Source organism: Amblyomma maculatum, chromosome 2 (genome assembly GCF_055883805.1).
Source record: "Amblyomma maculatum isolate TAMU_Amacu chromosome 2, ASM5588380v1, whole genome shotgun sequence".
NCBI classification, from domain to species: domain Eukaryota; kingdom Metazoa; phylum Arthropoda; class Arachnida; order Ixodida; family Ixodidae; genus Amblyomma; species Amblyomma maculatum.
In genome coordinates this window covers 108,665,170-108,736,623 of record NC_139345.1, presented here as the reverse complement: position 1 = coordinate 108,736,623, position 71,454 = coordinate 108,665,170, and the positions used below count along the sequence as shown (strand labels likewise).

General features: G+C 46.8%; 3 protein-coding genes across 6 annotated transcripts in view; 1 reads left to right on the top strand and 2 right to left on the bottom strand.

Moving 5' to 3' along the window:
* Positions 1-5,752, bottom strand: part of LOC146199528 (sepiapterin reductase-like) — an 8,041-nt gene extending 2,289 nt beyond the window's left edge. Inside the window, exons 1-5 of one of the 3 annotated variants that reach the window (XM_084595036.1) lie at positions 5,534-5,752; positions 5,278-5,421; positions 5,166-5,212; positions 2,252-2,888; positions 978-1,124 (exon numbers count right to left, since the gene is read on the bottom strand). In XM_084595036.1, coding sequence (XP_084451162.1) covers positions 978-1,124; positions 2,252-2,807 — 703 coding nt within the window. In that variant the 5' untranslated portion in view covers positions 2,808-2,888; positions 5,166-5,212; positions 5,278-5,421; positions 5,534-5,752. Of the gene's footprint in view, positions 1-977; positions 1,125-2,251; positions 2,889-5,165; positions 5,422-5,533 lie in introns of all 3 variants that reach the window. The other 2 variants (XM_084595035.1, XM_084595037.1) reach the window with 2 other exon arrangements.
* Positions 5,753-26,706: 20,954 nt separating this feature from the next.
* Positions 26,707-32,735, bottom strand: LOC146199527 (sepiapterin reductase-like). The gene is made up of 3 exons (XM_084595034.1): positions 31,766-32,735; positions 30,712-30,858; positions 26,707-27,719 (listed from the first exon to the last, which is right to left on the bottom strand). Exons 1-3 carry the CDS (start codon positions 32,319-32,321, stop codon positions 27,595-27,597), a joined length of 828 nt encoding a protein of 275 aa, XP_084451160.1. The 5' UTR covers positions 32,322-32,735; the 3' UTR covers positions 26,707-27,594.
* Positions 32,736-32,934: 199 nt separating this feature from the next.
* Positions 32,935-42,044, top strand: LOC146199526 (transcription initiation factor TFIID subunit 9-like). 2 transcript variants are annotated; one of them, XM_084595032.1, is made up of 6 exons: positions 32,935-33,205; positions 33,290-33,426; positions 33,666-33,797; positions 38,593-38,659; positions 39,044-39,241; positions 41,726-42,044. In XM_084595032.1, the coding sequence occupies exons 1-6, from the start codon at positions 33,088-33,090 to the stop codon at positions 42,019-42,021; spliced, it is 948 nt and encodes a 315-aa protein (XP_084451158.1). In that variant the 5' UTR covers positions 32,935-33,087; the 3' UTR covers positions 42,022-42,044. The 2 variants fall into 2 exon arrangements, with proteins under 2 accessions (XP_084451158.1, XP_084451159.1); XM_084595033.1 differs by having other exon boundaries at positions 32,936-33,205; positions 39,083-39,241.
* The last annotated feature ends 29,410 nt before the right edge of the window (positions 42,045-71,454 follow it).

Sequence of the window (71,454 nt, the reverse complement as noted above, 5' to 3'; positions counted from 1 at the left end):
TCCCGCGAACCAAAAGCCTGTACTATTTAAGGACTGTTAGAAAAAAACAGCATTTTCAGTTCCCACAAAGAAAACTGAATAAAGAAAAGGTTTCGAAATGGTTAACGAAAACAACGAAAGGGACAATGTGGCCTACATTCTAGGTTTATGCTGGCCGGGAGCAGATTAAATATTTCTGCGGCTATCCTGTGTATCACTCTGGTTGTCGCAGTTGTCAAGGTGCGTCTAATAAAGCAGCACATGTTTTCGAGGGCCCTCTTCATTTCACATCTGCTGGATGACCAAGCTGTATTCATGCATCTAACATAGCATAAAGAACATGATGTACACATAAAAAAATGTATACCTGAGTAATGTTCTTTTTTTTTTCCTGCAGCGCCACACAAATTAAATACAGCCGAACACCTACAGGGTACCAACATCTTGTCTCCGATAGATAAATGTTGCGCGATTGACATTCTGCTTTTTATTTCAGCTAAGCCTCACAGCTAATTATGCATGTCATAAAGAATAGGGATAGGGTATGGCAGTGTAATCGTTCAGAAAGCAGAACTTTCAGAAGATATTAAAGACAGGTGTTGGATTTAGCAAATAAAGATGATAAAGTGCGATAAAGAGGATAAATTTCACTAAATTAAATTAATATTAAAGACAGGTGTTGGATTTAGCAAATAAAATGCGTGCATCGACAGCGATGCGTTGAGCAAGGACGCCATGAGTTCGAATTGGATGATAAGATTTTTAAATCCAATTTTCTCTCCGACGAATATGTCATAATTTTCGCTGCCAGACAAGCATGAACATAACGATAAAGTGCGATAAAGAGGATAAATTTCACTAAGAACAATGACTGGGCGGAATTGCGTAACCTTCCTAACGAAAATTATGCATGATGTTGGACAGATGAAATCATTCTTGAAGCACACTGGCTAAGTTGCACTGGGCCACGTGACGACTCATGCATCTGCAGCCATTACCGTTTCCCAACGCAGCGGCTTCCTTTACTCCCCGGCGCAACTCTTGTTGCATGGCTGTATCTACAGGACCAGGAGAGTAGTGCAGAACTGTCAGAGAGGGATCTTCCGCGGCGATGACATTGAGGTACATCTGTCGTGCTGCTTTTCCTGAAAATTCGGAACGAAGAAGAAAATAGATAAAAATTTTGTTACAAAACATGCCTGCTTGTTTGCAGACAAGTGAAACAGCATAAAAAACAAAATAGGTTGAATTAAATGTGCATTAGCACGTAATTCCATTAGCTGGCTCACCAATTGATCAAATAGTAAAATAACATATTTTTGACAACTGAATGACTCCTTATGAAAAACCAAATTCTTACAGATATCTTTTCCAATGCCTTCACAGTCTGTTTTTCAGTGCAGCAAAAACCCTTTACTGTGGCACCACAGCCGCCCATTTTTAAAGCGAACGTTACGTGCAATGCTTCAGATTTGTAAGAAGCCTTGTGCACTGCACGCACGTGCTAAACAGTTAACTCGACAGAACTCACTCCTTCAGCTCGTCGAAGCTACAAACCCGAGTGAAAGGAGGCCCTGCATTTTCAATATCTTGGTTTTAGGAGTCTGCAACGCTGCACATAACTTATGTCATACGGACAGGCCTGCAAATATGGAGAAAGGCATTTCGCTAACAAAGCTGAGGCTCAAAGGGAGCACTTCAGGGGAGGCTGAAAGGAAGTACCTTTGCAATACAAACTGAACCACCTTTGCAGGCTACGAGGTTCGAAACTGGGTTTGGGCCCACTGCGGAGGAGGGGCGCGCAGCGGGATTTACGGAGCTTCTCCCAAACGCACACCCCTGGAAAAGCCGAGTGCCAGGCCGGGGGACGCTTGTACCCATTTTTACCGGTGGGTGTCCGGCGGTGGGTTTCACCACCTCCCGCAGCCGAGACGGGAGTTTATTTAACCCATGGTCCGCCAATATAACCCATTTTCTTTTATGATATTGTAGTGGTTGCAGAATGGAAGAGGTGTTCGGTTATTACAATAAAAGGAAAAAGATAACAGTGAAAGAGCCGCATCATTTCCGCATCTAATAAGTGCCGAGTGGTAATATTTGTTGGTCGACGCAGTGCATACTTAACTGCGTAGGCAAAAATCATTAGATCTTCAGTGCGGATCCTTCAAGGATATCAATATAATTTACTGAAATTCGAGTAAAATCTATTGGTGACGTCATAGGTAGCAACTCGAGAGTACTCTAAGGTATAAGTTGTACGATTGTTGCTTACCAGTGCAATAAAGTCCCAGACTGGCCCACGCATTAACAGCCGCAAGTGAAGTAATATTCACAATGAACCGAGGAATGGTGGAACTACTAGAAAACTTTTCAAGGAAGGCCGAGGTCAGCGTCATAACAGAGGTCACGTTGAGATGAAAGTAATCGTCTATTTCCTTTTCGTCGGTATAAGCGATTGCATACTTCTTGACATCACCGAGTGTGGCTGCATTGTGAACCAATACGACGCCGTCGGCCCCAGAAATCTTGGCCGAAGTTTCCGAAATGAGCTTTCTGTAATCTTCAAAAGTGGCCTTCGAGTGGTCCATCGTTTTCGCGATGACTTGCACGCCCGGAGCAACTTCACAAACAAGGCGTTTGGTTTCGGTCAAACGTTCAGAGTTGCGGCCAGTGATCACAAACACGGAGTTTTCGGCAACTTTCTTGGAGACGGCGACTGCTATCGCCCTACCTATTCCAATGCTTGCTCCAGTTATCATCACATAATACTTCTTGCCCCAGAAAACGCTTGCATGGCCGCTCATGGCTTCGCTTGTTGATTCAGACATGGGAATTCAAAGCGTTTCGTTGGAGGTGAGTGCAACAGGGGTACGGCAAGGGGCTCAGTATCGTCGCGTCGACTCCCAAACCTGCAAGCCATGCAAGAGGTATCAGTTGTGACGCTTATCACATACTTCGAAAGACCTTGAACCCCTACGCACTAACTCTGTTTCTAATGGCTACAAACAATACAGCAGCGCCTCGTCACAAAGGGGCGCTGCCTAGCATTTGTCTGCACTTTCACGACATAGCAACTTTTCTTTTTCACATCATATGATGGCGTCTTTTCATCAACTTCCACAGAAGATGCTTTTTTACACATTAAAAATTCTTCCCAACGGAGTCGGTGCACAGCCGCCCATCACCACCTGAGGCTCGAATTAACGATTCATTTCATATTTACCGAAGTCTGCAATCTCGGAGGCCATATATCACCAATGGTTCACTTAGTGTGGAGAGAGATTCTTTTTTTGGCGTCCATTTTTCCCTTCCGTATGCCTATGCTTTTTACTCACTGTTATGATTTTACACTGCATGGATAGAAATATATCTACTATCAGAAGCTTGGCTGCTTAGCGGCGCACCCTGTGGCTGAATCCCATCAAGACAATTGGACATCCCTCGCTACTCCTCAAAAAAAAAAAGAAGAGAGAGAGAGAGAGAGACCTCCCTGTCTTCCTCCTCATTTTCCTCCTCCTCCTCCTCGCTACTCTCACTTACGTGACCCAATACGTCATGGCTTAATAGAATGAGTCATCGAATGTGACAGAACATAAAATATCAAACTTTTATTACCTCTGTATAGGAGAGAGGGGACCTTAGGTAAAAACATGCGTGAAAGCAGTTTGACGAGTCCCGGCCTCGGCATTCTAGATACAGTAGAGCCAAAATTTTACCGAGCACACTCAGCGCTTCAAAATTTCTTAAGCATTATTGGATGATTACATGATGGCTTATTCGGCTCATGCCGGAGCACACCAGCGACATGTGCTGACGTATGCATTAAGTGCTTCCTAATTTTTGATAGGTAAGACGATACGAGTTTGATCACCGAACCATGCTCCGTAATACCATGACCTGTGCAGAACATTTATGGGCTAACATCGGTTTTAATTAAAAAGAAAAAGGTAAAGGTCGGCTCAATTGTTCTTTCAAAATTTGTTTTCATTGTTAAAGCGGTTATGATAGGCAAGTTAAAACATGTCCCTGACATGCAAGTCACAGCTAGCTGTCTATTGAGCAGGAGTTACAACCAGCGAAGATCGATAAAGTTAATATACAATATGAAGGCGAGCTCCCAGGTGAGATGATGGTGTCGCTATTTATTAGGACTGCAATTAAGCCTTATAGGGCGCTGCTCCGCAGCATTAGATTATTCTTTACTACACTACGTCTATTACTGCTAACTTGGCTCTGTTTGCTAGCTGCCATCACCCGCTTAAGCCATTTGAATCAATAGGTTTCTCCACTGAAATACAAACTCATCAGTGACGCTTCAACGCCAATTCCAACTCGGCCGTCGACATGCTGACCACATGAACCTCATCTCTCTCGCTCAATGAGCGCAAGAACCTAATGTGAGCATGACAACCTAGCTGGTTTTCCGCTTTCGTTTTTCTCTGAAAATGCCATCATTTAACTTCGCTAACTGTTTCACTATGTCTTAACTCATCATTCTTATTTAGCACTTCCTTCTGTGAAAACAAAGTTCACTGGGACAATTCGTGAGTCAATTATCGATAAATTAATTGCTCGTTCAGAAACAAATGCCAAGATAAAATTGACATGACACTGCATCAAACTGAAATTTTAGCGTATATCACCGTAAACAAATAATGATTCACTTGTAAAGGTATTATGGGGCAAGAAACTGGGTTTGAAATGTATACACCTAAATATATCTATAGTCCTCTGGTGACCGCGAAGCATGGTAGGACGCCATGTATACGGAGAAAGAGTCTGGCGCACGGACAGCCAACGTATTTGAGTTTTTCCACGGGGATGGCAGGTTGGTAATAAAGCCACAAGAACATTTGGGGGTGAAAAACACCACTCGCTAGCACATTGTTTTTTTTTTTTTTTTGTTATTTCCAGACATCAATCGCGCATGCCTCTTTATAGAAACAATTTGTTGCTAATGTTTATGAGCTATATAATCATATATAAGCCGCTAACCTGAGAAAAATCGGGCTACGTTACATTCAAGTCAACATGTGCCATCCAGTCGACAAAGTATACATATTTCGACAAATAAAACGTGCGAGCAGACTGCGTCAAAAGGAAATATTGTAATGTTGTTTACTGCTTCAGAATGAGCGCGCAAGAATGCTCACGACAAGTTGAGCCGAAGTAGACGGGGTACTTACAAACTTGAGAAGCCGCCGTGTACTCCCAACAATCAATCTTTTTTCACCTGCACATTCCAGCACTTATTTCATCGATGTGGTTAGCAGGGAAGGATAAGAGCAGGCACTATACCTCCACTAACTGATGCGCTGTGCCACGCAACAGCTGCGTATTTTCCTGCCTCATATCAAGCCAGACATCCGGGACATGCGATCGAGCTCAAGCTGCCCTCCTTCTGCGCGTTGCTCTAACTGTGCTCTGGTGCTTTCCCGTGTCCTGCATGTTGAAATGTCGCGCAGGATGAAATGCTGGGGATTATACGTCACAGAAAGCGAAAACCGCTTCCCTGTCATAAGTTAACCCCACTCATGGCATAGGAAGGGCCGACCTGTTTGCATGTCTCCGTTCCGGAAGCGTCCCTTCACCCCTGTTAGCAAGTAAATACAGTCGGATAAGCAGTCTTCGGCGAGCGATAGCGAGCGGGGTCTACTTGTCAACCCACCGACGCCACTGTTAGCTTTCCTCAAGAAGGCCTTCCTGGAACACGTTCTTCAGGAGGATGTGGGGATGAAATACAAGAGCGGCTGACAGCGCTGTGCCCCGATGCCCTGCGCCACAAAGGGGAGCGGTTACAATGACAACACCGTGCTGGCAACAGTGGTGTGTCAAAGGCCGACACCTATCCAAGCCAGGTAGTTGCGAGACATATAGGCTTCGGAGACAACGCCAAGGGCAATCGGACAGCTATCGGCAAGTAGCCTGGGACAGTCCGGGACTGATAATCGAATGTACCCATTCTCTGTGAAATGTAAGTAACACACCAGAGACCTGTCTCAAGGCTCCCACTTGCTTTTTTTTTTTTTTTATGCCTAATACAATTGTGAAAAAAAAGCAAGTGGCGGGAGCCTTGAGACAGGTCTATGGTGTGTTCCCTACATTTCACAGCGATTGGGTACATCGATTATCAGTCCCGGACTGTACCGGGCTACTTGCTGTTAGCTGTCCGGCGTTCGATTTTCCGCGGGCAGCCCATAAGTCCCGCTCTCCAGTAAGGCTTCTGGGCCGGCGGTTATATTGAGTTAGGCTCCGAGCGAATTCAGAGTACTTTTCGTGCTCATGCATACGGTATCATGCTCTAAAAATGGCACGATCTCTCTAAGCCGCTGTAAGACTTCTAAATCTCGCGTCTTCGCTTTCTTGGCTTGAATTTCACTGCACAAAGAAGCGTCCAGAGCCCCGTGCAGGAATTGTTTGTTCGTTCTGCCCGGCTGTTCTATACAGCTCGCAGGTCAGAAAGCGTCGCAAGCGAACCGCTTTGTACCGGAGCAGCTAACGCTTGTTGTATGATTTTGCAAATGGTTTTGTCTACTTTCGAGCGCCGTGAGCTAGGCCCTTGGAAAAACTTAGTAAGCAGCAACGGCAAGAAAACCCTGACAAACTGAGGTCTGTAAAACGCTTCACATTCAGGTACGTCACGTTCTGTTCGCGATAAGCACCGATTGATTCGAGCATCTGTATCTATCTTTAGTATTACACGTACACCAAACGATAAACGTGCGCGGGGCGTCACTGCAAGAAAAATGAGTAGTGCTGACTGAGAGTTGACATCGTCTGCTAAAAGCAAACGATGGAGAGAACAGATAGAGCTTGCAAGGTCATGGGACCATCACGCTGCTTCCTGTCAGAGCGGAAGCCGAGACCTGTCAGCATGTAGTCCGGGACTGGAAAATCAAATGTACCCACTGAATACACGAAGAATACCAAGGTGAGGATCCTGCTTCCGGCTGCAGACCCGACTGTGTTTCATAGATATCCCCAGTACATCCAAAATGACAACGTACAGTCCAGAAAACGCCGTCAAAGAAGCTCTACTGACGGCATAGCAGCTGGGATAGACGATGAGCGTGGAGTAAAACACGTAGTTGGGCTAGTTGGTTCATTGCATGAAGAAAGACTAACCAGACAATAAGACGCACACAGGAAAAACAGAGGCACAGAAATAAAGAGGCTGCAAAGAAAGGTTCCCGTGTCGCCCCAGTCCAGCCTCTTCCTTTCTGCGTCTCTGTTTTTTGCTGTGTGCGTCTTCTTGGCTGGTTAGTCTTTTTTCGTGAGCGTGGAGGTTCAGGAGAAAGCATTGACAATAGTGAAAGTCATCTGTACTCTCCTAGCATGGATGCCGCAGAAGCCCTTTCTTTACAGGCTACCATAAAATAGCACGCAGTATGTAGTTTTCTGATTGATCAGGCCTGCCAAACTACAGTGGATATTTTGAATCTCCTGGAAGAGTGGAGAGACTCAAAAAAAAAAAAGTTGCACGCCCATAAAAAAGGGCTGCGGAAATTGCAGTCTGATTGTAACGAAATAAAAGCCCGTCTCCAAGTCTATGAAAACAACGAAGATTTTCAGGTATTTGTACAGGTATTGGAGGCAGCGGAAAAGGGTGACAAAGCGGCGTTTCTTATCAGCAACCAAGTGAATAGTTTCAACAATAAACAACCGGCCAACAGTGAAGGCATCCAGCGGGAATGCGTTTTGTGGAAGGCCGGCTTAAAAAAAAAGGGTATCAGCATGCTCGAAGCAGGGGCATTTTAAAGGTTCCATATCCCTGGCAGACCAATCGTTTCCACCAAAACTTCGCCTGACGAAAACTTTCCATTATTTGTGAATCACTGCCTTGTAGACATTCCAATCCTCCTTCCTTCGTGCAGAATCACTTAATGACACAGCCGTTATCCATTCAGATAGCACAGTGGTTGCATTGAATGTTGTCACGTTGTACATAAATGTTCATATTAACGAAGGAATCGACGCCCTCTCCGCCCCTCTAACTCAAAATCGCCATCCACATGAAGAAAAAGTCACTACTTCAGTTAGTCCTCATGTTCAGCTAATTTCAATTCCATTCTTCCTATTAATTACCTCTGATGTGTTACGGTGGCGCTATCTTGGCCAGCTGGTTACACACAGGGCTCCGTTTCCACTTACCCGTGACCCCGCCCGGGGCCTGGCCCACACTTTGATGTTCTTTGTGGCGTTTCACGCAGTCTTCTCGAATACGTGGACACCACTAGATCCCGGTCCGACGCCGGGGTCTGCCAAAAGTCTGAAGTGGCAAGGCGCCTCGCAAACCCTAACGAACAGTGCCTGCACCTCTGCAATGCGGCGCCTCAACAGGCTACTGCGGCCAGCAACCACTGATGATTCGCCGGCCTCAGCTTATCGTCTCCCGCCGCCGTCCCAGCCGAGCATATTTTAAAAACACTTGGAGGGATGAGCAAAAAACATCCCAGACTGACAGCGATGACTCTATCGGAAGCGTTTTCACCATCGTCTGTACAACCGCGCCTGCTCCAACCAAATTGCGCACTTCTAGCGACGCAAACGACAGGCCAATGCCAGCGAAGTAGCTGGCCGTGTATGTTACTGCCGCTTTAGGATATGCTTCCCCGTGCTGGCCAATGAAAATTATGTGACCTCCGAGAGATCTCCCTTCCTTCCCTCTCTGCCAGCAGTGTATGGGCTGACGACTCCTCGGCGAACTTTATGCCATCATCTGAAGGTTAAAGCGGCTTGAGCACCGCCGGCCGTCGGCGTCAGTCGTACATATACCCCGTCGGCATATCTCGCACCAAACTTAAAACTGCTGGCATTCAACTTCCTCTGGGTACCCTTAATCCCAATCTGCACCTCTACAATTTGTAGGCTACCATCATCTCCGCCGCATACCTCTGATCCAAGAACAGTGCAGAGATCGCCCTTCAGACCAAGACAGCTCAGAGCCTTGTATTCCGAAAACCTCGTCACCCTCTCACCACCTCCTCCTATCTCTCAAGCACCCTCAGCTCCATGGTAAGTCAATCACCGTCAAACCATATGCCAGCAATCCTTCTCAGTCTCATCTCTTTTTTTTTTTCTTTATTATACGTCTTGGGAGCACAAACACAAAATACATTTACATGACAATAAAAGCAAAAATCACTTTCTGGCTACTGCACGATGATAGAATGGACTAAATGATTTTAGTTTGTCGAGGACTGGCAACCACTCAGGTTGAGGATCTTGCTGCCCGAACACTTCCTGTGTGTAGATGATGCTTTCAATGAAATACTGATAAGCAGGATGCACAATAATACGTTCATGTCTCATTCATTCGCCATCTCATATTTCGGTGTTGTCTATGGCGTCGGCGGCTACTTCACTCCTAATCAGCTCATGAATGTTAAAAAAAATATAGGCGTTCAGCGCTGCTAAACTAAATGTGAAGCAAACGTTTTGGCCGCGGGCGACCGAGCGTTACGTCGAACACAACCAGCGCTTCGTCGAGCGCATCAAAGTTCACCGGCGTTCCAGGCAGAATCCCCTTTTATGCCGTGAGCATGTGACGCCGGCAGACGCTCAATTCCTGCTCCAGTCGGTCAGCTGAAACCACCCTACTACAGGGAGGAATCTACCCTCTTCCTCTTCGTGCCGGCTCGCGCATCTGGGATGCCGCTACCCTCCTCCTTCTCCTCCTCTGTAGCGAGCGCAGCCAGCGGCGGAACACGCTGCGCAGTTCAGTTCAGTCGTTCAGTCGTGTCCGACTCTTCGTGACCCTATGGACCATATCACGCCACGCTTTCCGGTCTCTCACTATCTTCCTAACATCACATAAGTTCATCTGCAGCGCCTCGAGGATGCCATCTAACCATCGGGTTCGCTGCCTACCCTATCTCCGGTGACCCTCAACCTTTCCCAACATCAAATCTTTCTCTAGCGACTCCTCTTTCTCAACAGATGACCAAAGTAGCTGAGCTTTAACTTTAGAATTTGACCCTCCAATGAGCAGTAAGGCTTTATGGTCGACAATATCGACTGATTTGATTTTCTGGCCGTCCAAGAACTCTCAAGAGTCTCCGCCAGCACCACAATTCAAACACGTCAATTCTTCGGCGGTCAGCCTTCTTCACAGTCCAACTCTCGCATCCATACATCACAACTGGAAAGACCATAGCACGAGTTATACGGATCTTGGTTGGCAGACTAATGTCTCTGCTCTTTACTAGGCGGTCAAGGCTAACCATTGCTCTTTCCCAGAAGCAGGCGTCTCCTAATTTCATGGCTGCAGTCTCTTTCCGGGGTAATCTTGGAGCCCAAGAAGAGAAAATCTGTCGCAGCTTCCACTTCTTGTCCCTTGATGCTCAAGGACTTGATAGGGCAAGACGCCATGATCTTTGTCTTATTAATGTTCAGTTTAAGACCAAACTTCTAACTCTCTTCTTGTACGCGCATCAGAAGTCTCTTGAGTTCCACTTCACTTTCTGCCATTAAAGTGTTATCATCCGCATATCTAAGGTTGTTGATACGTTTCCCAGCAATCTTCACTGCAGCTGAAGACTCGTCCAGACCGGCCTTCCTCATGATGCACTCTGCATATAGGTTAAATAGGCAGGGCGACAGTATGCAGCCTTGTCTCACTCCTTTCTCAACCGGAAACCAATCAGTAAGACCATGCCCAGACCTGCATGTACGTGGCCTCCTGCCCTTCATACAGGTTCCTGAGGAGACAGATGAGGTGAATTGGAACTCCCATCTCTTGGAGAGCTTGCCACAATCTGCTGTGACCTACGCAGTCAAACACTTTCGCATAATCAATAAAGCACAAGTAGATGGGTTTCTGGAACTCTCTTGATTTTTCCATGATCCAGCGAAGGTTGGCAATCTGGTCTCTAGCTCCTCTGCCCTTGCGAAACCCAGCAGGCACGTCCGGAAGCTCCCGATCCACATACTGCTGCAGCCTACCATGGAGGACTTTCAACATCACCTTGCTAGCATGCGAAATAAGCACCTGCGACGAAAACCGGTATTTTCGAATGCGCAATGCAACTCTTTAACTCTTTTTCAGGCACCGCAAAATGCGCGAAGGGTAACGCAGTGTAGCTTTCGCTATAAAATCATTCAGCACAGATATTCTTACTGCTCGCATGATGGTTATAAATGAATCTGTGTTGATAACTTCCGATTGCACCGTCATTTCACCTTACTTATCCTTCAGATGGGTCGCTTTCCGCTATCGACCTCACAAGACCCTCTACATGCACCCGTTGTCTCACTTTGAGCCACCTGTCTCACCAACGCCCTCAGCAGAGCGTTCCGGCCTAATACTGCTGCTGTGCTTCTCTACCCGCAGATCCTGGCCATTATACATGCGCCCAATCATGGTATGGTGTATTCGTTGCCACGTAAACATATCCACGCTTCTTGCGACTCCCCCTGGAACTTCCTCCGTCGCAAGTCTTTGCGAGGGCCATGCAGCCCTCCTCCTTTTCTAAACTTGATATCTCCTCTGAACAGTCACCACTAGGGTTCTTGGCTACTACACTGGACAGGACATCAGTGCCGGCGTCCCTTCACTATTAAGCCCTTGTAGTGCAGGATTGAAGAGAAACGCTCCTTCAACCTCCGACCGGCTCGCGACTCTGGAAAAAAATCAGCATGAGCAAACAGTGTATTTCTGATAATCATTTCAGCGCATTGACACTTTTCCAGCGCCGTAAAGATCTCAAAGTTGCGGATGTTTTCTGATCGCAAATTGCTGGAAGCACATCTGTAGTCCCGCAGCCTCGGAATAAACCCTTTTAATGTGATTTAACAATTCTTGGTTAACGGGCAGTGTCCATCAGTGGAAAAAAGTCACTATGTGGTTTTGCTAAAACCAGATATATCGCCCCATAGCATGACATCCTACAGACCTGTGGCTCTGGGTTTTATACAAAATATAGAAGCGCATGATATTAACGGTCTTAAATGGTTTCTTGAAAATGCAGCCTGTAACAGGATTTCGCTCTGCTATCAATTAAGTAATCCATCTGGTGTCGATGGTTGAACACGGAAAACGATTAGCGCTGCTCTTTCTCCACACCAAGTGTGCAGTCGATAATTTTCACCATGATGCAATATTAACACCTTCGAGCAGTTTGGAACTCCGACGTTTATATCAGTGCTTTACAGACTATTGATGAACCGGGCAATCTACATGGTGACTGACGAAGGGGACATGACATATCATCTTATCACACAGAGTTCCCTCAGGGAAAAGTATTAAATCCAATACGATTCATTCTTGTAATAATCAGCCTATTCAATAAACTTTCAAACGCAGTTTCGTTATCCGTGTACGCCGAGACCTGCATATGCGGGCATCAAGTGTCACGCATCCCCGAGTGCAAAAGAGGTTGCGACGTTCAGTGTACATACATTGTGTCCGCGTATTTGCGTCGTCAAGGCCTTGATCTATCCTAAACTAAAGACGTCATCTTAGATTTCACACGCAAGTTGATCAAGTGCTACCGTACCACAATTGACAGTCAAGTCATTCCATATGTGGCAAACCAAAAGTTCTTAGGTGTCACTATAGATGTCGACATCTCCTGGATGAAGCACTTCTCCTTTGCTCAGCAGAAAGCTTGACAGTTTTGCAAGCACCTTAAGGTTAAGGCTGGTAAATCCTGGAGTACGACTGAGCAATACTTGCTGCGCCTGTACCAAGTGCTGGTGGTCGATGTCTAAGATACAGTGCGCCAGTTCTTTCGGATATAAGGAATGTATGGGGCACATTTTATGAGGTTCGCGCCTGCCCAGCCCGCATTTATTTCCAACACGAGCCACTACGGATACCCTTGAGACATCTTACCGATACTCACCACAACCCCCCGGTCAATATTAGTAGTACGCACCAAGAAACAGCCTATTTGAAAGCCGTCAGGACACCAATCATGGTGATGCCTACAAACTGCATATCCCCAAATTGGGGAGGCGCCTTTATGGACACTTCCAAAACTCAACGTGCGGGAACATATTCTAGAATACCAAAAATCCCACATCGTAACGGCTGGACTTAAACAATTAGCGCTAACATATGTCTTATCTACGCGTGGCGACTCAGCTAGTGCACTTTTTTTCGATGGCAAAGTGACGAACAGCTCTTCAGCGGCCGAATTTATAGTGCCTGAAAGCGCTAAAACCGCCATCCAAAAAAAAAATCGTCCATAGAAACCGAATAAGCAGGCACACGAGAGGCCATCTGCTACATATGTCAGCAGGCAACAAATCATTGGACAATATTGTGCGGCTCAAGACGTGAATTGCAGATTATAAAACGCACATGAAACAAAGTGCATACGAGCAGCTGATTAGGCAAATTGTGCTTCTGCTAGCTATGGCGTTCGAGCTTGGCCATGCGTTCAAGTTTCAGTCAGTACCCAACCATTGTGATATGAAAGCACTGATGCAGAAGCTAAGCTTGTTCATGCTGATCAGGCTTTCATGCAAGTTGCTTTCTCAAGGCCTGACGCTGCCACCTTACTTGCTTATTCCCTGCAAGGCGCCATGCAGTTATATTGGAACGACGTGAGTCATCAGCAGCACTGCATCTCTCGCCTTGATGAAGTTTTACTTCATGTACAATTAAATGTCATGCGACGTCAAGGAACTCTTATCCGCCTGTTACGGCATGGCGTCGGCTTGCGTCGTAATAAATTGTCTCCAAGCCACCGCAGGCTTAGACACAAATTATATTATTTGTGACTGCCCTCTCTGTACACATGAGAGGAGAGTTTTGCAGAACTGCTCTCGTGCACTTGAACAGGTGACTCCTTTCCAAAAAAAAACTACTCCAGGCTCCAAAGCAGAACACTCATTCATGGCGTGCAATGAAGGCTATCTTCGATTTTTTAGAAGAAACCAGTCTAGATCCAAGGCTGTGACACTTGCGTGTACTGCGCTGTGCGTGCCCTACACTTGGATGCGCATGTGCTGCACTGTGCTTACAGTATGTGCCTTACGTGCATAAGTGTCTTTACTAGAACATGTGGATGCGTATTTTGAACTTCTTTGGTGCAGTGACGTCCGTGTTTACGCGTTTGTGTCTGCATACAAAAGGAAGGAGGTCTTATACGACAGGTAGACCTCGTGCTACTGTCTTCTGGTGCAGTGCATGGTGTGGGCGCTTACACGTTTGTGCCTGCAACAAAAGTGGAGAGCACTGCAATTGTGCCAATATGTATACAGTGTCTATGCAACTAGTGTGATGTAAGTACCGCCAGCTGTGTGCAAAGTCTCCTCAATAACTCAAATCACCACAAGGAGCTTCATTGTACTATAACATCGTCACCCTCCCCATTCTTACTCTATCTCTCCGTTACTTCCCTTTTCTGCTTTCTCCAGTGCGCAGTTGCAGGCTATAGTTTCTTTTCCACCCTATAAATAACATGTGTATAATGAGCACGCCACATCAAGCAGAACAAATCACCAAAATTCATTACCAAGACACCGACTACGCCGTAGCAGCCTACATCGCTCCCCCGGACTGCGCGGTGATGGGGGGGGGGGGGGGGGAGGGACTCGAAAGCCTAGTGGAATGAAACACTCACGGGGCTACAAGAGGATCCGTCTACAGCAATCCCCGTGCTCCCATAATAGACACTAGAGGCATGAGCACCACTCGATATATATTAATTACATTTAGAGGAGGACGGATTCCTCGCACAGTGCTTTATGGATAAGGGAGGGGCTCCACTGATGCACCCTTTACAGAGGCCACGTGACCGCTTATTAACGGCAGACAACCTGGCCACAGAGCAGACGTGTGCACGCTGCTAAACGGCACCCCAAGTAGCCGAACCCTTCCTGCACTCTCCAATGTATATTATGCGTAGACACGCACGTGATGGGTACAGTTGCAAAGGGAGTTAAAAAGTCAGGAGGCGAAGACCTACATCCGCCCCTACACTTCAACCCCTCTCCCTTAAGGACAAGCCTTCTGGATAAGCTACTCGGAAGGAGGAGTCACCCCCCCCCCCTCCACTCGCTCCTCGTTGCATCGCGATGAGGACGCTCAAGGGACTTACAAGATGTCATGAGCCCACTGAGCAGCTGGAGCTATCTCAAAACAAGCCCCGCTATCCCAGCCCATCCCCCCCCCCCCAGTATGACCAACGCGACAAGGAACTCAGGGCTCTGTCAAAAGAGGTGAGCCGCCTGTCCTCTCTCATACAGACCCAACGTAACCCTTCCCCTCCACCATCCCTTTAAAACCTGTAGATCCCGCCTTCTCGCAAACATCCCCAGCCACACAACCACTCCCCAAAATAAACGTACCTCAAAGCCTCCTCCCGTTACACGTAATGACCTGGCGCAAGTTCAGGCAAAATTTGAAGCTAAGCTAAAGACAGAGCCCGGATAGATGCCAAAATCGACTCCCTCTTCACCCAATTCGAGAAAAAAATATTGGCTGTGGTTTGACCAATGGCCATCCCAAGTACACTTGCGGAAGCAACCTCTGCGGCGAATGCTGCGGTCATTCGCGCCGCGGAGGAGTCGGCGGTGGCCCCGGCGCGCCCGCTGTGCACTGTGTGACATCACCTCCTCCTGGCGCATGCGCAGCTGGTGGCGGCGGCACCACTGAGTCACCCGCGCATCGGAGGAGTAGGCGGCGGCTCCGACGTGGCTCTCCAGCTGTGTTAGCTGTGTTCCGTGTGACGCCACTCGCTCCTCACGCATGCGCTGCTTGGCTCATCGGGGGCTCCGCGAAATGGCTCAGCGACTGGCGTAGTGTTGCTTCCGCAACAAAAGTCGACATGGTGTTCTCAAGCCTGGTTCCTACGCTCGACATGACAATAGTCAATACTATAGACACCCGCATCCAAACCTTAGAGCACATGCAAACAATTATCATCAAGCACCTCAATCTCCAACTACTTCCCATTCACCCCTCGCCACCACCAACGCCTCCCGTACTTGAACCCCAAAAAGCTCCACTATATGGCGGGGCATCAACTTAATAATATAATTTATTTCGGACATGAATCATGTACACAGAACATGCCCACGGGAAGAGGCAAAAGGAAGAAGCTGATGGCATTCTTCCTGACGAGGCCTCACCCCGGGTCACACATTAATGGCAGAAGGATGGACAAGGTCAAGGTCAGTTTCACCAAGACAAAGCAAAACAAAACATAACCAATGAAAAAAATCTAATAAATTATATTTGGCATTTTAAGAAATTAGATAAGAACAATGGCATCGTAAACAAGGAAAGTACATCAGTAACGCTACAATTCGCGACACAAAATGTAAACAAAATATTATAAGACAAGCACTACAAGTCACATAGATTTGGTGCATTCCTAAGAAGTGGAGAAAAGCAACTTCATTTTCTTTTTAAATTGAAAAATAGTTTTACTGTTTATAGCATCATCAATTATTGAAGGATAGGCATTGCATACTACACTAATTTGGTTATCTGTATGTTGGGTGCCGTAGTTAGTCCGGGCGCGAGTGGAAACAAGAGAGGTAACACGCAGACTGTAGCCGGTATTTCAGTTCAGATATGTATTTCTAGATGATGTGATGTCTTGCTTAATTTTATGAAAGATACGTACAGCAACAGAATACGTATGTCACACAGGGAATGGAGGAATACGTAGGGCGTGAAATGAGTGGTCGCTGTTTGAAGGGTTTGTGGAACAAGCACGTAAAGCTCTTTTTTGCAAAGAAAATAGTCTGTCTGAAAAGTTTTGTTGCGAGTGCCCAGATTAGATTACAGTACACCAGTTGAGAATGAATTATGGCAAAATACAACTGTTTTTTTTATCTGTGAGGGCTACAGGTGTCTGATACGATTGATCACATCAATTGATCGAGCTACCTGCAGGCGAACATGATTTACATGGTCACCCCAACCGAGGTCACTACGGAAAAATACGCCCAAGAATTTGCAGGAGGTTACAGATTCAATCAGGGTATCGATAAAATGGAGTTGAATGGGATAATCTATAGGTTTATTTTTAGGACGGAATAAAATGAATTTAGTTTTCTCACCATTCAATTTCAATTTATTCACAGCAAGCCAAAGCATCAGTTCATATAGCCAGGAGTTGGTGCGACGCTCTAGTTCGCGAAGATCACCACCAGAAAAAAAAAATGTTCGCGTCATCTGCGTATAAAACAATGTTAGAATAAGCTGAAATGTTTACTATGTCATTGATATATAATATAAAAAGAAGGGGCCCCAGTATGGATCCCTGCGGAACACCAAAGTTTATTATTTCTGATTCAGATACGGCATTGTTTAGTCGTGTGTAATGAGTGCGATTGGACAAGTAGCTTTGCAGTAACCTGTGAGGCGTTCCACGAATACCATATCTGTGTAATTTATGAAGTAGAATGTCGTGCTTAACCGAATCGAAGGCTTTGGAAAAGTCAAGAAATACACCGACAGTGAAAAGCTTATGTTCAATATTATAAATAAACTGTTTTTGATTTCAAGCAGAGCATCGCCTGCGTGGATTTTCCAGGCTGAAATCCATACTGCTCCTTACAAATTATATTATTAGAATTAAGGAATTTGTATACCCTCGTAAAGATAACTCGCTCTGCAACTTTCGAAAACAAAGGCAGTACGGAAATAGGACGATAGTTACTGAGGTCATTTTTATTGCCTCCTTTGAAAATTACTGTAACACGGGCGGATTTCATTTTTTTCTGGGAATTCACCTGTAAGAAGCATTAGATTGCAGATATGTAAGAGAGGAAAGGTAATAAATGTAGCAGCAGCTTTTACGGCTAGTGCAGTAATGCCGTCTGGGCCAGGAGAGCATGCATTGCGCATTAAGTTTATAATTCAGAGAATTTCATCTTCTGATGTCGGAGATAAGAATATTGAACTCTGACATGCCGGAAACAAAAAGGAATCGACAGATGTTACAGCTGAGGGAAGAGTATATGAAGTGGAATCTCCTGCATTTGAAAAATAGGCATTAAGTTTATTAGCGAGTGAGGCACCGCTATAAAGAACTCCATGGATTTGCATTTCTGAAGGAAGAGCATGTCGCTTTCTTCCAATAAGTTTGTTGATGCCTTCCCAAAGGGATCTAGCATTATGCATGGATGAAAACTTTCGGCGATAAAAAAGCGATTTTGCCTTTTTTAGATCCTGATTTAATTTGTTCCGAAACTTCTTAAACTCTAACAAATGTTCTTGATCACGTGTTCCAAGAAATCGTGCAAATAACTTATTTTTTTGTTTAATACGTTTCAGAAGGTCGCGAGAGATCCACTCTTTCCTTAATTTACCCATTCTCCAGTGGAATTACCACGGCTTCCGGGACAAGCCCGCGCCTTTCCAATGACTCGTTTCCATCCCCCCCCCCCCCCCCCCAAACCCCTGAAATCATCATTCTCCACGATATGGCCACCAAGGCATCGCTTCCTAGTTTATGCCCTACCACTGAGATGCCACGGACAAACCAAGGGAGCCCATACTTATACACCGTTCAATAACCCACCAAACACACGTAATTAGGTCAGAGGCATCCTGCGTAATCACGGAAATTATGCATCACGCACCCACAGTCTGCTACATCTTCGCTGTGAATATATACCACCCCCATCCCATCCAATGTCTCTCCAGGGAAGACATTGGATGGGATGAGCGCGAGATCCACCACTGAAGCGGGCGACGCTAGTGTACCCAGAGGAGCAAGTGAGATCACGTGACTACGCTTATTGCTGTTGAACTAGGCTCTGGATTGAATTTGTGCGTTTTACAAGATAAAAGTCGCGGTTTTATTTGCAGTTTTGCTTTTGACGTGTGTCAACATCACGCACTTGCATCTTGCGTCGTTGCCGTTGTTGGTTTAGCTTTTTGAAGCTGTTGACATGATCCGTCACTGGTCTGTTACACGCGAAGGGACCCTGCGCATGCTCGCATTCCCGCCCCGAAAAATTAGCTGAACGAAGCTTGGTTAAACAAGTTGTCAATGTGTAAAGAAGTGTGGTCATTCTTGTGGGTGCAACATATATGTTTCGTGGAGCAAGATTTCATCTATATGGAATTCGAGAGTGGTTCCGTGAGTTGCGGCCGAACGACTGGGGCTAATTAAACTCCATGTTTTTGCGCTTATCACTTGTGAAGCTAACGAAGTCTAATTGCTGACGGGGTAGAAAATATACTGGCTTATTTGGCAAGCAGTACCTATCCAGAGCAATGAATCTTCGCTCGAAAGTGGGAGGTGTCAAATTTCTTTTCAATGAAGGCACTGATGGCCAAAACTAAGCGTTTCTGCTGCTACGCACAGTGGCAACTTCAGCAGTAATTTCAAATGGTCATCGGTCACCGGTGATCGGGATCGAACCCTGGTACTCCGGCACAGTAGTCGGGCATCTTAACCACTGCACCACCGCGGTGGGGCTAAGTTCGTTTTTGAGAAAAGGAAGGCTCCGCAGCGGTGGGTCAATTTTTCGTATACTACGCAAATGTGAGGGGTTGAATTAATGGTATGACATTGTTAATCAGCTAAATTGCGTACATCAACTCTAAAGTCTTTTAAAGAGGTTAATGATTCAATTAGTCGTCCACAAGAGGAGGAACAGGCGGCGACCAGCATGCAAGAGCAGCAAGCAAGCAAGCAGCAGCAGCAGCAGCAAGCAGAAGCGGCAAGCAGCAAGGCGCAGCAGCAGCAACGAACAGTAGAAGCAACAGCAAGCAAGCAGCATTAATGCCGCTTCATGGGCTAGTTGGTGCATACTGAATTGGTGAAAAAATTGCGCCGAGCCATGCACACCACAAGAAATAAAGATGAGACGAGACGAGGCCTGTGTCTCGTCTTCTTTCTTGTGGTGTGCGTGGTTCGGCGCAATTTTTCCCCCAAAGCAAGAGAGCGAGCGAGCGAGCAGGCAGGCAGACAGGGCAGGGCAGGGCAAGCAAGGCGGGCAAGGCAGGCAGGCAGGCAAGGCAGGCAAGAAAGCAAAGCTAAGGGAGAGCAAAACAAAGCAAGCAAGCAAGGCAAGGTAAATCAAGGCAAGGAAAGGCAAGCCAGGCATGCAGCCAGGCCAGGCAGGTCAGGCAGGACAGGCAAGCAAAAAAGCAAAGCAGAACAAAGCAAAGCGAGTGATCGAGACAGCAAGCAAGCAAGGCAAGGCAAGCAAGCTGCTGCAGCAGCAGCTTTGCGTGGAAGGCTGTAGCTGGCAGCTGACATGGACGAGCGCTAACTGGACGTTGGGCTTCCTGGCATTACATTTGGCAGGAGCTGCCAAATCAGGCATCTCCTTTCATATATGAGAGGGCGATACCAGAATCAGCCTGCCAAGACCCTTGCATTCATGTTATCCCTAGGCCACGCAGGCACGTTCATACGGCTTCAGTTAAAGCAGGGCTTTATATATGTTGGCTGGTAGTTTATGCTATCGCGTCATCGCGAAGGTGGGAGTGAAAACAGAGAGAACGAGGCGCCGCAGCGGAGGGCTTCGGACCACCGCGCGATAGAGGTTTTCGCCTTAGAATGTTAAGGCGAAAGCCTTTAATGGCTAATGCTGTCGTGGACAAAATGTGTCCCGCCTTTGCGGCGACTCTGATTGGCCTAGGCGGGAGACGTCATAGAGGTCTCAACCAATCACAGAGCACCGCCACAGTATGATCAGTTATTTGATTAATTACAAAGCAATGTCAAATTAATTCATTAAATTAATGACTCATTTATTAAGCAATCAATTGCCTGCTTCACGGCCAATTATTTAATTACAGGTCTAATTAATTATTAACTAATTAGTGCCAGTTCCGTAGCAGAATGCGGCACATAGGCTTCCGCCTTTCACTACTTTAGTCGCTAAAGTCCCTCGTAACAGCATCGGCCTATGGGCCGGCCCATGCTGTGCAGTCGGCATGCAGGCACTGTCGATGCTCAAATAAAGATATTTTATGCACACGGGGACATTGTAAAGCTAGAATTCAACAATCGTTTGTAAACGGCAAGTGACAATGGATCGAGGTTTGAGCTTGTTCAATCTTCATTTTTCATGAATGGTGCCACCTATTTCTGACGTGTATACAAGGTAATTCTTTCTTACAAACAATGCACAATTGTATTTGGCCGCACTCCTCCCAGCGCCTGTACGTACGTGCTTCGTGTTGTCTGCCGCTTCGATAAGTGGCCTGGTTGGCACACTGGCTCTCCAAGGAGCCCTGTCACACACATACATCCTAACAGTGTACTACCCTATGCAATATTTTTATGGTCTAGCACTCGAGCACCCATTCACTGATTTAAGCGGTATCTGAAACTGTTTCCAGCATGGGCAGTGCTTTTAAGATGAGAATCGGACCTTCGAGGGAGCCATCATTTCTTGAGTTCACCTCTGTCTGTGTTTGAACCATGCCAGCAGCTGGTCTTGGGCAGCCAGTGGCGTCGCGAGGGGGGTGCAGGGGGTGCGGACCGCACCGGATGCAGTGTGCTCAGGGGGGTGCAAAGAGGGAGTAAGGGGCGTGGGGGGGGAGGGGGGGGGGTGAAATGAATTATTGTGTAAAGACGCGAAAAGGCAAGCAGTGGTTCCGCTGGGACACTGTCTGGCAAGTGTGCTCGTGGAACAAATTATTCAGCTCAACACGATCGATGAGCTGGTGCAACAGCGCCGTAAATGCTCGCAGACATATATAGGACAATCTATCACATTCTATGCAAGCACTTAGGGCGTATGCAACGTCACAAATTATTCTTCAGCCACCTGCTGCAGTTCTCCCTCCCTGGAAGTTTGTACAAATCCAACTGATTGCCGCAGACAGTGTCTGCTAACTCAGCATCGTCGCTTCGCCAGAGATTTAAAGAGCAAGAAGCTCAACTGCATCAAGGGTCTATATGGGGATGCAAGCATACAAGGCTGTGAAGCAAAAACAGCAATCTACTTTCCATGGAGACCTAGCTTGAATCAGACCTCTGCGTTTCAACTTTTAGAACCACTTACATCTTTCTGCGCTGAGCTCGTGGCAGCTTAGGAGGCACTCTGCTCCGTGGCTACCATAACCATGATCCCTGCAGCCCACATTGTCATCCGCACTGTCGTTCTTCAAGAACGTTTGCTCCGACGTGTCAGCCGTTGTCCCAAAATATGCCAAGACATCCACGAGCTTTCAGATCGAATATTCCGGAGATTGAGTGGGTCCCACGGGACCTGCTGCCTTCCCAAAGTCAAGCAGATTTAGCTGCCGGGCCGCCTCGTGAACCAAGACTCATCAATACCATGGCTCCATTGGAAACCCCTGCGCGAGAGCGTAGACGACACCCGCCGGCGGTCGCGCCGCATAGCCTCTATTTGTGTATCTGCAGCTCACTCTCCTTTCCCAAGCGAGGACCGCTGGCAGTATCTCTCCGGCAGTCTTTTGTCCTCTTCATTTATCTCCTGTGCCTTTCGCGCTCCTCGGCCATCCGCCTCACACTTTCAAAACGTCGAAAGGCATGGAATGCCTGTTGCTCAGTGGAATGGCAAGTCTGATCCCTACGCCCTGGCTAAAAAAAAAAAAAGAAAAATAATGAGAAAGAGGGAGGGCACCTTTAGCAAGGACAGGTGATTTAAAAAGGGGAATTGAGAATGGATGTACCCAAGGGTGCTCACGCAGTGCATTATGCGGTTCTTACCTTTTTTCTCTGAAATAGGCAAATCGTTAAAGTTAGAAATAAGAAAGCATTAAAAAATGAGCCTGTACACGCCCACCGCTTTTTTCGGAAATATGTGCTTTTGGTGTGATGTTTTGCTGAATTATCAGTCGTGGGGCACTATCGCAGGGTCCAGTGTTAAAAAAATGCCACTTCACTCACACTGCATGGTTGGGTGCTGAGCGAAATTGCCTTCAAAGCAAACCATGAGCACAGAGGAGGAAGAAAGGAAGTTGCAATTCGGTGCTTAAAACGCGGAGGGGGGGGGGGGGGGGCGCGCCTCCGCACCGGGTGCCCCTAGCGACGCCACTGGGCAGCATCTCTGAGATATAGGAATCAAACCCACTAGGAACCCTTGATTCCGAGTCAGCACAATTCCTAAGCCATGCAGGTGCACTTGTATAGCTTGGATAAGGGGGCCTTATGGCTATGTCGGGTGATCTTTCACGTAATGTGATAGATTAGAAGTTTCACTGGTCTCTGTCTGTCCATCTGAAACCATTGGCAGGAGCTGCCAACTTGGGAAGAACTTCTGAGAAAGCAAATGAACCAAGAGGAACCCTTTGATTCAAATCAGATGCACTACACCTAAGCCATGCATGCAGGCACGTTCACACAGCTTAACTAAAGTGAAGCGTTGCATCTTAGGTCAGGTTGTCTTTCACATAAAGTGATAGGTTACGAATGTATGCTATTGAGTGTGTGCAACTCAAAACGAAAACTGAAATGAAAACTACTGCAACATACAAAAGCCTCTCCTCTTCTAAAATGTTTCCTGCCCTCAGAGACACTTCAATGTGACCCAGCAATAATATGAATTATAACTCTATCCCTGCCACAAAGGCACTTTGAAAGCCTTCGAACCGATAGTCTATCAACTCAAATGCCTTTGAGTGCTGCTACACAGGCTGTTTCAATGTTCACTGAGTCAACAATATATCAAGTCAACGGAGCAGCTTTTAATTCCATGTCTTCAAGGACTTCGAGCAGTGGCAGCGTGCACTTCAGAGGGCGAGCACTGAAAGCAATACACAGTATAATCGCTGAAAAATTATGGAGCTTCAGAATATACAACTTAGTTTTCAGAAAAAAAGATTTTTTGAAACAGTGCTGATGATAATGGTATGGCCCAAACGCAGTTCAACAGGTGACCACAGTGGGTTCTGGATCAGGCCTACAAAACCATTTCATACAACACTAGTGCGTGTTCACAGAAATTTAACATCCAGCCTCCCCTGCCACCAGTGCTGAAGACGTCATTTGGTGATTTCCACTGCCTTGGTTTTGTCACTTGTGACATGCACTTTATGGTGCAGTCCAGCATGACCCCAGCATCTTTCATGGCGTGCGTGGTCGGAGGGAGTGGTGGCGATATGGGCATTCCAACACAATATGCTGGGTCTGTATTCCGAATTTGTGTCGTTATCGAATGTGGCGATCGATATCTCCTTGACCTTGAGTCATCTAATTCGTGGAAACTCTGGAACCGGAAGCGGTGGTAATCAAAACTGACATCCCGTTCCGGTGTTTCCACCAATTAGATGACTCGAGATCAGGGATGACAGCAACACTTTCGATAACGACACAAACTCGGAATATGGCCCCAGGACAGGAAATGGGTCGGTAGTCAACCAGGACTGGATATCTTCACTTTGTTTCGGTATCAGCCATACCCCTCAGTATTTCCAGTCTTTAAGCGCCCAATATAGTCCAACGCTTTCGGCGCTAATGGCAGAGTGGGCGGCGTCGGTCACGTTATGCTGGCTACAACGGGTGCGTCAAAAAGCCGCCGCCTCCTCAGCCTGGCACGCTAGGCTTGCACGCTGCCACAGCACGCATGGGCACATGGGTTTCATGGGTATACTATGAAACCTTCAACATACCTCAAGCATGCCAACCATTCATGTACTTCTCCGGAGACGTGCTCTCTGAGGGTGGTCCCAGTCTGTGTTAGTGCGACTTGTCCTGCACAAATGTGCTGCCAAAACATTTTTGACAGCATTACAACCAGCTGCCTTGAGGCCTTCAATAGGTTTAGCCCAGAGTTTATGTACAAGTTGTGCAGCTGCTTCTTTTGCTCTTCTAGTTTGCTCGCAGAGTTACCTGGGAAGGTTCTCTTCCTTGGAATGTAGTGCAGTTTCTCTGCAGAGTACCTGTATTGCCTCTGGTGTACTTCTTGGTCCCACCATCCTTTTAGTCTTCCTCTTCTCAGTGCACTGCTTTGGCACCTCATCGTCCATTCTTTCACCCAGTGAATAAAACTCCTGCTATCTTCAACCTCAACATCTTCAAAATCTTCCTCCAACAGTGTGACAAGGTTTTCTATCTGTTTGGGCGATAGCTTATGTTGAAAAATTTGCTTTTTTCCTAACTCCCTATGTTGACGGCTGCCCCCAAACACTAGATAGATACTGTTAAGGTCGCTGCCTAGGCCCTTTGTACCCTCTTCATGAACTTCATACAGTTAAGTTTGTCACACAGGTCTGATGATAGCATAAGCTATAGATAATATCCCGTTACCAACCATCCAGGTAGTTTTGCTTATGCATATTTCAGTTATATTCACCAGGACTGCCACTGTCTCATCAACCCACTTGAGAATCATACTTCCTGTGAGACTGGTCACTTTTTCAAGCATGCCAATATGACCATCAAATCTCTGATGAGTATGAAAGGATGTTTAGAGCTCGGACATCAGTTTTGAGGCATGTGAAGAGCTATTTTTCTCCTCGGCTCCTCTCCCTGTCCACATGTACACCATGCCCAGTGCTACTTCTGTGCCACATGTGTCCCCTAAGCCACAGGTACTCGAAACAATTTGTTCTAATCCTTTCTCATAGTATACGGACCCTGTAAAAGGTGTCCACTCCACGTCTCGTCATTGCCTCGATTTTTTTGCCCTCCCATATATAGTCTTTGTTTGCTGGAGGGTATTAAGCCTCTCTCCCAAGTGCGTCTCTGAAACACCAGCGATTATGATGATGTTCATTTCCAGCACACAATAAAGCCCTTCCCCCTGCATGTTTAGGAATATGATTTTCTCCTGTTTGTGTTTCAACACTCGTATTGCTTTTTTTCTTCGTGTTCTCATGGTAGTTTTTGCCATGGCTGTTTGCCCGGATCACATTTCCTTGCCGATTTGTGGTGATTTTTGTAACACAGATAGCAGTTTGGTATGCCCTAGTTGCACAGTCTCACAGGACTTGTCCTGCGCGATGTCTGCCTCAGTGGTGTTTCTATTTGGAGGACTGCCTGACCAAGCACAATACCATTGTTGCCAGCAACACAAAAACAACCAACACCAGCTACCTTGAAAGTGCATGAATGCCATACAGCTTCTCCAAAATGATATTCATTTCAAGAATGGATAATATTAGTGCAACAAATAACAATTTTATTTTTGACATGAGGTCAAAATTGGCGGCTGATTAATTGCTTGCATGCCTGCAAAATTACTGCGGCAATGGCAGAACCATACCACCTCAGTGCGAGATGGACTCTCTCAGCAGCGATTGAGTTAGCCATGTAACATCAGCACAACTCCTTCGAGTCTGATCACAGTTGAGAATCTCAAAGGCCCTCAACTCAAAGGCCTTCGAATGTGGCCATGTGAGAGGAGTAATCATTTGTAAATGTTCTGCCCATTTATTTTTTAACAAAAAGCCAATAAGGAAAACACAGAGGATGAGACAGGACAGTATAAGGAAAGCAATTAAAAACAAAACTCAAACACTAGGCTATGGGCACTACTTTAGCTACAGCCCAAACTCCCTTTCCCAACCCTTGCAATGAGAAAAAAATGCAACCCTGACAGTGCAAACTGTACTCTTTGGTTCTGAATTTGGGCTGCATAGGTTACGTACCCACACACAAAGGTCTACTGGGAATGGATAATTATTTTCTACTCTTCCATCGAGTAAGTGCTTTGAGCCATAGGTTGAAAGAACAGAAAGCCGAATGAGTTATGTGGAACTTACGGTAGAAATCAGTGCACAAAGAGAAACTCCACAAAGATGAACAGGAAGCGTATGAAACATCAAGACAGCACTCATTTCCACCTAGCACAGTCTTTGATATAAGAAGCATTGCAGGCTTTAAGTTTTGCAACACCAAAAAATATGTTTATTGGCAACATGTACACACTAAGAAAAAATACTAGAGCTCTATGACAATAGTATGACTTCAGAAATGCATATTGAACACAACTTGACTAACCCCAAGTAGCATAACAAATGTGGCCTTCAAAGCTGCCATACAATAGTACATGAGGTTACTATGAAAGAAGAAACAAACTAAAGCCACTTCTCGAATTTCTGCAAACTCATTATTTCTCAAGATGCAAGGCCTTTCTGTGTACTAAAAAACAACAAAGAATAAACCATACTGATCATTATGCCACTGAAAGTGTTTACAAAAACATCAAAATAGAAATACAGAAATAAAACTTCCCACACCCAAGTTTTTTTTTGCAATAAGTCTAAATATTAATAAAGGCCTGCCCATAATTTATGCTTTGCTTTTATTCACACATGACCCATTTCGCTCAGCATGAGCTAAATCCCAATAGCACTTCCACAGATACTCGCGCAGTGTGTTTCATACAGACCACAAAATTAAATGTTGGATACAGCTCAAGCCTGCAGTGGTCCCCACAAAATTCTTTTGTAACAAAACATTATCTGCTGTAACAACTTTTCTTTTAATCAAAAAAGAAAACTTAACCGCAAGACAAATTTATAGGCACTAGAATTTTGATACCTCTTGCTTGTTTGAAGTGGTCAAACATTACAAAAAAAATTGATTTCATTTCCTGTTGCAAATGGTCCGAGCAGACAGCGTTAAAAGTATAACCCACTATTACCTACCAACTGCTGTTTTTTGTTTTCAGGTTGTAGGTGACCATAACCTTGTACAAAGCAGAACGGAGCAGAGCCAGCGCTCAACATAGCAGAAGGTCTAGAGAAGGCAACAGCCCCCACAAAACACCTCAACAGGGCTTTCGGTCAAAATAATCAACATGATCACCAGACTTGAACTCCTGAGCACCAAGAACCTGAACCAAGCGTAGAACTGTGGCCTCTGGTGTTAGAAGCATACCCGAATCTCGTGCACCTGAAAGCGGAGCAGCACAAAAAAAGAACAATAACTTTATTGTTCACATATGCAAACAGCATCATTCAATCTCTTGAAAAGTCCACAATTTACTCACATAAGCACAGGCATTCATTACAAGAACCAAAACTAAATGCAAAATAGTTTCTTTTAGTTGCAACAATGACTCATGCTTTACAAGGAAGTCTCTGATACAAAATTTTGGCTACTGAGACTACCTCTTTTTATGTACAAAAACCATTAACTAAGAATGTTAGTCGTGTGGAGCTCAATAACCTAGTCAGATTCGTGTACTAAGAGAATGCACACACTAGTTGCTACCACTTCCCTATTTTCAATTTCATCAACACCTTCAAATTGTTTTATTTGCAGGAGGTGGAAAGTTCAATTTAATGGCCAGGATATTGACCACAAAAGTTCTTGGTTAAAGTACCACAATTAAAGTACCGCACGATAAATAACTAAATTACATGCAGAGTGCTATATCAAGAATTAAGCTTTGACAGAAGAAGTGAAGAGGCAATGAAATCATGTTTATGCAATGAAAAATGGCACTGTTCGACTTGAAATTGGGCAATTTATCTGTAACAGAGCAACTGACTCCACTACAGAGCAATGCAATCTTAAACAGGTAGTGAAGCACAAACATGTGCCAGCACGGAGCGGAGAGGAAGCCAGATGCAACTGACTCCAGAAATTGAACTCAGGCATCCCAGCACTGATTTTGTTTTGAAGAGGCAGGAATTGTGCAAAATGCAGCACTCAATGGAGCACAGCACTCATATTTTTCACGTCACACCCACTGTGCATTGTCTTCTGGTAAAATTTGTGGGCAGCGTAAGCCTATAAGGCAAAGTGTTGCATATTTTATAACCCCCACGCATATACTATAGACGTCTTGGTCGGAGTACATATCCACAACTCTGTTGATGCACCCCAAGACCTGCAAGCCCTCGCAGAAAATTTGGCAAATGCTCACTTAAAAAATACCTCATGGTGCTATTTTGCTTCATCATCACTGTTGCTGTCCAAATTCGAAGTGGAGCCATTGTACAATGAGCTATGGTCCATCAAAATGCAATATAATCTCTCAGACAACAAGCAGTATAATGAAAAATGCCGAAACACAATGTTCCTCGCCAATATTTCAGAATGTGCCGAATACAAGTGAAGTCAACTTGACATCTGTGGAAGCAACAACAAAACAGACATTGAGATCCAGATAAAATAACCTCTGCTTGGCAGATCAAGAGAGGGAAAGCTTTACAACAAGTGAACTAGATCCAGACTAAATCCAGAAGATGTACCTACCACTGCAGATCAAGAAAAACATTTTGTATCAACAAGTCGGATTTGCCCCAAGGTTGAAAGTTTGACAAGCGACTTTAAAGGCCTTATTTTCTTATAGTACAACAAAGAGCTTCTTTTACAGTGTATGTAGCATACCTAAAGAGTAAAAGCCACTTGATTATATTTAAATACTCGCAGTGAGAACAAACTTTCACACATACAGCGACATCTACTGATTATTTCCAAAGTGGCTGAAGTTACTGCTTTTATTCAGCAGTCATTTGCCTGTCGGTGAATGCAGACAACAATGACCACGAAAAATGTTGCTCTTGCCATTCATGGCAGCAAACTAGCATAGCAGTAGATATTCCTTAAAAAATTACCAATGTTAATCTGTGTTACTACTGCACGCAACACAAAAAGAAAATATGCCTATATACCTGGTGCAGACTATGCTAGTACCTAAAAAATTACCAATGTTAATCTGTGTTACTACTGCACGCAACACAAAAAGAAAATATGCCTATATACCTGGTGCAGACTATGCAGCCACATCCACCCTGTTCACACTCTAAGTGCAATAAAATAAGAACAGAAGACTATAACTGCACATGTGAACATCAGTTTGCAATTGTCACAGTGAAAAACTTTATTCTATAATCAAGGAGTAGGGTGCTGGCAGAAAACTTATTATTTTTAAAAAAGGTCAGCTCCCTGCAGTTAGCTGTTCTGCTCATGTCAAAAAAAAGTTTGTGCTATTAAAGACTATCAAGAAATAAAGCCACATTGAATTCCATATCTCCACGTGCACAAAAATACATATAATTAGGGAAGAAAGGTTAAAAATAAGAAAAGAAGCTAAGAATGGGACAGAGTAGTCTGCGTCCTATGCCTATGTTGACAGGGATCACATGAATAGATAACTTGCGGTACTCTGTAAATCAGCTTCTCTGTAAAGCTTGTTTTCCAACAGAAAGGTCTCGTTCCCAGACGCCACTCTCGCATTATTCAAAGAAATGAGCAGAGGCAAGTTCTCTTTTTCTAAGTAAACTCAAGAATGTTTCCAGTCGACTTCAAGATGACACAGGGAGAGGGGTAGGAAGAGTAAAATGTTTGAATACCACCTCTTTACATGAGAAATAGAGGATGATTTGTGCGGGGATTGTCCAGCACTTTGCTCCTCGAGCGTAACTGGGTTCGGCCCATTTGTCGTGCTCCCTCCCTGCGACACGTTCGCGACTTGCAATTGTGAATGCACCCGAAAGAGGTGCCATGCCATGCAAAGACAGCGAGTGTAGTCAAGTAACAAGACTTTTCAATTGAAAAACAAGCCTTGCAGAGAAGCTGACTTAAAGATTTCCGCAAGTTGTCCATTCTGTCTGCAGCTACATTGTACCATCATCCTGGATTGTGTTCATGCCTTTAGGAGCCTGAGCAAGTTATCCTTTTCATTTTCTGCAAGCTGCACAGATCAAGTATAGCAGACTTTCTGCAAAGTGCTGAACCCCCATCTCCAAGTGAGAGCTGCATGATAAACACTCTTCTGTTCTACTTACTTTGACCTAGCCACTATTTATGAATATGTTAATCGTCCTAACGAAAATGAGACATCATTCTGGATTGATTAAGTGGCTACTGTAGTGTACCATATGCTGGCTGGGTCAGTGGGTCACATGATGACTCCTATATCTATTACTAATACCGTATGCTGCTGCAGCAGCTTCCTTTACTCCCCGTCGCAACTCGTGGTGCATGGCTGTATCTACAGGGCCAGGTGAGTAGTGCAGAACAGTCAGTGACGGATCTTCTACAGCAATGACATTAAGGTACATCTCTCGAGCAGCTTTTCCTGGAAATTAAAAAACAAAATTAAAGATGAGCGTTTCGTTACACGTACTTGTAAAAACTGTGCATTATTAAATAGTAAAAGCATTTTGTCACCTGAGTAACTGCCAGTGAACAACTGGATGCTAGCATTTCACAAAGCCTTTAAATTTAACCTTTAAGGGCCGAAAAAATTCTTTCCCTGAAGCAGTGCTGTCCATTTATAAGGCAGAAGTGACATATAACGTTGGGAACTTGTATAACGGGCCTTATACCCTACATGCACCTGCTAAGCAAATGGCTCAGAAGGGCTGCACTTATCCCTCCAACACAACTACTGTGCACAACAGCTGCGTGCACGGAGGTCATTCGGCGTTATTCTGGTTTTAGAAATATTGAGCATTGCACATAACTATCGCCACAAGGTCAGGCCATGGTGCAACGAGAATAATTTTTTGCTAAGCAGGAATCAGAGTACATGACAGGGTATGGGTTTAGCAGTGGGTCCATCACACATTACCTTTTATGGCTGTATTGCAATGACTACAGCATAAAAAAATGTGTTCAGGTCTCATACTTAAAATGCAATGACAATTAATGCTTGCATAACTCCAACAGCGAATAAGTATTACGTAGTATGCTATTTTGGCCTTGTCTCTATGCACTGTGTTCTGACAAGTGTTCTATTTACAAACTAGTCCAGGCCCAGTTGCATATGGTAACAATGATTCTTGCCATGTTTACTATTCAACTGCTAGTCCAGCTACAGCTAGTATCGAACACACACCTAACTGCTTAAACATCAACCATGACATTTTCAACAAAGGTCCATCAAGAAATTCATAATTGGTTAATTTCTAGCTAATAGAATTTTGTAATGTTATACACGGTAACTCACGAGTCCCCTATGGCATAAGAACATTTTTTCTTACCAGTGCAGTAAAGTCCTGTACCAACAAACGGCTTGATAGCCGCAAGTGACGTAATGTTCACAATGCACCGAGGAATGGTGGAACTACTAGAAAACTTTTCAAGGAAGGCCGAGGTCAGCGTCATAACAGAAGTCACGTTGAGATGAAAGTAATCGTCTATTTCCTTTTCGTCGGTGTAAGCGATTGCATACTTCTTGACATCACCGAGTGTGGCTGCATTGTGAACCAATACGACGCCGTCGGCCCCAGAAATTTCGGCCGAAGTTTCCGAAATGAGCTTTCTGTAATCTTCAAAAGTGGCCTTCGAGTGGTCCATCGTTTTCGCGATGACTTGCACGCCCGGAGCAACTTCACAAATAAGGCGTTTCGTTTCGGTCAAGCGTTCAGAGTTCCGGCCGGTAATTACAAACACGGAGCTTTCGGCTGCTTGCTTGGAGAAGGCTACTGCTATCTCCCTGCCTATTCCAGCGCTTGCTCCAGTTATTATCACGTAATATTTTTTGCCCCAGAACACGCCTGTACGGCGGCTCGTCGTGTCACCTGTTGATTCAGCCATATGAGCTGAAAGCACTGAAAGCGCTTCCTTGGAGTTCGTTGCAACAGGTACAACAGGGGTTTACTACCGTCTCCTGACGAAGCGCGCAACGCTACTCGTGCAAGCGGCCTGCGATGTCTGCGAGTCGTACTGGTCGTATGAGCAACGCTTATCACACAGAGCAGTTTATCACTACGGGCCTTGGCTTATCATATGGTTTGAAAAACTTTGACCCCTTCCCTAGCCCGCTGATCCGCTGCGTGAACAGCAGCGCCCTGTTCGAAAAAGGCACATTTGGCACTTGTACACCATTTATAACTGTTTAAGGTTTGCCATAGGGTCTGGTTTTTAGCAATTCGACAACAAAACGCCTATTTTAAACCATGTTACAAGCGCACAAACTTTCAACGAAACTGATAGAGCGTCAGCCATTATTTAGCTCTTCAGCTACCCATAGCCTCCGACAACTAAAAACGCAGTATTGCCATTTGCCAGTTTTATCCTCGCGGGTTTACAACCCCAGAGAACAATTATTTAATTTTTTTGTTTTATTCCACTTATATATTTCTAATTTGATTATCATCATCAACATTTTTTTTCCTCGATCGCGGCGCACCCTGCACGTGATTTGCTGAATTTTAACAAAACAACAATGGCCGCCGCCCGTTTGTCGGCGCCGAGCAAGCTGCGCTGTGTTTCTAGAACACTGTAGCTGTGTGTCAAATGTGGAGAGCGCGCATAGCTTTGCCTTGTAATCTTTGTGTTAGTAATCGAACTCTCTCGTGCCATGGCGGCTCCGAAGAGCACCCCGAAAGATGCTCAAGTCATGAGCGCGATACTAAAGGACATGGGCATTGCCGAATACGAACCTAGAGTCATAAACCAAATGCTGGAGTTCACATACCGTGAGTTATCATCTTGCAAAACAACGAGTCAGAAAAGGTGTCGAATTTTGTGACTCACTTGGTCATATCCATATTCCTTCTCAGGTTATGTCACGAACATCCTGGATGACGCCAGGCTTTTTTCAGCTCATGCTAAGAAGAGGGCTGTTGACGTTGACGACGTGCGCTTGGCTATTCAAATGCAAGCAGACAAGAGTTTCACATCGCCGCCGCCCAGAGACGTACGTACTAAACGGCCTTCTGACAGCATAATTTTTATGGCCCGTTTCGAATGTGGAAACGGGAACAAGCATGGTAACCTTCAAATCGCTCAGAGCCCCAAAACGTCAGTGTACGTTGAGATTTCCCAGGTGGTCTAAATTAATTCGAAGCCCACTACTGCAGCCTGAGCCGCTTCATAACGCCGCAAGCCATCACGGCCATTACCGTTTAATCGAATCTCTGTTTTTTTTATTTGCAGCTGCTGATGGAAATCGCACGCCAGAAGAACAGTACACCGCTGCCACTTATAAAAGCCAATGCTGGACCCCGTCTGCCTCCTGATAGATACAGCCTGACCGCTTGTAACTACCGACTGAAGTCGGCGAAAAAGGTAAGGCGAGTGTCAGACTGAAATATGAAAGCACCGAACATGCATTTTATTTTGCGATTCCTTTGAAATACTTATACACCCCCAGTTCTGTGTGGCTACTTTGGGTTGAATAGAGCAGATCTGTCGAATTGTTTCTAAAACACAACCTTTTCAGGGCAGGCAGACAATTCCACTGCTCCAATTATGACTGCATTTTAACACCGCAGCCTTTTTGCATAATCAGTTGAAGTTACTGCAAATCTATGGATGCTTTTACTGACTGGCAATTGTTGGGCGATTATCTAACAGTATTTCAGCACTGCCAATTTTGATAACTGTTTTTAATATGCTGAATGGATAACATTTATTCATTCAAAAAAATGAACAAAAGTTTGAGTGAGATGGTAAGGAAGGAGTCATCATTTCACCATTTTCATTATATCTTGTATGGGCAACATGCAGAAACCCAGGGGGCAGCACTTGCAGCGAACAGGCAGCATCATAAGTGGGTGCTGGAGGATTTTTGCTGGGATAGGCGCAGCCGCCTGGGCAAGGCACGCACTTGAAAGCGGGGGCGGTGGAAATGTAATCGGGGTTTGCGCAGTAAAATGGTGGCAGTTTCGTCCAGCCAGAGTGATGTAGCAAAGCATAAACAATGCGGGAGCCACTCAACACAAGACCGAGAGACACAGACAAGCCCTGGCTGCCTGCAGAGCGTTTATTTCTGGGCTGGAAACACGAGAAACGGAAGATGACAGAAGGAGAAGCTCGTGCAGTTCAAAAAGGCCGAGCAAAAAGTGAAGGGGAGGGGATTAAAAAAACGCCAGTAAAAAAGTATAAAAATACAAAGAAATACATTAGTAACTAACACCACTCCTCCCACTTGTGTTAAAGGGAAAGCTGCAGGGAATTGAGCAAGGAAAAGGTTGGAACGAGTATGGGAGAATAGGAATAAATGAAGCGGGAGCTGAAAAAGGGGAAAAAAGTGAAAAAGAAATAATAAACAATGTGGAAGGCCTGAAAACTCACGATTAGCAGGACTTCACAATGCTGCAGGCACTTATATTACGCAGAGGACTTAAAAAGTTTTAGCTATCTTTCTGGTAAGGAAGTTGCCACTTTTCTCTGTAATGGAAAGGATGGCAGATTCACAGTGATTGCTCTGTCCACGCAGTTCTCGTGCACATTATCGCTGATACAGCGACACAGTCCTGAGAATAGAAAACTCCATTACACCATGTCACAAAAATCGATCCACGGAATTCTAATGCACATGCATATAGGGACTGTAGCACGCCTACTTTTCTCTATTGTTGAAAGAACGTCCTGCCTCATATCCAAACTTGAATACTATATTTTCTTTTTTTTTTTAACAATACTTATTGCCTCTTTAACCATACTTTCAAGTCCTCTGCCACAAAATTAAGCTAGGGCGGAGGAAGGTAACAGGTGGCAGCCAGCCGCCCGACCACTGCGTTGGGAACAGAGTGGCATGTAATGAATGCAAGATCTGCTCAGAGTGTCCACGAATAAGTAAAAAAAAGAAGTAACGTTTACCAGTGTTACTAGTCTTGATTGAGTTGGCAGAGCATGGAAGGAAAAAAAAAACGAGCTAAGAGGGAGGAAAAAATAATGAAAGAAATAAAAAAAAAGTTGCCAGGACAGTCGCGAAACTAAGCGCAAAATATATATAGCAAATACACAATTAAAATGCTTTATTCCCATTGATTGCTCTCTGCATTGTACTGGTGCTCATGCAAGCTACCGTAGGGATCTATAGACCACATGACAACTTAAATAAAGATTATGCAATGATCAACTGCATCCACAAGCGTGGCCTACTGGGCGCACACAGTGGTCTCAGTACACGCGCATTCCTTTTGTCGGGCATGCCAATTGGCACCATGCACTGTGTAGATGCCTATGAGTTGCCCGATTTCTTTTTTTTTTTTTTTGACTGGTTGAGAAAAGCTGCTAACTCAGGGGTAGGTAGTGTGTCCTCTTTTGTGAAAAACACTTCGCGGAAAATCTGCACGCAGCAAATCCAGACATGATTGCCAGCTCACTGCTTGTTAGACGGCAGTGATCCAAACTTAACGTCGCTTCGCTTTGTAAAGCTTATTTGGAGACCTGGAAAATATTTTTTCAAGCGAGGAAAAATGTGTGCAACCCAGCGACTGCAACCTAGCAATTCATTTGTGACCATAGAAATGCCACGAATAGAAAGAAGGAACGGCGAATGCGAACCATGCACAGCAGATCCGCAGCGTGGCCGGGTGTACCCATCCTGAAAAGAATCTCCTTCCCATTGCGAGGGGCGCTCGCAATGCAGCGCGAGTTACTCCTCCACGGTGCCCATATTTTTACTTTCATTCTTTTCACATTAAGATGATCTTCAACAGCATATGTAATGCACGCAACAGAGAATCAGAGGTAGAGTATGCACTGGCCAAAAATTCTGAGTTTGCGCATCGCCTGGTTCCTATGTTACTGACACGGGGCCTGGCCCAACCTGACACTGATAGAGCCTGGCTCAGACCAACCTGCTATAATTGTAGTAGAAGTGATGATACAGAAAGAAATAATTTCAGTATGATAAGTTTATTTAAGTCATTGAAGTTCTCTCTCGTGTCTGAGATGACAAATTTGTGGAAAATATATAAGCACTGTGCATACATAGGATTATCATTCTCAGTAATTATGCAAAACAAACAAATTATTCATTAATGAAGGCTTCTTGCATGTGCGGTGCTCCTGCATCATGAACCTGGCACACTTGAGTTTCTTTCGTTACTCTAACTGGTGGCTGGAATTCATAATATTTTTTAGCAAGACAAGCAAGTTGGGTATGTGGATTCTTCATAACTGCACTAGCTCAAACTCAGAAAGAGGCTGATTCTATGGCCAAGCTAACTTAGGTGAGCCATGTCTCGCTCACTGTGCACCTTTCATGGTGCCTGAAAGTTACTGCCGCTTCAATGTCTGGACAGAGAAGCAAGTAGAAACTGGAGAACGGCAGATGCTGTGCCTAGGCACTGTGTCCCACTTCCACTAAGGCTATGTCAAGGCTCAAGCCACAACAGAAGTGCGTGAGAGGTGATAGCACGGCACGAATCTCTAAACAGATATCTAAGCATCTATGCCGGCATTACCAAAGTGGGAGGCACTAAAGTCTAAACTCAATGGCAGCCCTTCTGTTCAGTCATTGATGGCTAGCAAAGATCATTTTCACGATAAGGATTTGTGGAAGAAAGGGGGAATGATGTCGGTTGAGAACTCTATGCTTTTGCACTTCCTGTTATGCATTCAAGATGCCTACTGCACCATGGTCGTATTTGCTGCATTTCTACAAAAGTTGCATGTTCTTGGAATTGCGTGGCCCAGCTCGGCCTGTAACGTCCTGGTTCAGCCTGAGCCCGAGGAAAAGAGCATTAGAGTGAACGTGAGCCTGGCCACTGGGCCGGGCTAGAGGTAGTCAGGTGCAGAGAAGGAGGAGACATATTCAAGGGTTGTAAACAGAGTGTAATGAGATAGAGTGGTATTGTCACTGTGAGGCCATAGCTAAGGAATGGTAGAGCTAATTTGGTCGTGCATGTAGCCAGCTTTTCCAGTTTTATTCAACTCAAGTAGGCAGTAGCAACAAATCTGTTATTCCCCGTCCACACTACAATTCTATAATGTTCTTGCCTATGCATCAGATTGCTGCAATATTAGGCTAAGCACCATTGAATAAAAGTGCTTGTTTGTTGCGTATTAGGCTCTTCTGCAGTCTCCTGCATGTGGTTCTATATTGTCCAGCCACACCTGGATCTTTTTACCACATTTTAAGGGTTGCATAACCTACAAGTCAGCCTCCCTGTACAGCAACAATGGTGGCATAAACCTTACTTTGGCGCGATAGTCGGAAGCAGCGCTGGCACATCGCCTGGCAGGCAGACATGCACACACCTTTTCTGGACATACCTTCCACAACCCCTCCTATGTCAGGTCACCTTTATCCCCACATCAAGAAGGCCCAAAGACATGATCTCCCAAAATGGTCTGTGCACACTGAGGCAACATGCGCAGCTGCATGGACGCTGCATAGATGCATGCACTGCACTCAAGTATTAGCCCTGAGGCAGGTTCCGTGACCATTGTGCATGAATTTCTGCCTCATTGGCGAGCTGGCTTGTAGGTTTCGCAACTGGTCTACAGTTGACCTGTTCAATTTAGTTACGGAATATTGGCAGCAAAACAAAAAAGTATTTTACCCGATTTTACGATGAACACACTCCTTTCCATCCAGCTTTGATTTTAGGTGAAAGTGGACTTGTTGATCTATCATGTGTTTTTAGCTTTCTAAAAGAAGCAAATATTTTTAAACACACTATAGAATAAATAGTATACACCACTTATAAGCTTGTGCTTGGCGCATGATAGCCTGAGCTGCTTATGCGCCATTAAACCTAACCCAACTTTACCCTGAAGTTGGTTTCCTAAGCGTTTTCTTAGAAGACCCACAGACGGCAGCTGCCATCAGTGTCACAGTAGAGTACATGGTTGCAGTAGGCCTCTGAATGCTTACTCCATTGATGGTGGTGATCATAATGGAAACCACTGAATAGCAAAAGCAGTGCCAGATTGAACCACCTAAAATTGAAATGTGTGGGTGTCAATCTTAAGGCTTCAAAGAAGACAGAATTGATTTTTAATTATCAGGGACATTTTGACCAGCATTGAACTGAACAGTTTCTTTCAACTGTGTTTCATTGTTTGCACAGAGTTCATAACAAGAAGGGCTAGCCAAAACCATTTTTATCTACCTTTCTAACAGCCAAGGATTCAGGTCGGCCTGCCACCTCAACTTGGACTGTCTGGTATGCAAGGAAACAGTGTTGCAGGTGAGTACATTTTACAGTGAAAGATATCTTGTCATTTTTGTTTTCATTGTTTTTTTATTTTGTGTGTGTGCGCGCGCATGTGAATAGGGGCGGGGGGCTAAAGATATAGCTTCACCTTGGCCAGTGTGCAATGTTCTTGTGAACTGCAAAACATGAGGTACGAGCAGCCCTGTGAGTTTAATTAATGGTACATGTCAGCATGAATATAATTTATGAAAATCTGGTCAAGTACAGCACAAAGAAACAGAACACTGAAATACCAAACCTCTTTGATTCTCATTTCTATTCAGATTAACTAGGCAAGGGAGGGGAGCGCGTGTGGCGCTGCAGTGGATTTGTTTGGGCTGATGCAATAACCTGTTTGTGTGCCCAAACGCATGCCAGTAAATGGCATGCCAAGGTCGCCTCATGTCTTTCGTACAGGCCTGCCCAAAGTTGCGCCAGCACTGAGCTTAAGCAGCAAGACGGGCGCCACGCTCGCTGTGGTCAGCAAGCCAGCTTCTGCGCCAACAGTAACCATCGTGTCCCGTCCTACCACTGCCAACAAGACGCACCCGACTCCCATCATCAAATTCTCTCAACGTGAGTACTCTCATGCAAACTTCCCGATTGAAGAAAATGTATTTATTAGTTGTTGTTATTTTGCATTGACTGCTACTTTGGTTCTAACTGATTGCAACAAATATACGAAACTTAATTTTCTCTCTTTGCCTATAGTTTGTTAGACTTTATTGTGCTCAGTATAAGTAGCAAACAGTCACATTGTCGTCATGAAGGTTACTGGCTATACTTTAAAACAGATTTCATCAAAAAAGGGAATGTAGAATTTTACTGCACTGATGATGCATGTTACTCATTCTAGACGCAGCCTGTAGGCAGTAACAGATCTGTGACTGTGGATCTACTGCATCACCACTCATTTCGCACAGCTTCCAAATTACTTGTAGTAGCAGCAAAGATTGTGGACATGGGATAAGTTTTAGTGGCATAAGTTCTCTTGTACATTGTTCTCTTTAGCTTACAGCTGCTGATGCCAAAAACAAAGATAATGTTTTTTTTTTCTTGTCTGTTGATCACTGTGAAATACTGTAATTGTTGGGATAATTATCAGAAAGTAGAAGAAGAAAACCACATGCTCTATCCAAACCCATGGCTTTCAAATTTCGGGCCCAGTGCTGTGCAGAATTCAGAGGTCATGTGTTTGGATCCCACTGGCTCCATGTCATTTTTTCTTCTACTTTGTAATTAACTCCATGATTGCAGTATTATTTCACATTGATCAACCCAACAAAACAAATATGCTATGCTGCCCTTGGTGTCAGCGGCCGTTGGCTGTTATCTCCCTTCGTATGCATCTCATAATGAGCCTCTCATTTTCCTGTATTTTTCTGCTGGTAAATGCTCTCGGATACTTTGAGATGCTCGCCTTGCTTTCTTTTTCTTGACTTCTAAACTGACATAGAACTGCAGACAGCCAGAGCTAGCTTATCGAGGAAATCATATGAGTCTATATTTACCTCCCCACATTTAGTTTTATGTCTTTTGCTTGTAACCTGGGTTGAATGCGCAAAGTTGACAGTTGTGGCAAACATACTCCTGTTTAAGTTATGAATATTGACATCTTGGTAGCCCTTGTGGAGTAGTGATTTGATCACTTTGGTTTTTGGTTTGTGTGTGCACGTGTGTATCATTTGTTGCCCGCAGGCACAAGAAAGAACAATCTATTTGGCTGACAAACTTGGCAGATATTTTCGGCGAACACTATTATAGTTCGCCGAAACTTCGAGCTGTAATCTGCCCTTTGCGAATTTGTTCTGACCTCCATTACGGCTTTCAAACAACTGACATTAAACCAAGCAATGCATGCCTGCAACGTGCGTAAAATCGGCCGATCAGCGCCGGTACAAGGCCCACATAACAACATGCTGATAGAGTTATTGGGGCCTTCTTTGGGTGGTTTTCAGCATTCTGTGCCGCCATTTGTCATGCAGTTTCCAAACACAGTAACACATGAAGCCGGAGATCACGCCTAAAGTGACTTTATTCACTCTGCGGACTTTGCGCCATCTCTGGACTCTGACAGCTCCGGCTCTATGGGAGAGTTAAAAAGCCTGCTTAGCGACCTTGGACACCCATTCTTCCTTGAAAATTTCTTATGCTATAAGCCTTTTTTTTTTTAGCGGAAAAGCACCATTCGCAGAGTGAATTGGAAAACCGGGAAGTATATGGGAAGCCTCGACCTCTGACCTTCCTGAAAAAAAAAAAAAAATCTGCCAGAACCGATTCAAACTCATGGGAAGCGAGTACAAAACCTCATAGTTATCGCTGCAGCCTATCATGTCAGATGTTTAACTACCGCCCCGTCACACTGTGCATTACATGTCATCGTCTTCGTCAACTTTCATCCACGTGCAATAGATTCCAATGCACCGCTGTCACGTTGCCCTCTTAACACACTTAAACAGTCCCATAATTTTATACTGCACTACCATTAAGATCCCCTGTCACCAGTTTTGCCAGTCTTTGCCTAAAGCTTGTCCCTGAAATGCTATCCTGAAATCAAAAGCAAAATGAAATATGATGTGCTTACACACACATACTTCACTTTGACCAACTTAACTGAATTGACTCCACTTTCTTCTTCTTTTTTTTTTTTTTTTCATTTACTTGTAGTGCATTATCTTTAACTCCAGTCAGCAGTTCAAAGCACGGAAGGCAAAATTATATCGTGTTGCAAAATTGCATTGTGTTTGTGTTTTATATACAATATCTGCTTGGAAGCATTATAAAAGTAAAATGTTGAAATGTCACCCAGAGACGCGCAGATTTGTGCTATCAGTATTTACAGGGCTTGAGTGGTAGCAGTCATCCTTAAATGTGGTATCCAGTCTTTAAAATGTTTTTTATAAGTGTGTGGCATACGTGCGTGTAATGGGCCTGTTTTGTTATGGCAGTCTTTCATTTGCTGCACGCTGTCATTTTTCCTTCTCTGGTTGTTGAATACCTATGCTGCACAGCCCATTAGTGTTGAATCGAGTTTACCTACTTGCCCTCTGTTGATCGCAGGACCACCTCTCACAGTAAATGCACCGGTGTCATCATCTGCAGCACCTACACCGATTGTGCAAGTAAGCGCTGCGCCACCGCCTGCACCTCCAGCTGCGACAACAGCTACAGCAGTGCCTGCAACACCTGAAGTGGTTACCACCACCACGGCAGCAGTCACTGCTTCTACCACAGAGCCTGCAATTCAGCCATCAATGCCTCTGCCAATCATCAACATTAAAAGTGAGCCGTCCTCTGAAATCAATGAAAAGAAAAGGAAACGAGAGGGGGATGATGATTATGATGCGATTGAATAAATGCTGAATGTCTTTTCACTGCACTTTTGGAAGTGTTGCCTTTACTTGTCTCTGTCCCACACAGAGCTAAGCTCTATGAATTCAAAGTAGGGCATGTTGATAGCTCAGCAACATTAGGCCCATGGCAACAGATACCGCAGGCAACCATTGATGGCCCTTCTGGGGCAGTGCTGCTTTGGTACTACGAACTACTCTGAAGCATGTAGTTGCCGTCTGCCAACAGCTGTCGCCAACTTGTTCTCCGACAGTTGGGCAACACCGTATCAAACCGCGAAAACTTGTTGCTGGTAGCAGCGCCGATGTCTGGAGCCGCTCGCTTTGCTACAATTTTGACCAAATTCCTACGCTGTACTAGGGGCTGGGAAGGCTTTGGCTATAAAAGAGGGCGTATAAATGCGAGTTATAGTTTGCATCGCATGTCCAAAACTGGTGATTGCGGAGAGAAAATTCACAACTTTTAGCAAATGAAAATGGCCGTCGAGTATAGTTTTGGCAAATGAGAACTAAAATTGACAATTGCTTACAACGCAGGATGCGCATGCAATCACCACGACGCGCCAGTGTCACCCTGTGCGCTGAACAATGCTGCCAACGGCCTGCAACAGTCATCAGCGCTTGTAGAGAGCAAATTATAGCTGATTGAGGACTGTCACTGAACACACGTCTTATCAAGCATATTTTATTATGAGATGGACTTGCTATCAAAGAGGTGATGAAAGATGAGCCGTTAATTATTACAGCATTGACCCATTCTGAAGTGCCATCTGGCGAAACAGACTAGGCCTTGTGACGAGTAGGGCAGACAGCTGTGCAGTTCGTCGCCTGGCGCACCTTTGGGAGGCACCGTTTCCAAAAGCTCTGCACTTGTGCAAGCATACTACTGTTGCACGAGTAAATATTAAGGAGTTGTGATAACAGTTGCCTTTTTTGGTACAAAGCCAAGGAGCGCTACACTGTTGCGCCGCCCGACCACTTCGGTTTCGGCTACGGTGACTGACAACGTCATCTGCCGTCCATCACCACGCCTTCAACGGCAGCCTTCGCAAGTATTAGTGAATGAGAATAGCCACCAATTACAGTTTTGGGTATAGTGGCTACTGTGAGCCGTCATGTCCTGGATTAGAATTGTTAGAGCGTTGTCACGCTATGCTAGAGCCAAAAGGAACCTACCAGCAACAGCACGGTTGCTTGGGCTGATGGCAACATATCTCAAAAGCACTCAAAAGTCAAAACATCTTTCTTCTCTTACGTCAGAAAACTTTGCAGTGATGTCAGAAATATCTGATTATGTTTTCTTCGGTGAATCTACGCCACAGTCAATGTGCTTGCGATGGATCCATAGTATGACAGCGAGCACTTCAACAAAATTTAAAATAGGATTAAAATAATTTCTGCATCTTTCTTGAAATTAATACTTGACTGTGATGGTCTCCACATACAAAGGAAGTACATGACAAGCTTTGCACAACCTCCTAATTTGTTGTCCTACCCCTTTAAGAGATTTGTTGACAATGCAGTCATTGGTGAAGGGTTTGATGTTACAATCAATATTGCTAGTAATGTTACTGAAAATTAAAAATAGTGTCCTCAACACGGATCTTTTGCAGATTCCATCTGCTGAAAGAGTATGAACTGGCTCCGATTTGTTAAGAAGCCTGTAATCCGGTCTGAAGTTTTCCGTTTCCCAATGAAACCTCGTAATTTTGAAATTAGTTTTCTGTGGTTCACGGTCAAACGCTTTTGAAAAGTCTAGTAATAATATTGTATATCAGTCTGGCCGCAGTTGTTGATGCCAAGTCTAAGATATGCACGACCTCTGTAAGCTTGATGGTTGATAGTCCCTGGCGGAATCCATGCTGATTTGGTGATAACAGGTTGTGAGCACCAGAAAAGTTCGTTAGGTGCTTAAGACTCATGTGCTTGAAAATTTTACAAGTTGTACTTGTGATATCGGTCAGTAATAAGAGCGTAATATGGTGACTCCAGCCTTATGTATTGGAATAATTTTTGCTATTTTCCAGTCGTCGGGCAAGGATGATGATAAAAGATTTATGAAATATCAGTCCTAAGTATCTGTTGCACCACTCCACATAACACTTCAGGAATTCGTTTGGTATACCACCTGGTCCACATGACTTTTTAGGGGTTGAGCATGAGTATTACACTAACGATGCCCGCATCAGATATGATTAAAGGTGGAAGGTGTGATGTCAGCCGTTAAACCGTTAAACCCCACAAACCAACCACAAACCAAACCAACCGTGATGTTTGAATGCTGCAGAATTCAGGAAGGTTGCCATCATCATTTGTGAAGTTCGAGAGGGAAAAAATGTACGCATTGGCATTGTTAGCTCTCTGATCAGGAAACTTCGGATGACATGGCATTAGTTGGGTGGAAAAAATTCAAAAATCTACATAGGTTATTCGTCAAAAAGGTAAGCAGGGTACATAAAAATTGTAATCTTTGGCTTGCTTAGCTGTGTCTGAATTTCGCTATTGTGCACGCTAGCTTGGATGTTTGTTTTTAATTTTTTTTTTTTTTTTTTTATGCTAGGTTGCAAATCTAAGGTTGAGTGATACCTCTTCACAGTTATACTAAACGTTTTCCATTTGTTGGCAACATCAGTTGTTTGAGCGGCAGCTTGTGCAGCACGCTTCGCACACCTTCATTCATGGATCCGTTCCCAGTTAGCTGCAAGTTACATTCCTCGTTTTGGAGTTTCTATGTCTCTGTTGGCTTGTTTTCACTGTCATTGTTTCACCAATTTGTTTTTCATATCTATAGCTATATCCACTGCGTGATATGGTTGAGCCGTTAGTTGGTGACTGACGTTTAACAGCATCGTGAGCATCACGATCTGACTTGTTCAGTTGCTAGTCCATGACTGGCGAAGCAGAGGCTAGGCAGCTTTACAAAAAGTCATAAAGCGATCTTTTGGTGTTAGCATACAGTCCCCAGCCCTACATAGATGTAATGCCCCACTTTAAGAAGCCACAAACGTGCTGCAAGGCCTACCAGCAGCGTACTTAATTCTGCATCCAAGATTCCTATCCCATCCTCCCACCTCATATCAGTGACCCATGTTGGCAACTCCTCCCAACTTTTCGACAGCAGGTTGTATCGTTACATCACACAATCCATTGACCAATCTGTGCTCAGCCATGTTATCTGTCTACTACCACCTGCCAAATCCAAGTTCATGGGTCAAGGTCATGAACTACACTGCTGTTACAATGGTTTGATTTTTAGGCTTTACCTTGAGGTTGCGTGAGAGTCAAACGCTCAGCACAACATGAAACTTGGCTTTTGCATTGAGTAGAACTGTCAAATTGGCGGGTGATCATAAAACGTGACATGACAACTATGCGGCAGCATGATGTCGAGTGTGTTGCATTCGCTAGCACTTCGTGCTTTCCATCAATTACTTCCAGTTTGGATGCTCGCAGTTCTGTACCGATCCAGCAGACATCTGATAGAGCGGCGGGCATAATCATGTTATTTCTGCTTCAGCTGCTCATTAGTCCTGCTGTTGTCTTAATCTTCCCACTGTTACCACTGTCAGTGAAGGGGAATCAATCGTAAACACAACCCTGAATGCGAGGGGCACTGCGCGAGGCATGTACTTTACATGCTACACGTGCGTGAAGCCCAGAGTGGGCTCTGCATTGATGGCATGGTGTAATTATATGTCTATTATACTACAATGCAACATACAAAACTGATTTGCTCTCTGGAGCCCTCCTTTGGTACGCTCTCGTACGAATACTATTTGAGTTCTTCCCACTAAGGGGTGTGGGGCAACCAGCGCGTTGTGGCGCCTGATAGTTCCATTTTATGTGGCCCCGGTAGATGTACTATGTAAGAATTGCTCTACCTTTCATGATGTTTACGCAAGTGGCCACTGTGAGGGAACATTTTATTCCAACTGTCTCACTCGGTCCTTCTCTAGAAGGCGCTGATTGAAGGGTTTTCCCCTCAGGCATTGCAAGGATCGGATGCTTGCACTTACAAGTTGCTGCTGGCCTACTTCCTTGTAGTTCTTTATGGACAACGGCTGGCATTATTTGTCTGTGAGTGTTGTCAGATGGCTTAACGGCTGCAACTAGGATTAAAGTACTATATAGACACCAAATTTTGGTGTCATATTTCTTCTTTTTAATGATGCGTAAGTCATTCCTGTGTATCAATTCACACGCAGTTTTCGCCTAGGACTGCTAAATAATTTGTAATCAATTTTTCTTTTCTCATCAGTTTCATTTTCAGCAGCAGAGAGATGGCTATGGCATCAGAATCATGTCTTGATGCGCGGCACGAAAAAAAAATACGATATAATCGCTGATTCTTCACTTCTAGTGATTCCTGTTCTTGAGGCAGGCTGGCTTTATCATTGTAGTGAATTCAAATGGCACGACGTTTATATTGCTGTATTTTCATTCCTCGCTTGGCCTAGACTTAACTGTGACGTCACAGCCATTGCTCAAATGTTGAAACCGAAACAGGTGAGAAAAGAAATTTGAATATAATTTATTCAGCATTCATAGATGAATATGATGTGATCCGTGTACAGTAATGTCTGAAGATAAAACAAAAGATAAAATACGAACCCACAAATTTTGTGTCTATATTAAAGGTGTTCTGAACAAATATGCAAGAATATTGAGAAAGCACCACAATTGCATTCTTAAGACACGATTACACTAGTACAAACACATAATTGTGGTTAGTTTTGAGCGGATGGCTGTATTTTTGACGTTTTCTGAGTGGCCGTTAAGTCAGAGGCAGCGCGCTCCCGGCTGTGAGCCGGAGGGTGTGATGTCACATCTACCTTCAGCAACGTCGTGGCCCCGCGATCCCGCCGCCGCCGCGTATTGCCGTTTCCCGCAAACTGTAGCAACAGAAGTGCCAGGGCATCACTCAAAAATAAAACACAACCTTTCGTTTTGTTGGAGCATGAAGCGCAGTACGGAAACTGCAATGAAATAGTAATAAAATAGTTTTATTGTATAAAATTACTTACTGTAAAGCGCGTAATACATCGATGGCATCCGTCGCACCATATTTGCGACATGGAATAATTAACTGAAAAATCGCCGCGGCGTAAATTTGTTGAAAGCAGTTTACAGCGTGTTAAAAGGCGATTGTTGCTGACTGCTGTATCTGAACGCAACATGGCGCATATTGCGGACAATCGTTTGCGCGTTTGGAGGAAATGATGAATTGTGCGCAGGAACACGAGCAGCAGTTTTAGGGCGCGTTGCACTCTACATATAAAAAAAAAAGCATGTCCCTCCGTGCGCTTCGTGAGTGCCACTGGGGTAAGGAAAAATGAACAGGTGCGACCGCTCGCGATGGGGTGGCTAGGGAGGCATGAGTGAGGCAGGTAGATGTAACGTGTTATCCGGTTTTGTCAGAGCTTTCACAGGAGGGCGCTAGGTGCGGCAATTTGAGAAATATTCATTAAAATACTTTCCACTCATTTCTGTTCATAAAGTGGATTGTTTTGGTCACTCCCAATGCGATAGCTACCATCTGCGCTGGAAATCTCGGCAGCAATGTTTTTATTTAGTATACCTTTAATGCAGTCCTACTGCTGCTGCTATCCTGGTCATGTAGCAAAGGAGGCCTAATGGTTGGTTGTCCTGGGCCCTGATGTTTACTTGGCACGAAAAAGAAAGCAAGATCACTGGCTATCCACTGTCAGTCAGCCCGAGTTACGGTGCCGACCAAGGCGTCACCCTCGAACTGCAGGATGTACCCCCCCCCCCCCTCTAAGGAGAAGCATGATGTTCACACTGGAATTCCTGCCTGTCGGGACCCAGCTTCGCTTGGAGGCCGACTGAAACGAAGACCTGCGGCCCCATCTGTCCCAGACATCAGTAAAATTCTTGATCTCGCTAGCCGCCCACGTATGCCGGCCAACCAATGAACGATGCCTGCAAGGCTACCACACTATGGCTACACTCTGCTGACTCCTATGCTCTGACCAACAACATCAGCGACAACCTTCAGCTGGCTCTCGTGGGGTTCTGCGACCCTGCCAACTGTGTGTTTGCAGACCGCCAAGATCCATCGCCGATCACACCTGCTGCCTCGTCAATGCCCTCCTACTACCTCAGATCCTCCTGAGGATACTCAATTCCTGCTGGCTGCCCTGTCAGCTAGCCACTGAGCCAATGGCCCTTTGCTGCCCATGATCCTGTGGGGGGTCCTGAGCTCCTGCCGGCTGCCCTGAATGCCTGTCAACCAAAGGCCACTTCCTAGGTGCCTCAGATGTCCAGAGTGCGAGATGGATATGGCAGCCTCGGTGCCCGTTGTTGATGACGCCACAAGTGCATTGACCAAAGTTCCATATCATGCGACGACAAGGGGGACAAGGGAACACCTGCCGCTCCGGATCCTGAATTCTCTCTTCATGACCGCTCCTACCTACCAGGCAACCTCCTGTGACTTGCTGACCCCCTCCCCTATGCTCTGGATCCCACGCAAGATCCTAAGTTCACACCGGCTGTCCATGAATTCTGGCAAGTTGAAGCTGACCTGCATCTTTTCCCAACATCCCTCAGTTACCTGGAATATGAGACAGGCATGGCAGCCATAACCATCTTCATTGAGAAGATGGTAACTATGTGGCCCCAGGTCTGTGGCAGTCTGGGGAGTCTGAAGCAGACCTGTTGCCCTAAATCCTGCAGAGGATCGTGAGTTGTTGCTGCTTGTCCCTGACTCCCAGCCTGCCTCTGGAAATCTCCTGGGAACCACTGCCAGACCACGTCCTTATGGCCCTTCCCCAACTTACCTTAGACCTCCTGTTGCCCGCATCTCCCACTCCTGTCAATATTCAAAGGAGCCTGGTCATGTGCATCGATCCAACATTTTGGTGGCACTTAAATGTGATAGCAGAGACCACGAGCCTGCCCCTACCAGATCCAAATCCCGTGGTCCAGCTGGTGGAGTCCCCAACACCGGCACCTATGATCTGGTGCAGTGTGAGAAATACCTCCCTCGCGCTGTCCTGGCATGGTGGGGTGGATTGCTGAGCTTTGCCGCACCCTGGCTGTTCTGAGCAATTGGCATCAAGACGACCAGCCTGCTGCTCCTGTGATCCACCACTATTGCCCCAACTGCAGGAAGGGGAGGGGAGCTTTCATAACTAAAGCAGGGCATGGTCTCTACTGCCAACGACTCTATCTGGAGCAGTACAATGCCAGCGTCCAAATACACGAAATGAAAACGCGATTTACCAATGACATCACATGCTGGCGACAAAAGAGGTCGCCCTCCTGGGTTACGAGCAACTACCACAGTAGGGGCCACACCACTCCTTGTAATAAAATCGTGTATTGTTAAGCAGCAGCTCATGATATCCCTCCTGGTCCAGGATGCCGCAAGAGCGCAGCTGACTCCCATCGATGAGATGCTGTATGCGCTTCCTGAGCAGGCCAAGATCAAGACAACCCCAAGCCTGTAGATGAGCTACACCCCACCCGAATGTGCGATGACGACGAGGCTATCCGGGCAGAGTTGGCTCTACTGGTTCTGAAGCAATACCTGTCATCTCATGGTGGTCCAAAGCACTTAGATATTACCAAACGACTCCTGCGACACCAAGACATTTTTAGGGAAGCTTCGCACCTATTTCCGGGAGCCATTTTACACCCAGGCAACTCCTGCAAGAGGGCTTCCTCGCAGCCCAAAAGGTCGCCGCGAACGCTGTCAGTGGGAGTTCGCGGAAACGCAGGATCCGTTCTGGAAGTCCAGATTTACTGCACAAAGACCAACTTAAATGGGAGGAAGGAATCCGAAGTCAGCAGCCTAAGGGAGTACCTCGCGGACTGGACGGCGATCATGAAACGACTTGCGGTTCGCAAGTCGTTCCCTACAGCTATAGGCCGGGCCCCTGATGGACACCGTGGTAGGCCCGAATCGGATAGCAGGCAAAGATCTGCGCCTGGTTCTGCTGCCCCTCCTGCAGACGCTTGCCGACTGGCTCCACCTCAGCCACGCAGTTAGATCCATCACGGTGGCATCAGTCCTAGTCGGGTTCCTGCACAAGAGCCTGTCTTCGCGCCTCTTGGTGGCCATTCTTCTGATCCATTGGCAGCGGGTATTCTTACTTGTGAATGGATGCGCCGAATGCATTCCCGCTGTCCAGGGCTGTCCACGAAGCAAAGGCCAAATGACTACCCCTCTTCATGGCCTCTTGACCTGGAAAATGCATTGACAGCGGCGTCATTAATGTCATCTTGCATGGCCTGAGGAGAAAGGGTGCCGGCCCAGAATTCCTGCACTAATCGAAGATTTTTACTCAACATCTTCCATAGCCCTAGAACACGAGGGAAACTCGTCCATCCCCCTTTCCTCGCTGCTCTTCAATCGCTCGACCGGTACGCCAAGAGTATCCAGATTCAATGAAGAATGGTACCTGCACGCCGACGACCTCGTCATCTCAGCAACAGAACCAGCTGCGCTTCAGGCCAGGAATAATGATCTAGCTCCACTGTTCAGACTCCAGATCTAAGGCTGGACAGCGAACGATTAGTCCCACTTAAAGCACTTAAAGCCTCCGAAGGGAAAGAAATCCCTGAGCTGTTAATTCCTCCAAACGGAAGGCAATCTGGTGATCCTAGATGTGCAAGTAGCGGCCATCCGAGTTCCACTTTCCGACGCCCATAACAGCAGGTAGTCATATTCTCGAATCCGGACTGCTTTGTCTAGATCTCCGGTAGACCAATGCCACCTCCTACCGCGGTTGCTGGGCCTAACATTAGGTCAGGAGCCTGCAGCTGCTTGGTTTCAGTGGAGAATGGTGCCTGGACGTCATGGCGCACACCGATGTCCTCGTCATCGCAGCAACACCAGCTGGACTTCAGGCCAGGAATAATGATATAGCCACATTGTTCAGACTCCGGAACTAAGGCTGGACAGTGAGCGAAGAGCCCCGTTTAAAACCTTCGAAGGGAAACAAATCCCTGAGCCGTCCCTCAAAATGGAGGGCAAGATGGTGATCCTAGATGTGCAGGTGGTGAGCCAAGTACTCGAATCCTGATTGCTTCGTCCAGATCTCCAGTGGTCCAGTGACCGTCACCACTGGCATCATCTACCGCCATTGCTGAGTCAAACAGTAGGTCAGGAGCCTGCGGCAGCTTGGCCTTGGCGGACAGGACATCAAGCTACTGACCATCCATGGCCTTCATGGGGGACTCCTGATATTTCGACTGCATCAAATGATGACCTCCGACAGGTAAACAGGCAGTCTAATGGACCCGCGGAAGCTCCGACCACTCTGAGAGCAGAAAATTGTATGGGGTAGTATTCCCCCCAAAAAGTATTCAGGGCATGTAACCCGATATTTCATGTGATAATTCATAAAATGACATTGTATGACATTTAGTATTGCAGCCTGCAAAACAAAAAATCTTAATAGAGCTTGGTTGTAGGCCAGTTAATTGACGGGACATCGTAAGGAACAAAACTGCATTAACGACAGGAAAGAGGCAAAGCGACAACACGGGGCAGTACTGACATAAACATTTATTGAAAACACACAAATAGACCTCTTAAGAATTCGATGTGAGGTCTAACCCTCAGTGTGCGATGCCGCCATAGGCATTCGAGAAGTGCTAAAGTTTCGTAAATGTCAGGGCATGCTGAAGTCAAAAAGTAGAAGAGACTAGAGATTGGTGGAGATCAGTAGAGTAGTTTAGGAAAGGTTACGAACACACAGTTCGAACATGTTGCGGACATTACAATTGATAGCCAACTGACCTTGTCACTACGCGCTTTGCACGGTCGGCCTAAGCGGAAGGGGGTCTTTGCAGTCTTATCCACCACTGTGGCTCAGTGGGTAGGGCGCTCGGCTAATTCCGACCGCGTTTCGATTTAAGAAAAGACGTCCATGTGTTGTGTGGCGTCTGCACATTCAATTCAATTCAATTCAATTTATTTTTCAGAAAGCTTCTGAAGGGTCACCTGGGCTAAAAGCTGTCATGTCAGCTTGACAAGGCCCAGGTGCCCGAATGTACAAGGCAGGGCATGGTGGCCTACCATGCATAAGACAGTACAATGAAAAATAAAATGCACAAAATTCATGGTACAGATTTGTACATGTGAAAATATCAACTATGATAGGACAAAATAGATGCATGTTTGCAAACAAAACAGCAATGACGTCCCAAGTGGGGCCCAGTTGCAGCTGCAGGGTGGTATGTCTTCGCCATTCTTCGATGTCTTCGATGGTTTCTTCGCCCGCGCCATCCAGCCGGCGTATGCGACGGTGCGAACTGCAGCAAGCGCGGCGACATCGCTGCAGCCATTGCCAACATATCAGCCTACCGCTGCAACGGGGCTGTCGAGTCACGGCTGCAGGTGATCTCGTTCGCTCATGCACTATAGCAGGAGGGCAGGCACCAGGACGCCTCTAAATGCGTTTAATTCCCAACTGTACCCCAGCAGTCAATATGCCAGCATGGCGCTTAGTCTCTACGGCGCGCTCTTCGTTCCCAAAACCTCTTCCTTCTCCTTGCTTTGTTTGCAGATTGCTCGAATCTGCAGCACGCTCCGCGCCCTGAGGTGAGAGGTAGTTCGCTGCTGGAATAGTATCACATCGATGGTCTGTAATGGCCATCATGATGAATTCGGTACTGTCATCTCGCTTGTGAATCTCGTCAATGACAACAGATGATCTCCACAAAGACCGGCATCCAACTTCCGCTGTTGGACATCAACCGAACAAGATGAATCAGTAGGGGCGTGGCAGCACAGATTCGAATCGCACTCTATGGTCCAAACTCTGTCCAAGTTCTTCCGAATATTCTTGTGCTGTACGCCCAGCAACACTGCGCAGATTCGTCGGCGCCGAGTGACCACAATACATCGCTCAACATCAATCCCATAGTTCATGTAGGAGTTAGGGGATTCGCAATCCCCTGCCCCCATTATAACGACCACGCGTAATTAGCACACGAGATTACGCGTGCTGTTAGGTTGGCAGAGGAGAGTGCACACTGGCTACCTCCCACCGCCTCTCAGTCTCCTGCGGCTACGCTGCCGCGGGCTTTCCTCTTTCCTCCCGATGTAACCGGGAGACCTTTGGCCGGTCCGAGTAGAGGAACGTGTCTGTCGCAACTCGCTCGGGGCTTTTCGGCGGTTGAGCGCAGACGCGCGCAGTTCATGATTTCCGCCGAGGAGACCGCCGTCACCGAGAATCACCCAGTCACCGTACGCCCTACCCCAACGGGCTGTGAGCGCGAATCCGCGCCAGGTAAGCAGACTCTTCCTCTCACCTCCTTGCGTGTGCTTCCCCATTAGGTGGTTTATTTCACCCCCGTACGCTACGGCGGTTGTGTTTGAGTGTTGTGCCTTGCCGTGTACTCGAGCGCAATAAAATGTTCGAGTACGTAACTCGGTGTTTGTCCACTCTGGCCCGAACCCGCCGTAGTAGCGACTTCTCGCACCGCGGGTTGGGGGTATCAGCTCTGTTTGTTTGGGCTGCTAGTCGGGGCTGGAAGGCGACTGTAGCGTCTAGCCCCCTGTAACGCATTCTTGCGAGAATAACCCCCATATTCTTGGCGCCCAACGTGGGGCCAGAGGTGTGAAAAATCGAGTGACTATGTGTATCCAACCATCGACACATAGTATAGCCATGGCAGTGAACAGGGCTGACTTTTCACTCTCTTCTAATACTGCAGTAGTGATTGTACAACGGCAACAAAGCAAAGCCACCATAACTCTTATTGCGAGAGCCCAGGAGCTGACGCTATAGCCACTATGATCTGGTAATTTTTTGCGAGAGCAGGAGGCCACACGACTTCACCGCTCTACAGCAAGGTGACGCGCGGACGCTGATGTAATGGGCATTCTCTCGTATTGTTTTGACTTTGTCATGCTCTATGGGAGGACGGCGTATCAACAACCTTAGATATGCGGATGATACCACTTTAATGGCAGAAAGTGAAGTGGAACTCAAGAGACTTCTGATGCGCGTACAAGAAGAGAGTGAGAAGTTTGGGCTTAAACTGAACATTAAAAAGACGAAGATCATGGCGTCTTGCCCTATGTTGAATATTCCGGGTGCCGCCTCCGCTACTGTAGTCTTCACGGCACGACATTTGGGCCATCCCACTGACAACGTGGGATGGACGTACATGAACTGGAATCGCCCATTCTTCACCGCGGGGTACGGCTGTGTGCGCGTGTGTTGTGTTGGTGGGTGGCGCGAGAGAGGGACGCTCGTGCGCGTGCTCCCTTCAAGAGACAGACACTCAGCGTTTACGAAGTGCGGTGCATGGTTCATGGAGACGCTCTCCGAACAGTGTCCATAGTGAGTGCAGTTTGGAGAATTAAAATTCATGTTGTTGTTGTTTAAAAGTTTCTCCCCAACGTCATGGAATAACGAATATATTTTTTGGTGGTGGTGGTGGTAAGAACATTTATTTACACAAGGATGTTTGGATCGGCCCGTAAGGGGCCGGTCCTTACAAACACTAGGTGGAGGTCCCTAGTTGGGGACCCCAGTGGCGGTTGCCGCCGCTCGGGCGCGTCCGACTAAGGCTTGTTGGGCCTGTAAGTCGTGGCAGCCGAGCAGGACCGCCTCCCAGTTCTCCCGGGTTGGGTTGGGGATGGGGGGAATAGACGGGTTGGAGGGGCAGGCCCACACCATGTGATAGATGTCAGAAGACACCGCTCCACAGTGTGGGCAGCTGCCACTAAAGGAGGGGTCAAAATGTTTTAGGGCTGCCGGGCACAGCAATGTATTGGTGAAAAGGCGGAGAAGGAGCCGCTCATCCGCCTTTTTGAGTCCTTTACATGGGCTGGGGTAAAGGCGATGACAATTTTGATAGTACGTCGTGATATCTTTGAAGGTGTAGGCCGGATTAAAATCGGGTTCCTGATCGGGTAGGGAGGAGAAAACAGCCCGGTGAGAGAGCGCGCGGGCGGCTGCGTCTGCTGCCTCGTTTCCTGCCAAACCCTGATGAGCAGGGGCCCATATAAGGTAGCGGTGTGCGGGGTCCGTATCCCGTATGCAATTTAAGTAAATTTTATAGGCTAGTAAGGGAGTCCAGCCTTGTCTGACGTTCCGACAGGCTCCTCGCGAGTCGGTAATTATGTATTTTGAGTCGGAATGAGAGGCCGCGAGAGCAATCGCCACCTCTTCTGCGTGTGTTGTACTGTGGGCTCTGAAGGTGAGACCGTTAACCGTTTTGCTGTTGTGAACTACAGCGGCCGTGTACCATCCCCCGTGGTGAGGGCCGGAGGCGTCCACGTAGTATACTCCTGTTTTGTTGCCATAATGTCGGGCTAGGGCTTTCGCTCGTGCCAGGCGCCGACCATTATGATCTTCGCGTGACATATTCCGAAACCCGGGAGTAAGCGAAAAACAACGGCAACTTGAAATCAGCGTTCCAACTGCAACGGACGACAGCGATGGAGCGTCTCCAAACGAAGAGAGAAGTTACGCGAGCCGAACTGAACCGACTCAACGAGGAGCTTGAGCGACTAACGACGGCGGATGACTTCGGCCCCCAGCAACGAGACCTCCTCGCGGAAATATCAGATGAGTTGGACATTGTTTCGAGAGATTTGAAACAGTTAGATGCCCTGATTGAGCCGCATGTGCGTGACGAAGGCCTCGCGGAAGAATATAAAGGCGTTCGTCAGTGCCAAGCTCTGATGACACGAATGCGGACAAAGCTTCGGCGTTGCGGTGAAACGAATTCTAACGGTGCAACAAGCACACTGAATGCAGAAGAAACCGCGTCCAGATTACCTGCTGCCCGTTCGGGACAACTGAGGTTGCCTAAGCTGGAGCTTCAGAAATTCAGCGGCAGCAAGCTCGACTGGCAACCATTTTGGCAACAATTCCGGCAAGCAGTTCACGAGAATACCGGCTTGACCAGCATAGAAAAGTTCTTGTACCTGCGGACAGCGTTGACAGGAAAGGCGGCGGCCGCTTTGACCGGCGTTCAAGCGACGGAGATGAATTACGACTACGCTGTAAAGACACTCCAAGAGCGTTTCGGGCGTCAGGACGTGCTCGTGCAAGAACACCTTACGCAGCTGTTAAACCTTCCCCAGGTTAGAGCTCTCAGTGACGTGAACGCGCTGCGACGCCTCCACGATCATGTTCAGCGAAACATCGCAGGACTTGAAACTTTAGGTGTCAAATCGGACAGCTATGGTGCGATGCTGTGCGCGGCTTTGTTTCGGGTATTGCCGGCCGAATGGGCTGTTGAGTACCATAAGGCCCACAGTGCAGACAAGGACGTGCTCGACAGTTCGAGTCTCCAAGCCATTCTGCAATCAGTTCGCCTGGAAGTGGAGAGCAGGGAAAAGGCGCACGGAGGAAGCACGAACGCTCCTCAGCAAACGCGACCGGACCACGCCAGTGAACGGCGTCCCAACAGCGTCTACGGCAAAGGCTCAGCGGCCAGCCTCCAGGTGGGTGCCAAATTGAGCAAGGAAAGATGCCCTTTCTGCGCTTCAGAGAGGCATGAGGTTGCAGATTGCAATGCTCCGATATCAATCGATGAAAAGAAAAGAAAGCTGCGAAATGAAGGAAGGTGCTACCGATGCGCGAAGAAGGGGCACATGACGAAAGGGTGTAAGAACTGGACACTACGTTGCGCGAAGTGTGGCCGGCGACACATCACCTCGCTTTGTGATCCACCGGCACCGAACGCCGAGGGCGAGACCGCTACTGGGTTGCACTCAACAGCGTCTCTTAGCAACAGCAATAAAAACGCTGTGCTGCTGCAGACGGCGCAGGTGTGGGTCAACGGAACGAAAAGAAAACGCCTCGCTCGCTGTCTGTTTGACGGAGGCAGTCAACGATCGTTTATAACAGAGAAGCTCTCGCGAATACTGGATCTTGAGGTGATCGGTGAAGAGGAAGTGACCATTTACCCTTTCGGCGGCTCGACCAACGTTATAAAGAAAAAACGACGCCGAGTGAAGCTCCGGCTACGAAGCCAGTACGACCGCAAGGAGCACAGCATCGAAGCCCTCGAAATTGAAGAAATCTGCTCCGACCAACTGCTGCTTCCAGAAAACGCTGTTGAGATGAGTCAGGTGGCTGATTTGAAATTAGCGGATGTTACCATCTCACCAACTCGCCTCTTCACACAAGGCATCGAAGTTCTAATAGGCTCTGATTATTACTGGACTTTTGTGCACGCAAAAGTAAAGAAAGTGCAAGGGCCCTTGGTTGCGCTTAAGACTGACTTCGGCTGGACTTTGCAAGGACCGATACCACTTTCTGCTTCAGGTGTGTCGTGTTCCACCATTGCCGTTCTGCGCACCAGCGTCTGTGACATGGACGCCAACCTGTCAGACGAACTTCGAGCGTTCTGGGAGCTGGAGAGCCTCGGTATCTCCTCAAGCAGCTGCCTACTTGGAAGCGAGGAGCAGCAGGTGAGAGAAGACTTCACTCGTTCTCTGACTTTGACCGATGGGCGATACGAAGCGAGCCTCCCGTGGAAGGCACTTGACCAAAGGCTAGCCAGCAACGAAGTTGTAGCAAGAGAAAGCCTCGCCAAGTTGAAGCCGCGTCTGAGACTCAGCAAGAGCAGACTAGTGGTCTATGATGCAGCCATCCGTGACTACCTAGATGAAGGCTTTGCTGAAAAGGTTCCAGCCGACGAAATCGACAGCACCTTGTCTCGAGTGTATTATATGCCTCATCGTGCTGTTTTCCGTTCCGAAAGCTCTACCACCAAAGTTCGCATAGTGTTCGATGAATCTTCGAAAGCACAAGGCTGCTTGTCACTTAATGATGCCCTCACCACCGGCCCGAACCTAAAACCCGACCTGCTGCGGCTTACTCTGAATTTTCGATGCCACAAAATTGCATTGACTGCCGACATCGAGAAGGCCTTTCTTCAGATTGGCATCGAAAGTGAATACCGCGACGCACTGCGATTTCTCTGGTATTCATCTACGTCATGTGAGGGCTCATCAGAGGGTGATATAGAGGTCTGGCGCATGACAAGAGTGCCTTTTAGCACCACAAGTGGTCCCTTTATTTTGGCTGCCACCATACGACATCATCTGGCTAACATCTCTGAGGACCTCTCTCACTCCGCACAAATCTTAGGCAGCTGCCTGTACGTCGACGACTTGATAACCGGAGTCAGCAACGCGGAAGAGGCGACGAAATTTAATGAGGAGGCACAGCAAATACTGAGCTCAGCTGGAATGAAACTGCGAAAGTATATTTCCAACAATGAACTCCTACGACAGTTCGATGCTGACGGCGTTGGAAATACCTGCGCTGACACTGCGACGACGACTTCAGCCATGGCAAGAGTGTTGGGGCTCGAGTGGGACAGAGGAAACGACGAGCTGAAGTATTCCTTGAAAACGGCGCTGGAGCTTCTTACTGTCAACAGGAACACTAAACGCTTCGTGATCCATGCCACAGCGAGAATCTTCGATCCCCTCGGTCTGCTGAGCCCAATAACAATCACAGCACAAGCATCTCTTCCGGTGATAGAAATTAAGCGCTTCAGCAATCTGAATCGCCTACAGCGAGTCACAGCTTGGATGCGACGCTTTGTTCGCAACTGTGATCAAAAAAGGATGGACTTGAGGGCCTGCTCTGTGCATTCGAAATCCAACAGGCGCAGAAATGGTCGCATCACGGAGGAGTTTACTGGGCGAGATGGAAGAACGCGATCCTGAATGATTGGTTTACCAGGTTGTACTTTTGTACCCGTTGGAAGACAGAAATTAATGAGCTAGCGCTCATTCGGCGGGTAGGATGTTGAATATTCCGGGTGCCGCCTCCGCTACTGTAGTCTTCACGGCACGACATTTGGGCCATCCCACTGACAACGGGGGATGGACGTACATGAACTGGAATCGCCCATTCTTCACCGCGGGGTACGGCTGTGTGCGCGTGTGTTGTGTTGGTGGGTGGCGCGAGAGAGGGACGCTCGTGCGCGTGCTCCCTTCAAGAGACAGACACTCAGCGTTTACGAAGTGCGGTGCATGGTTCATGGAGACGCTCTCCGAACAGTGTCCATAGTGAGTGCAGTTTGGAGAATTAAAATTCATGTTGTTGTTGTTTAAAAGTTTCTCCCCAACGTCATGGAATAACGAATACCCTATCAAGTCCTGGAGCATCAATGGACAAGAAGTGGAAGCTGTGACAGATTTTCTGTTCTTGGGCGCCAAGATTACCCCGGAAGGAGACTGCAGCCATGAAATTAGGAGACGCCTGCTTCTGGGAAAGAGAGCAATGGTTAGCCTTGACCGCCTAGTAAAGAGCAGAGACATTAGTCTGTCAACCAAGATCCGTATAACCCGTGCTATGGTCTTTCCAGTTGTGATGTATGGATGCGAGAGTTGGACTGTGAAAAAGGCTGACCGCCGAAGAATTGACGCGTTTGAATTGTGGTGCTGGCGAAGACTCTTAAGAGTTCCTTGGACTGCCAGAAGATCAAATCAGTCGATATTGTCGACCATAAACCCTGACTGCTCATTGGAGGGTCAAATTCTAAAGTTAAAGCTCAGCTACTTTGGTCATCTGATGAGAAGAGAGGAGTCGCTGGAGAAAGATTTGATGTTGGGAAAGGTTGAGGGTCGCCGGAGAAGGGGTAGGCAGCGAACGCGATGGTTAGATGGCATTCTCGAGGCATTGCAGATGAAGCTATGTGATGTTAAGAAGATAGTGAGAGACCGGAAAGCGTGGCGTGACATGGTCCATAGGGTCACGAAGAGTCGGACACGACTGAACGCCTGAACTGAACTGATGGGAGGACGGACATCGTTGTAGCGTATGCACGTTTTCGCGCGAATGTTGATGGTATGAGAAGTAACATTACTACTATCATTTCTGCCATGCCCGTTAGCCAGTTTGTCGCGATAGCTCGCAGCAGGGGCGGACTACCCGGCTTCTCTGTGTGCAAGTAGTGACCATTTAATTTAATTGCATCAGTACGGTGGGGAGCCTAGTCAGCCGGAGGGAGCTTCAGAAGGAACAGAGGTAGGATCATTTCATTTTTCTTTTTTGTCGACTAGTGTTTGACGGGCTCTGGGAGCCGAGCGGCGTGGCCGCGGCGCACATAAGGGCACGCTGGTATTGCTATTGCTGCCTGTGCGGGTGCTCAACACAGCTTGTATTGCTGTAAGCGCTTTTGATTCGTGCCGGCTATACTCCGATAGCACCTTGCGCAACCGTTTTTCCCCACGCGAAGGATACATGAGTCCTTCGAGTTTGGTCCCGCCACGCTGATATACGAGTAGTATCGCACTATATACGTGTGCATCGCTGAGCATGCGAGCGGCCCTAAGACTTGCTTCAAGTTGTGTTATTTCGCTGCTTGGTAATGTGTACGGTGACGTCGAACGGGTAGAACTTACTCCATACGTTCGCCACAACGCCACGGTTGCTGCGTCGGGCAAACCAGACGCGCGACAGAGCTGCAAGCGAAGATGGCGGAGCTAGGCTTTCAAAGCGCACCGCAATCCGAATCTCGCTGCGTAGCCCGAGGAGGACGCTCTCCCCCAACAGCAGGCAGCTGCTGCGAGAGGCCAAGCTCGGCATTTCGAGCATCGCGCCTCGTTACGACTTGCGCCCACGGCAGACGTAACTCTGACCAACGCGCAGCGAGTAATTTCTTGTGCTGAATATGGATGGAACGTTCTGTCGATATTCAGCGCATTTTGCTTCCAGAGCAAGCACGCATTTTCTTTGGAAAAGATCAATGGGAGGGGGGGGGGGGTAGATTTTAAAACAAGTAACCAGCGAAAAGACAGCCTTGCAGCCAGCAAGCAGGGGAGCCGGCGGAGGCCACGACGACCGTTGCAGCATCAAAGGGCAAGCCGTCCAGGGAGTGGCCGCGTTCCTGCGCCCAGAGGCGGTGACAGAGCCTGCTGTCACCGCCAACTAGTCCAGCAAGAAAAACGGTTTACGGTCGGCCACAGAGCGAGCGAGCCGGAGTTCGTAGAACGGGCCCCTGCGTCTACCTCAGCGAAAGCTGCAGCAAAGAGTAGCAGAGGCCGCCTTAGCGCCACTCATGACCCGCCGTCGCAGCTTCACCAGAGGGAGTAGCTTGGCCCTCCATTGCGCTCAGCCTCAGCTGCGTCAGCAACAAGGGGAAAGAGGCAAGCAAAGAGCGAGTGGTAGTCCCGCTGACGGGAGGGCTGCTACAAACTACGCAACGGGACGACGCAGTGCTGCCCGCCGTCCTCGCACCCCGGGAAGCTGGAGCGGGATCTGCCGTTGCTGTGGTCAGCGCACGTACGCCCTTGGCTCCAAGGTCGTCTCCAGTGGCCATGTAGGAAGGAAAGTGGCCGTCGTCCCTGCCTCCCCGTCCGGCACCCGCGCCTCGGTGAACGCGGCTACATTTAGCCGTACGGCGGTTTTAAGGAGGGGGGGGGGGGGGGGGGGAGAGATTCACAATTCCCCGCCTCAATTATAATGGCCGCGCGTAATTAACACACGAGATTACGCGCACTGTTAGAGAGGTTGGCGAAGGAGAATGGGAGGAAGAAATTTATGGGCGGGTGGGTGGGTGCTGAATTGTAGCGGCACGGCCGGTCTGGCGGCAGTTTGCGCCGCCTACAGATTTTTTAGCCGCTCCCGGCCGCGGCCATTTTCTCCGGCGGGCGCTTCCTTGGGGTCTGCGGCATACACGGCATCCGCGTTTAGTTAGTCTCCGAGTGCTAGAGAACATCGCCAAAAATATGTTCACCGCACAGTTGTGTTGGAGCAAGTTTATTTGCATTGCCGTAGAGTTAAAATCGACTTGTTATTTATGGAATTTAGTTTTACGTTCACGTTAACTGTGCTGGTGCTCACTACACTGCTCGTTTCGGTCCTTCACTGACGATAAAACGTTTGTGAACAATTGCAAACATTACTCGTGCGTATGACTCGAATATAATTCCACTTCCAATAAGCTGTTTTTCCTTCCTGCCAGCCATTTCGAAGCTCAGCAAGTAGGCTGTATTCTGTTGTGTGCCAGTCACATCAACAAATTATATGTTTGTGTTCATCTGACTTGTCAAGCTAACGGCAGGTAAATTTTGTTGCGCTGTATTTAAGAGCACCGCTTCATTAGGATCATTTCTTTTTATCCCTGGAACTTTATAGCGTCTATCAAACTGTCACGCCTGCATGTTGTTACGACCAAGCATCCGCATTTGCGCGCTCTATTGTTCGCCTGTGGGCATGGAAAAGTATTGTGAATATGTGGTGATGGTCCAATGGCTCTAAGTGAGCCTGTTTCCAGGAATCCTGTTTTGTAAGCCTGTTTTGCTTTGTGGACAACCTGCAAATGCCAAATTGACCCTGTCAAGAGAACGTCTGGAAAAACACAAAGAAACGTCCCCCTGCGGGAAATGCAGGAAGTGCTTTCTTTCTTTTGTTCACCCTTCCAGTCGAGAAACCCTATCGTCCAGTGAGGAATGCCTACTTTCCAAAGGAGACGACAGAGTGACATGTCCGCTGACGTGCAGGACAAGAAAGGAGCATGACGCATACGGCCATTAAGTGATTTCCCGGGAATGCAGGAAAGATTCGCAATTGTCGAAAAGGGACAATGTTGGGAGCCCTATGCGGCGCGCACGTGTACTTGGGTTTCTGAGAAGTAAATCCACTTGCCGGAACCAGCTGCCTATCGATTCTTGGCTGAAGAATAGAAATGTACCTCCTCGCCGTTCCCAAGCTTTTCCCGCCAACAAGTGACCAGGCTCAACGAAACAATGCCGGACCAGTCAGTGCTTCAGACCATCAGTGCAGTGATGTGTTCGATTGGATGCCGATATCTGAGGGGCGTGCCCTGGATTTGGTTGGTCAGCATCTTCAGAGAGGGGCTGGACATAGGGGGTTTTAAGGACGCTGCAGAGCACGAAATGTCGCTCTGGGCCCTGGGTAAACGGCTCATCCAGTCACTTCTCGCTATGAACTCTTAACGCTTGCCATTTTGCTGATGTACCCTTCTTTTTCGTGTAAATATTGTAAATAAGTTTTCTCAAAGTGCCATTAAACCTGCTTGTACATATTTCACCAACTTCGAAGATTCAATCCTACTTCAACCCCGAGTCTCTGCACGCTACCAAGTGAAGGCCGGGTCGACGTAGCCCCAGCGTCACGTCAACTGGTGGCAGCGGTGGGATAAAGCCGCGACAACTGGTGACCAGCGTTGGGATCTGAATCTACAAGCCACAACATCTGATGACTGGAGGTGGGATCTGGATCTACAAGCTACAACAACTGGTGATTCGAGGTGGATCAGAATCTACAAGCCACATCTTGTGATCGGAGGTGGCATCTCAAGCAACAAGCAGGAGCAACAATCGGCCAACAAGAAAGCAGCTCGGAACATCGATCGCATGTGTGGGTGAGTGCTTGGCTTTTCTTCTGATGTGGACCAAGTTCTAGAACAGGGTTAGATTTTAGAACTGGTAAAAAGTGTTGAAACGCCTTTAGGTTTGGTAGTTTGCACTGTTGTTTTGGAAGTAGCCGACACTCGGAGCGATCATGGACCTACAAAAGCTGCAGAAACCGGAACTGTTGCTATTGTGTGAGGAATTGGGAATTAATACAAGTGGTTTGGCACGAAAACCCTTGATTATAAAGGCAATCACTGATCTGGGAACCGATGATGAGGAGCTCAGTGAAGCATGGAACCTCATCGGGCAAAAAAAGGAACAGCTCAGACAGCAGAAAGAGGAAAGGGAGCGTGAACTTGAGAGGGAAAAAGAGGAAAGGGAGCACGAACGTGAGAAGCTTGAGAGAGAAGCAAAAAAGCGGGAGCTAGAAATTGAGCTCCGGAAATTAGAAGTAGAGTTGAGCAAGAGGTCGGGCAATTGTCCCCAGCTAGCGGTACCTCTTCTCAACAAGGAGGCAGATTTCAAGATGTCAAAGTACATGCAGCCATATGTGATATCAGGGGATATCGGTCTGTATCTGGGTAACTTTGAGCGAACTTGCGAAGAACTGTCCTTCCAGCGAGACACGTGGTCTCAGAGATTATTGACGGTTCTGCCCTGCGAGGCAGCGGAGGTTGTCGCGCGGCTAAACAAGGAGGACGCGGACAACTACGAGAAGGTCAAAGCTTGCCTTCTGATTTTCGGAGACAGAGATGTGCAGGCCTTAACACGTTCAAAGGCGCGAGAACTAGCTACACTGCTCATTTCAGAAAAATCAACAGCGGAGGAAACGGCAGTTAAAACAGTGGTAAATGCGGAAAATAGCGGGCCAGAAAACTTTGAGAGCGAGGCATCTCAGATAAGTCAACATGAAAGTGAGCTTGATAAGACACGGAATGAGGACGTTCTTGAAAGTAACCTCTTGCCGCCAGTGTCTAGTAATCTCACGAGACTTTTAAGTGGAACCCGAGAGGACTTAGCTATGGAGCAAGCCAATGATCCCAAGAATAAGCTCGAAGTACAGTGGGAAGGACCTGCTAAAGTCGTTGCAGAGCTTTCTGACACTAACTACGCAGTGAAAATCCCCGATAGGCGTAAAGCAGTGCGCATTTATCATTGCAATCTTATGAAGCCTTATGTGCAGAAGGAAGCCGTGGTAAATCTAACGTTAAACCTTCCCGAGGAGATGGGGGATAACTTGATTTGCCTCAGCGGAAAAGGAAGCAACGCTCAGGAGCTTCACAAAAAGACGGAGCAGAGAGGAGAACTAAAGAAATCCCAGCTGTCCGATCTGGGCGAGATAATAGCAGAGTTTGAGGCCTGCTTCGTGGACAGGCCAGGCAGGACTGATTTGACTGAGCACGATATTGAGCTGACTTCAGACGTGCCAGTGCGATCAAGGTGCTACCGATTCTCTCCAAGGCAAAGAGAAATTCTGGATAGGGAAGTAACTCGCATGCAGGAATTGGGAGTAATAAAACCCTCGGAAAGCGGTTCTTCGCCTATGATCTTAGTAGAAGCTCCAGGTAAAGACCCTAGGCCTGTGGTAGACTACCGAAAGCTAAATTCTCTCACCAGGGATCAAGTGTATCCTATTCCGAATATTGAGGAGAGAGTAGAACAGGTCAGTAGAGCGGCATATGTGACTACGCTGGACCTTACTCGAGGATACTGGCAAGTACCGCTCACTGAACGCGCCAGCAGATACGCGGCTTTCGTCACTCCGACGGGCAGCTACCAGCCAACAATGATGAGTTTCGGGCTCAAAAATGCTCCATTTTGTTTTTCCCGACTCATGGATAGGGTTTTAAAGGGGTGTGAAACATTCGCAGTGCCTTATTTAGGTGACATTGCGGTTTTTTCCGACTCATGGGCGGACCATATGGTACATCTAAGAGCTGTACTGAGCCTTTTGCGTCAAGCTGGACTAACCGTAAAGGCCGAGAAATATTGCCTGGCAAGGGCGACCGTGGACTACTTGGGTCACAATGTAGGTCAAGGTTTCAGGAAACCCAGCGAGATTAAGATTTCTGCGGTAGCAGACTACCCGCGGCCGAGCACGAAGACGGAAATTCGAGCATTCCTAGGTCTGACTGGATACTACAATCACTACATCCCTAACTATTCAGCTTTGGCCAGCCCTCTGACCGACGCTCTCCGCAAGACAGAACCGACAAATGTAGTCTGGGACGAACAAAAGGAAGCCTCCTTCGTAAACCTAAAGGCTGTGCTGATTAGCCGTCCGGTATTGCGAGCTCCAGACTATGACCGAGAATTCACGGTCCAGTGTGATGCCAGTGATCGAGGGTTAGGTGCTGTTCTCTGCCAGAGAGATGACGACGGTAATGAGCACCCCGTGCTCTACCTGAGCAGAAAACTGAGTTCTAGAGAGAGAGCTTATTGCGCGTCAGAGAAAGAGTGCGCTTGCATTGTATGGGCCATTCAAAAATTGCAGTGCTATCTTGGAGGGGCCAAATTCACCGTAGAGACGGACCATTGTCCCCTGGCTTGGCTGCAAACTGCGACATCGAAGAACAGTCGCCTTCTTAGGTGGAGCTTGATTTTACAGCAGTACAATTTTGAAATAAGATACAAAAAGGGGAAGTTAAATGGGAATGCGGACGCGCTTAGCCGCTCTTTCTAAGCGGTCCGAGATGTTCCTCACCATGTATCGAAATTGATAATCAAGTTTTTTTTTTTTCCGTGCGCTTGTATATGTGTGACTATGTAAAGCAGCACGTTTGGTTTTCTAGGCATACGTGGGTCCTGAACGTCTTGAGAGTGGGCTTTTCTCGAACAACAATGGCAGTTTTCTTTTGACCTGGTCTCTTCAGACGGGAGCCGAGTGCTTGTTTAGACATGTGGTTGAGTTTCAGACAGCTCGAGCAATTTGGCCTACAACAATCAAGACAACGCGACAAGCAACAGCGAGCTTCAAGCGTTCACGTGCAGGCCATTAAGTCGTCTCTTCATGCAGCAGCGGCGACTGCTGCCCTCCGTGACTCTTCTGGCGGGGGAGGAGGCTGTTACGACCAAGCATCCGCATTTGCGCGCTCTATTGTTCGCCTGTGGGCATGGAAAAGTATTGTGAATATGTGGTGATGGTCCAATGGCTCTAAGTGAGCCTGTTTCCAGGAATCCTGTTTTGTAAGCCTGTTTTGCTTTGTGGACAACCTGCAAATGCCAAATTGACCCTGTCAAGAGAACGTCTGGAAAAACACAAAGAAACGTCCCCCTGCGGGAAATGCAGGAAGTGCTTTCTTTCTTTTGTTCACCCTTCCAGTCGAGAAACCCTATCGTCCAGTGAGGAATGCCTACTTTCCAAAGGAGACGACAGAGTGACATGTCCGCTGACGTGCAGGACAAGAAAGGAGCATGACGCATACGGCCATTAAGTGATTTCCCGGGAATGCAGGAAAGATTCGCAATTGTCGAAAAGGGACAATGTTGGGAGCCCTATGCGGCGCGCACGTGTACTTGGGTTTCTGAGAAGTAAATCCACTTGCCGGAACCAGCTGCCTATCGATTCTTGGCTGAAGAATAGAAATGTACCTCCTCGCCGTTCCCAAGCTTTTCCCGCCAACAAGTGACCAGGCTCAACGAAACAATGCCGGACCAGTCAGTGCTTCAGACCATCAGTGCAGTGATGTGTTCGATTGGATGCCGATATCTGAGGGGCGTGCCCTGGATTTGGTTGGTCAGCATCTTCAGAGAGGGGCTGGACATAGGGGGTTTTAAGGACGCTGCAGAGCACGAAATGTCGCTCTGGGCCCTGGGTAAACGGCTCATCCAGTCACTTCTCGCTATGAACTCTTAACGCTTGCCATTTTGCTGATGTACCCTTCTTTTTCGTGTAAATATTGTAAATAAGTTTTCTCAAAGTGCCATTAAACCTGCTTGTACATATTTCACCAACTTCGAAGATTCAATCCTACTTCAACCCTGAGTCTCTGCACGCTACCAAGTGAAGGCCGGGTCGACGTAGCCCCAGCGTCACGACAATGTCCAGCATAATGCATATTTTTGTATCCTGCACGTGCTGGTGCGGATAAATGTAAACGAAGCGCGTTTTTTTTTTCTTTTACCATTTTTCACGCGTTGCATAATTGAAACTGGCAGTCTTGGTATATGCGATCCGGTAGTATACGCCAGTGGGCCTTACACTTGGGCAATATTGTTTTGTTATCTCCAGTGCAGAAGTCGTGATTTTAATTTGAACGGAAAAGCATGCTTCGTTTACTTGTGCCCGCACCTGTAAATTCTCGTACATGCCAAAGAAACAGCAGCAAAGAAATGCTAGCCGGAGCAATACAACTCAGTTGTCATATGGTATATGGACTTTAGCATCGAAAAGTGGCATTGGCTGAGATACGACGTAATGGAGTGCTCTGGAAATTTATCGATTGCCTGGAGTTCTTTAACGCGCGCGGGCGTCGCTTCTGTGATCGCTTCTGTACCTTCAAATCAGCAGGCAAGAGCCATAACCACGAAGCCACCGCTGGAGGACACAACCCTGTTTCGTTATTTGTATTAAGCCTTGAACAGATATTTACACAGCCAGCTCTCCTAAGTTTTGCAGCGACAAGACGAGTACTATATTTGATTTAGCAGCGCTGCTTAGCCCTTCGGGCCAGGTCATAGCACGAAATGAAGCCGTGTTGTGTCAGAGGTATAGATACAAACAGAAAAAAAAAAAAAGCTACTGCGCTCAATGGTTTTGCACGCTGACTTCTCTCTGAAATAATGAAATAACAATTGGGAGTCCTGGTTGTCGTACTTAGATTCCCTTAAAGAAAAAACGAAAGCCAAAGACGGACCACTGTTGGCCGAAGAACACATTTCGCCTAAGCAAACTTCATAGATAAGAAAGTCCAGGCTATAACAAATCAAATGAACTCACTTCTGACCGTGCTAGGAGGCGAAGAAACAGCTCATCCCGATCCGAAGCCTCCCTCGAGGCCGGAAGCCCCGTTCTCTCACTCATCATGGGCAAGACAGGGACCATAATTTGGCAGTGGAACTGCAGGGGCTTCAAAAAGAAAAAAAAGCATTGCTGCAACAGCACATTCTAAATCAAGGAGAACCTCCGCTTGCTGTGGGGTTACAAGAAACAGGAAAACCCCCAGTCAAAATTTCAGGGTATCGCACATTCGACAGCGGAAGAGGGGACAGATCTAGAGTAGCCACCCTAGTCAAGAATAACATTGCGGCAATTGAACATGACGCAAGTACGGATGAAGTGGAGGCCGTACTCGTAGAAATTCTCACTGGCAAAAAGAATAGGGGAAGCATATTCGTCCTGAACGCTTATAGCCCCCCTCGTCACAAAAAGGCACAGTTTGAGGCGACATTTAAGAAAGCGTTGAGGACCGCAAAATCATGCCCTCTGCTCATAGTGGGGGATTTTAACGCAAATCATCACGAATGGGGCTACTCCAAAATCGATAGGAAAGGTAGAATGCTGTGGGAAGCGATTCAGAAGACAGGACTCTCGCTATTCACGGATCCGAACGAGCCAACCAGAACGGGCAACAGCATCTGCTGTGACACGTCACCGGACCTAACACTAGGACACAGGACGGGCAAAACGTCGTGGAAGAACACGGGCCAAAATCTTGGCAGCGATCACTTTATAATCGAAATCCAAATTGATAAGAAACTAGGGGTGCCCATATACATAATTCAAAACAGGCCACCGCAACTGACTGGGACAAATTCAGGCATATCAGATCAACAGCAGACTTAGGCGAAATCGGAAACATAACAGAGTGGACGTCAACCGTTGTCTCACACGTAAAACAGGCCACCGAAACAATAGAGGGAGATGACCTCCCATTCCGATTAAACAACAAACTAAGAAATATGTCGAACCGAAAAACAATTCTCGTGAATAAGCTAAAGCGCCAGAAATGGAACAGGAAGCTCAGGAACAAAATAGCCGAGCACAATAGAGAAATAGGGAGCTACTCATTCAAACTAGAAGAGAAAAGGTGGGATCAAAAATGCGACGAGCTAGAGAAGAATATGAGCCATCCCAACACGTTGCGGATGCTGCGTCACCTCATAGACCCCACCAACACCAAAACCCACGCCAACATTGAGCAAATCAAGGCCAGATACAAATTTGACGGAACCGATGAACAGCTCATCGACCGACTTAAAGACATATATATAGGCCCCGCATTCCCGGCAGTGGATAAAGAATATCAGGGGGCGGAGAATCCGCTACTGGACGAACCCATTCTAGTAGCAGAGGTCAGAGCCGCGCTATTTGACCTCAAAAGAAACACAGCACCTGGGCCAGACAAGATAACCTACGGCATGCTTAGGAACTTAGACGACAACTCTATAGTTCACCTTACAGCATATTTTAACAAAGTTTGGGAATCCAGGGACGTCCCTAAACACTGGAAACATGCCAACATAATTTTAATCCATAAGAAGGGCGAAATCCCAGGTACGTATAGAAAATCTCAGGCCAATTTCACTGACCTCGTGTGTAGGCAAATTAATGGAGAAGGTAATTCAGACGCGACTAACTCGAGTCGCTGAAGAAAACAGCATCTGGCCCCACGAGATGGTAGGTTTCAGACCACACCATAGCGTTCAAAATACCATGCTAAGGCTCAAACACGATATAATAGACAAACAAAAGACCAAAGATACAAGAGCAATATTGGACATAGACTTAACCAAAGCGTTTGATAATGTCAGCCACTCGGCAATCCTTGACGGCCTGTCAGATATTAGCGACCTTTGATTACGTCAAATCATTTCTCAAAGACAGAACAGCAACTCTGCATATGCAGAGCCTCAGCTCGGAAGAGATTAAATTAGGAAACAGAGGCCCCCCACAAGGGGCCATCTTATCCCCCTCCCTATTTAATCTAGTTATGAAAGACCTCCCTCGCAAATTAGGGAGCATCGAAGGGCTAAAAACGAGCGTCTACGCAGACGACGTCAACGTGTGGCTCAATGAGGGCAGCGATGCGTCTATCGAGGAAAGGCTCCAGCGGGCAGCCGACATCATAGACCTCCATGCCAAAAATAAGGGGCTGAGCTGCTCCCCGACGAAGTCGGAGCTACTAATCATCAGGCCTCGGACGAGGACAGCCAACGCATCTCCTCCCAGAATCTCGATAGAATTGAACGGGAAAGAAATTGTGCAAGTAGATGAGATCCGAATTCTGGGCATGCTCATAAGCAAAACAGGAAACAATTCCACGACTATAGCTAAGCTAGACGCGCATGCAAACCAAGTGGTAGGCATCATTAGAAGAATCTCGGCCAAAGGTAGAGGGCTAAAGGAGAAGAACAAGTTGAGGCTGGTCCAGGCCTTTATCTTGAGTCGGATCTGCTACTCAACCCCATTCATTAACATCAAAAAAGCAGACAAAACAAGTTAGACGCCATAATAAGGAAATGTACGAAACGAGCACTGGGACTCCCAATCTCGACCTCAACCCTGGCACTAGAGGGAATGGGGGTGCATGACACATGGGAAGAGTTAGCGAAAGCAACGAGAACGGCGCAATTCGAACGCCGAAGTCTAACTGAGACAGGGCAGCAAATTCTAAGCTGGGTAGGACTACAAGGGAACAGAGGCACTAAACACCAGATGTTCCACATTGAGTCCAAGATTAGGAAAGCCCTCACGATCTCACCGATACCCAAGAACATGCACCCACAACACGATCAGGAAAGACACCAGCACAGAGCCAAACACTTGGTCACAAAACTAAGCAGAATGCCACCCGAGACGGTTGCCTACACAGACGCCGCTTTTGACGATGACGGGAACTCTGTCTCGGTGGTAGTCGACGGGTCCGGAATAGAGCAAGGCAAGATATATACAAGCGGAGTAGACGCCACGGCAGCGGAAGAAGCGGCGATCGCCCTAGCGTGCGTTAGTACGAACGCGAAGGTGATCATCAGTGACAGCAAATCAGCAATAAGGAATTTCTGCAAAGGCAAAATATCACACTACGCGTTGAACATATTATCGAAAAGCAACATAGACAGAGGGATCACCCTAACCTGGGCCCCCGCTCACACCAACA

What these genes read in the sequence shown, in the direction of transcription:
- LOC146199527 (XM_084595034.1), bottom strand. Translation starts at nt 32,321, where the DNA reads ATGGCTGAATCAACAGGTGACACGACGAGCCGCCGTACAGGCGTGTTC. An exon ending in TACAGGACTTTACTGCACTG is followed by an intron (nt 30,859 to 31,765) that starts GTAAGAAAAAAT and finishes TTTAATTTCCAG; the next exon opens with GAAAAGCTGCTCGAGAGATG. An exon ending in AGCTGCTGCAGCAGCATACG is followed by an intron (nt 27,720 to 30,711) that starts GTATTAGTAATA and finishes CTCCGCTTTCAG; the next exon opens with GTGCACGAGATTCGGGTATG.
- LOC146199526 (XM_084595032.1), top strand. Translation starts at nt 33,088, where the DNA reads ATGGCGGCTCCGAAGAGCACCCCGAAAGATGCTCAAGTCATGAGCGCG. An exon ending in AATGCTGGAGTTCACATACC is followed by an intron (nt 33,206 to 33,289) that starts GTGAGTTATCAT and finishes ATTCCTTCTCAG; the next exon opens with GTTATGTCACGAACATCCTG. An exon ending in CATCGCCGCCGCCCAGAGAC is followed by an intron (nt 33,427 to 33,665) that starts GTACGTACTAAA and finishes TTTTATTTGCAG; the next exon opens with CTGCTGATGGAAATCGCACG.